The following is a 71,236-nucleotide window of genomic DNA, read 5'->3' as shown; positions in this document are numbered from 1 at the left end:
TGCATCTGCTGCTGAGATAAAGAAGGCCTACTACATCAAGGTAACAAAACATTCCAAACGGGCCGGCCCAGGTTAGGGCCCAACTGGGCCGGCCCAAATGGGCTCGGGCCGGGCTCGGGCCGGGCTCGGGCCTTGTTCCTTAAAAATTTTTCGGCCCCGGCCCGGCCCGAAGCCCGGAAAAAAAAATTCGGGCCGGGCTCGGGTAGGGGTTTGGCCCGACCCGGCCCGGCCCACTTCCAGCCCTAGCTGCACAGTTTAGACAAGCCATTTGGGCTTTTTTTGGGATCGTCTTGACTCGCCCCACGGTCCTTTTCGGCTGAGCTGAGCTGTTCCAATGCCCGAGCGTGCGAGTGACCATTCGCTAGTTGTTTACTTCACGATCCGAGTTTGGTTTGTTCAACGCTGAATTGTAGGCCCGTAAGGCCCAACCAAGACCTTCATGGGCTATAACGGTTCCAAGAGTTGCAGCGATACCATTGGGTGGGCGTGCTCTATATATAATATAAAAATGGCCATTCCCTTTTCGAAAACTGCCTCTCCAATCTTCTCCAACTTTCTTCTCGAGAGAGGACTCTGCTAGACGCTCTTTCTCTCCTTTTTCTTCTCCTTCTTTGTATAATAAGGCGATGATGGGTGACTCGGAATCGTTCTTCTTCTTCTCCTCTTGTTTGCGTTCCGTATTCTCCAGCGGTTGGCGAGGCAGCTCTGGAAGGCCTGCTGTTCCGCAGATTCCGAACTCGGATCATGATTCTTTTTCAATTATCACGGAAGCGTTGTTCTCCTTCTCCTCTTCTTGGGAGTTCTCTAGTGCAGCCATCGTTAGATGGAGAGACCGCCGGAGGAGAAGAGAACTCGGATCTTTCGTTCCAATCGATTCAAGAACTCTACTAAGCCCTTGTGCCCTAATCCGTGAATCTTTTTCCATTATGACGGAGCCCTTCTTTCTTTTCTACTTTATTCTCTCTTGCTCTCCTCTTTCTTCTTCTTCCTCTTCTCCTTCTTCTTCGTTTTCCAAATTGGGATAGCGGGTATCGCTTTTTAGGGTTATTTATAGAAGTTTTGATGATTCTTGGACCGGGGTTTTGCTGCATTGCCAAGCGGGAAATGGGGGAAATGGCTGTTTCCATGGGCGACACGATCGTGGATGGTCTTCTCCTGTTCTACAGGCAACTCGTTTGCAGGTGTTGCAGAGAGTCACGGACGAACAACTCAATGCTTGCTGGATTAAACGGCGAATCTGAGTCTTTTGGATTTTGTTTTCTAAGCTTTCTTTCATTTCTTTACTATAACTAATTTCTACTTATGAGTTGTTTGCTGGAGGTTGATGAAAGTTTGGCGCGGTAGGGATTGAATCAATATCAGCTACGATTTCGAGAATCCCATTTCTCGAATATTTTGTTTTGGTTTCGAGAAATTTGGGATTATCTGTTTGGGATTTAGCGTTTGTGAGGTCCAGGGGTTTTGAGTCTACTCCCTTCCAAGGAAACTATTTCAGTTACTTCCTTCACCAACAACATTCAAGGGTAAGTTTTTTGCCCTTTTTGTTTCATTCCGTTCTTTATTCGTTTCCTTTTTCCCTTTAAGCGACATTATGACAAATGAGATCTTGAAAATTCTCTAATGCTATCCTCCAGACCTTGAAGGAGAATTTTTCTGTTTGCATGCAAAGCTACATTACCAACTGGAGCTGGCTCTACACCACCGCAGGAGCCGCATAGAGATTTCTCTAGAGCTGATAAGTTTACCCGCTTCCCTGAAATCATCTGACACTTCTTATTTTTAAAATTCTCGAGATCTCAGTCAGATAAGAAGACTTATGCTTGTAACTTGCGAAATTTAACTTTAAAGCATTTTAATATTTTACTTTGTGTTTTTTGTCCTGTATAACAATCCTATGATTTTTTTTGCATTCTTTGCTGCTGAATGTAAAGTCATCCTGGTCTTATATTACTTTGTGGAAGTGAACTTCTTTTTTTGTCTTTATTATTTTACTATTCTCTGTCTCCCTATTTATTTGCTGCCTGCATGTTTGTCCGTGCAAAACTTTTTTTAGATACATGAGCTTTCATGCAACAATGAAGTATGATGAAAGATATCTTATATTTGAACATGTACATACATTTGCATATGAATTCATGCATGTCTTCTCCGTGTTTGGTTGTGTATGAAATCAAACTGGTTTTGACTAGATTAACCTAGAAAGGAGAAAAATATGTGATCATAATCAACCATTAAGATACAATGACAAATGTTCCCCTTGGTAAGACTAAATGCTGAATGATTTTAATAAAGCCAGCCTTTGTATCCATATGAAAGGTTGTTGGCTATGGTTAAATTACAGAAGATATTCCATAATTATTTTTAATGGTGTATGCCAGATTGGTAACCTGCATTGTACTACATTTGTTAAATTGACGTGATATTCATGTTGCATCAAGAGAAAGACTGTGATATTTAATGCAAAATTAAGGTCCTAGGCGGAGGTTGCAGCATCTTATCCAACGATAACATATGTTTTAAGCCAAAGAAATTACAATTTGAGCTAATGTTTTAGCGATCTAAAAGGCTGCTAGACTTCATTATTACTAAATTTGAGCAGTAAAATAAATCACCTTTCAGCCAAACAAGTAATCCGAGAATAGTGGGAACTTGACGGCATCATCAACTGCCGGATATCCTGCTCTGGCATCCAAAGATCCCTTAAAGGTACTTGTTCCTTCCATTCTTTGTGTGCCCGCAAAAATAGAACCATTCTGTCGAACATGTTTACTTTTTATATTTGAGTGCTATAAGGCTATAGGCAGTATAAACATATTGCTCACACCAACATTTCTTGTTGTTTTTGACATTCATTTGGTTGTTTATGAAAGTAATTTGCTTTAGAGAGGATCCACCTGGTAAAAGAATTCTGGTTTAAAGAGATCATGTAGATGGTTTTGTCAATAAATGTATCCTTTAAGAGGAACAAATGATGATGAAGGGTTTACAAAGTTGGCCTCAAATAGTTGAGGATGATGCTTGTTGGCAATGGATATGGAAGTTCGAGAGAATCTAAAATGGTTTTATGTATAATTACCATGTGGGCATGAACAGTCTTGCACTACATCTTTTAAATTAGTAAAATACTCAAGATGAGTACCGAAAAGAAAAGGCTTGTGTTGTTTGTTCCTAACCTGAAGATACTCATTTTTTTCTTAGAATGCTGTCCAAGAATTAAGATATTTCCTTGTAGATTATCTTATGTTTGTTGGTCATTATCTTTTGATTCTATTATGTATGTAGGCATGGCAGGTAAATAAAATTCACCAACACAGAGCTCTCCTCCAGGTCACTAATATCTAACATCCCGGTGACTTTACCAACTCAACCAGTTGACACCCTTCTTTTCTTTTCTCTATCTTGGTTTTGTTCTTCTTTCATTTTTCCCTAATTGCAAAAGTGGCATTGCTTTTAGGATGATATAAAGAAGCTGTGATGGTTCATGGATGAGGATTTGCTACTTTATGAATTGGAAATAAAATATTTTTAACCACAATGCCGTCTTGGATGGCCTTCTGTTATTTTCCAAGCAACTGTTTGCAGTCATTTTTGATTTAGTTGGATAGAGTTACTGACTAACAGCACGGTGCTGGATTAAATGGTAAATCTGAGCCTCCTCTTCCTCATCCCTTTCTTTGCTATTCTAATTTGTGATTTTCTCAAGATTTTGTTTTTTAAGCTCTCTTTAATTTCTTTACTATATATATATATATATATATATATATATATATATATTTGACAAGTTGTTTCTGTGGCTTCTCAAAAAATTCATAGGATTTGGAGGCTGATGAAAGATTAGAGCAGGGATGCAACAATAGCAGCTAGGGTTTTGAGCAAACAAATCCTTGAATATTTTATTTTGGATTATGTAGGACTTGTAATTGTTTGCATTCAGGGGTTTATTACAATACATTCAGGGGGTTGAAGTCTACTCCTTTTTTTTCAGTTCAGTTTCAGTTAGTTTTTTCACCAATAACAAGGGTTCTGTTCTTCTTTGTATTCCTTTTCTCCATTACTCTATTAACTTTTACTTTTTAAGTTATATTACGATAAATGGCAACTAGAAAAATGTCCATTTGCATCCTCAATGCGTGGAAGGACAATTCTACATTGCTGTGCAAACCTGATGTATACCAGCTAGGTCCCATAAGCTGGTTTTTCTAGCACTTCTCTTCTAACATGCCTTTCTATAGGTGGGATATTATGAGCAATTTTTAAATTCATATTTTATTATCGTTATTACTTTTAGCTTACTTTATGTAGAAGCAGCAGGAACCTGCCTGGATGTTTGTCTGTACCTGATAGTAAGGTTGCCCACTTTGACTCTCCCTCAATGGCGCTAATCTCATTTATATAACCTTTCGATTATTTATGCTGCTACTTTATCTGCTTTTGTTTTTCCAGTCTTCATGGTTATCCTTCTGTAGGTAGTGACAATCTGCTTTTCTTAGGCTTTTATGCATCAAGCACCCCGATCAATTCCCTGTTACTATCAGATGGTTTATCGAGGACTACTATATAAATTTCTACAGCCAGATCAATTCCCTGTTACTATCAGATGGTTTATCAAGGTCTACTCTATAAATTTCTACACAATCTGTTTGCATTTGATATGCACTCGGTTCTCTATAACCATCTCCTCTTTAACATATTTGTATTGCTTGTCTCTAGGAAATTTTCATTTGACTATCTATATGTCACATATTCTTCATGGCTATTTCAGAAAAAGGGTGAACATTTTTATTCTTCTAAAATTGAGAACTTATACTTATCCTTTTATTGCCTACGAACGTTTGTTGGTTATTTGAGAGAAAAAGAGAATAAAAAATGTAAGAAAATTATTCTTTGCAACTTGGATGATCTGTTCTTCTCTAGACAGCTGCAGCAAATTAGAGACCACACATGATCTCTGGCAGATGGGCCAAATAAGCCTTACCTCCTACTTATTGACTCCAAATGCCTTTTCTTTTCCTACTTCGTTATGGTTTACCTTGTTTTTTAGTTATAGATATTACATTTTATTCTTTTGTCAACAGCTAGGAATTTGTCAAGGCCATTTCCTCCAGCTTGTTTTACTCATTACTACATATGGTGTCTTTTTGCTAGTGCATTTCCTTATTTTTCCTTTTTTCGTTCTAATCTGGAAGTGGCAATTTTTGCTCGGCAGTGGTCTGCTTGTTGATTCTATGATGGTCTGTGGTTCTCAATCAACTTCTCTTATCATTATTTTCCTCTGATTGCTGAGGGAATAATGAAATACTTCGAGACTATTTGTCCATGGATTCATTATTTGCATGGAGTACTTCTCTCTTAAGCCAAAACATTCATGATTTTTTTAATTCATCCAGAATATATACCTATTGCTGTTTCCTTTAATATACTTAAAACATTACGATTTTCATTATGCAAATCTTTGCTTTAGTATGTACCGTATATCTACATGTATGCATTGTAAATGTAAATGAGCAAAAATTGCATACATGTGTAGACATATATACACATAAAAAAATTATACGTGCGATGTCCATAAACAATCATACATAAAATTGTTTGATATCAATTTGATAACTGTACTTATTGTTTTATTTTATGACATTTTGTTTCTTAATCATCTACCGTAGAGTGACTATGGAGGGATATATTTACCAAGAAGAGTGTATCTCTAGTGAGGAAGTGAGAGACACATAGCCTTATGCAAATTATTGCCTGTCTGCATAAACATATAGATGCATGCATGCAAGCAATTTTATACATATCCATCATACATGCATGGACACATATTATATACAGAACTTTTTTATCCTAATTTCTTTGTTAAAAAATCATATTAACTTTATATGCATCTTTATTCAAATTTTTGTTCTGACTTTTTTTGTGGTTGACTATGTTTCTAAATAGTTCTCTGATCTTAGTTATACAAGAGTTTATTTTAATGTAGGCTGGATAACTCATGGATCTACCTAGTTGGTAATGATTTCTTTATTCTGGCTAGAAATATTGAAGCAAATCTCGGATGATCTGCTGCTTCGCAGGTAAACAGTTGAAGTTTCTGCCATTTGTTTAAGTTCTTTCTTCTTCTTCCTCTTCGTCTACCTCTTCTTCTTCCTCCGCCTCCTCTTCCTCTTCCTTGTCTTCTGCGTCCTCCTCTTCTTCTTCTGCTGCTTCTTATTCTTCCGCTTCTCCTCCTCCTCGTCCTCTTCTTCTTCCTTGTCTTCGTCCTCTTCCTCTTCTTCCTCTTCATTTTCTTCCTCTTCCTCCTCTTCTTCTTCTTCTTCTTCTTCATCTTCTCCTCTTGTTCTTCTTCTACCTCTTATTCGTCTTCCTCCTCCTCCTCCCCCTCCTTCTTCTTCTACCTCTTATTCTCCTCCTCCTCCTCCTTCTTCTACCTCTTCTTCCTCTACCAATTCTTCTTCTCCTCCTCCTCCTGCTTCTTCTCCTTCTTCTTCTTCGCCTTTTTATTCTCCTCGTTCTTTTTCTCCTTCTTCGTCTCCTTTTTATTCTTCTCGTTCTTTTTCTCCTTCTTCATCTCCTTTTTATTCTCCTCCTTCTTTTTCTCCTCCTCCTCCTATTTCTTCTGCTTCTTCTTCCGCTTCTCCTTCTTGTCCTTCTTGTTCTTGTTCTTCTTCTCCTCCTTCTTCTTCATGTCTCTCCCCCTCCTCCTCCTCCTCCTCCTCCTTATTCTTGTTCTTCTTCATCTCCTCCTCCTCCTCCTCCTCCTCCTTCTTCCCCATCTCCTTCTTCTCCTTCTCCGTTCTTCCCCTTCTCCTTTTTCTTCTTCTTCTCCTTCTCCTCCTTTTTCTTCTTCTGCTCCTTCAACTTCTCCTTTTCCCCCTACTGAAGTGAGTTATATAGTCTTGCACATATTCTAGCCACCTTGCATGATTATATATATAAAGGAATGCATAGTACATGCAATTTTTCTATACATTATCCAACATAACTGCATTAGAGTAGATGTACGTACCAAGTTGTTTATATTGATCTTTCTAAAAATTTCGAAGTCAAATAAAATCTGAATCATCTTTTTCAAAATTTTTATGTTCTCATTTTGTATGATTGAATTTATTTTTCTGAATTATTCTCTAATTTCAGTTATGTATAACTTAACTGCTATGTGCCAAATGATTATCTATGTTGTCTGCATGTGCCAAATGACTACCACTTGTTGCCATTGTTAGGTGGCAATGTTGGAAGGTGATGGGTCTGCTTTTGGGATTAGTCCAGACCTCAAAACCCTATTTCACTGTTGTTTCCCTTTTCCTTGTGCTTTACAAATACCCAATACTAATATTATCAACTAAAACTAAGGTACCTTTAAAGTCTGGTTGGTCTTCCTTACTACATGAGGCTTTCTAAGAGTGTGGATGGTTGCCTTTTTAATGGTTATCTTAGTATGGAAAGATATAAGCATATATTAATAATTTTATATTTTTCTTTAATTCTTTATCCAAGTTCTTTCTCAAATTTTGGTGAGTTTTTCATATTTCTTTCTAAAAATTCTGATCTTTGGCCCAAGCCAAATTGTTGTTGATTTCTGACTTGTGACTATGGTTGGACATGGGAGGCCCCACAGTCGAACCCACATGCTGGACTCTAGGGCTTTCTCATTATATAAAGAGTAGATAGAAGAGTAGATGGGCTTTTTCATAGTGGCGAAGGCGGAAGGTGGTATGTATTTCTTTCTTTCTTTTCTTTTTCTAATCATAGAACAGATATTATTTGCTCAAAAAGGGTGAAGACAGGTGGTTCGTCATGTTTTTTTGATGCTAAATCGATCTCTATTATCATTTTCTTTCCGGTTGCTGAGGTAATATGAGATATTGTGAGAGCAATTTGCCCATAACTTAAGCAAAATAATTCATGTTCTTTGATTCATTCAAATTATATACTCTTAGTTGTTTCTTTGCATATGCTTTAAAGATTTGGACTTTTGATCTGAAAATGATTGTTTTAGTACATATGCATGTATGTATATACATGCACTGTACACAAAAATGAGGAAAAAATGCATATAATGCATATTATGCATATATTCGATGAAATTGTATGGGGAGTCCATACATTGTTTTGCCTCGGTTGCTGAGGTAATAATGAGATATTGTGAGAGCAATTTGCCCATAACTTAAGCAAAATAATTCATGTTCTTTGATTCATTCAAATTATATACTCTTAGTACAATTCTTTGCATATGCTTTAAAGATTTGGACTTTTGATCTGAAAATGATTGTTTTAGTACATATGCATGTATGTATATACATGCACTGTACACAAAAATGAGGAAAAATTGCATATAATGCATATTATGCATATATTCGATGAAATTGTATGGGGAGTCCATACGTTGTTTTGCCTCTCTTTCTCCATCAGGGTAGATTTACTTAAAGACGAGAGTATCAATTGTAGAGTGACTAGTGAGGGATTCCTCCTCTTTCTTACAACATCATCTGAAATAGGCAAATCTTAGCCGCCACCTCCATCTATATCCTATTGCTGCTCGTATTCTGTTCCTTATTCTTCTTCTCCTTCCTTTTCCTATGGATTCAAGTATGTATGTGAATATGTGATGATGGTAACCCACCGTACTGGGATTTCAGTTAGTGCCTTTGCAAAACAGAAATTTCAGTCCATTTGCTGCCATTTTTAGGTGGCCGGAGGTGATAAAGTCTGCTAGATACAAGGAGGTGATAAAGAAGAGTATCAATTGTAGATTGACTAGTGAGGGATTCCTCCTCTTTCTTACAACAACATCTGAAAATAGGCAAATCATAGCCGCCACCTCCATCTATATCCTATTGCTGCTCATATTCTGTTCTTATTTTTCTTCTCCTTCCTTTTCCTATGGATTCAAGTATGTATGTAAATATGTGATGATGGTAACCCACCGTAATGGGATTTCAGTTAGTGCCTTTGCAAAGCAGAAATTTCAGTCCAATTGCTGCCATTTTAAGGTGGCAGGAGGTGATAAAGTCTGCTAGATACAAGGATTAAATCCAATCAGCAAACCCTCTTTCTCAGCTCTTTCCCATCTCCACGTGCACCAGACACTTGGGTTATGAGTGGGAGGGTAATTTTCATTTTAAAAAAATGCTGTTGCTTATGGGAGTGTGAATGCTTATCTTTTATGTTTTCACGCAAAAGTTCGTAAATTTTTTGCTGCAATTTCTCAGCTTTTACGCTTCTCGACCAATTATTTTGCTAGTAGAATTTATTGCACATGGGGCTTCGGTTATAGATTGTCCAATCTTCCTCCTTTCCCCTAGAAAATCATCATCATCATTAAATCAGCCCCTTTTTCATTTATACTAGTTTTATTGTCCCTTTTTCTTTCATTTCTCCTTTTGTTTTCCTCTTGTAGAGCATTGCTGGTACACTCTATTTGTTGCACTCTCAAAAGCATCAAAGAAATAAGATTGCTGAGGAGGATGTGGATAAAGCCTGGAAACCTAGGGTTTGAAATGGATAAGAGTTACAATTTGAGAAGATTTAGACTAATTTAGATGGTGTGACTGTTTGAAAAAAGGGGGCTTCAAATAATGAGGGTCTAGATCATTTGCCCAGTCCTTAAAATAATATTCTCCATAAACCCCTTTTTTTCATCAGGTTTGACTGGAGCCTTTTTTCCTTCTCAGCAAAATTACATTCTACTAGCTTTCTTTTGGTTAGACAGCTTATGACCTTATTTGCTCCAAGGGGTTCTTCCTACTGCTAAAGTTACTTTTGACCTGTCTTGCTGCTGTCTTTTATTATAATTTCTTAATAATGCATAGTATGTTGACAACTATTATATTGTGTAGTAACTGTTTAGTTTGAGTTATTTCTTATATTAAGAAAGTTCTAATATGTGAAAATGTTTTCACGTAATTTAAAAAATGTTAGCTTCTTATGTAGTAATGTCTAAACTGGATTCATACATTTCTCCCAAAAAATTATATAATAAGAGATCTGCAGTGGATTGATGTTCTTGATAAATTCTAACTTCCAGGTGTCACTTACCTCCGTCTCTTTCAAGCTAAGTTGATCAGTGTTTTTTCCCCCATCTTTGGATACTCTCTGAATTTCTTATGCATTTCATGTTAATCACGAAAACATTTACTTGTGAAACATGATGGGCTTGTGTTACTTGTAATGGCAGAATGATAAGCCTCCTCCATACCAATGCTTGAATGAATGTACGTATAAAACAACCGCGCATCTAGGAGTAAAAACTGAAAAATCTATCTTCAAATACGGTAATTCCACATTAGATTTTTGTTGGTTCACTGGGACTCAATGATGTCTCTCCGAAAACGTATTCATGCTTCTTATCTTTAAGGAATTGGCATGATGCATTTTCCAATGAATTTATTTTTATGACATCAGCGTATTGTCCCTCTTGACTATATTGTTTGATGATTCGCTCAGTCGCTGCACCAAAGAACCATGAATTTAATATGACATCAGCATATTGTCCCTCTTGACTATTTTGCTTGATGTTTTACTTTCAGCTGCTGCCGCAAAATTAAATTACGATATAGCATTTCCAGGGATAGCGGCTGATGTAGCTTCACACAAAAGGCCTTTTAATAGCGGCTGAAAAATATTGGTCGCTGAAAGCAACGGCCGATACATCGGAATCAAAATTGTAACTAATTTACACATCTCTTGACCGAAAATATAAGGTTAGATTATAATTAATGATCTCGTTCGTGAGCTTGTCATTATATGATAATCCATTAAACTTGTCATCAGTTATTTTATTATAAGTCGTGATTGACCTAAATAGAATGTTAATGAAATTGCTAATTCTTAATTAATTATGTTTAAAACTTAAGTAAATAGCATACTGTTAATATCTTCATATTATAAGATATCTGTTCTGTACTCAAAACAGATTCATAAAGGGAAGCGGTAAAAGATGAGTTCCAAAAAGGCCAAAATTAATTGAGTTAAAATTACATTAGATTTTTGTTGGTTCACTGGGACTCGATGTCTCAGCTTCTTGACGGTATGCAGCAAAGAAGAAAAGACTAAAGTTCTCAATCTCGAGATACCGCAACTTTATCACGAAAATGTTTTTAAGCTTCTTAAGGAATTGGCATGATGCTTTTTACCATAAATTTAATTTACGACATCATCGTATCGTCCATGTTGACTATATTGCTTGATGTTTCTCTTTTAGTCACTACAGCAAAGTTGCCTTTCGGCTGCCATTTTTAGTGGCAGCCGCAAAAATTTAATCACTATATAACATTTTAAGAAGTAGTCAGGAGGGCTGCCGTACAAAAGGCTTTTTTTTTTTTTTTTGGGTTCTACGGTAGCTCATGTTAGCCTAGCCTGAGTTCTACTTCCAGTATCAAGAGAAATAAAAGTACATAAAAAAAAAGAAGGAATAGATCCTATCCATAAAAATAGTGAGCAGCAAAGGAGACAATCCAGTCTGCTACCGTGTTCGCCTTTCAAAACACATGGGCGACCAAAAACGAGCTATAGCTAGCCATCAGGCTCTGGATGTTCCTAAATAGGGGGTGGTCATCGCCTTATCGTCCGACGTCACGAATTCACTCAGTCATCGTAATCGAGTCTTCCTTTAGGATGTAGTCTGCTCTCTAGGAACCTTCTCGCATAGGTGACTCCCTCCTATGCTGTCCTGAGCTCTACTCCAATAGCAGTCATATCATAGGTGCACCTCTCATCTGCCACAATCAACCAAAGTTGTGATTCCGGATCACAAACCCTGTCCATCCTCTTTCTTCTCTCGTTAATGCGCTACTGTCAAAGTTCACTTTGAGGTGGCTAAGAAGTGGGAGCTTCCAAAAAACAAGGGTAACTCGGAGCACTGTAGTAGTGAAATGGGAGCCCTAGAGGTCCCTAGCCCACTCCGGTGACTCTGCCTGGATAGCAACGATGATCTTCGTCGCCTGACGGATGGCTCTATCCGCTACAACCTTTGGGAATGCTCTTCTACTATCAAAGATGCGGACATTTCTATCCAGCTAGATATGATACAAAAGGTCTTTTAGTAGTGGTCGAAAAATATTGGTTCCTAAATGAAGATTTTTAGTGGCAGCTGATGTATCTTGAAACCGATCTTAGCTAATTAGACAAACCAACTAATGAAATTTTGCCACCTATCTACAGATTGACTATTCAAAGTTTATCATATGGTTGATCTAGGAGGTGTGCGAAAGAATCTATCGATTTTCAAACTCTTCCCCTAGCCAACAGCAACTGAATTGTTTTCAAACAAAAGCAATACACAAATAATCTGTATGGCCAAGAAACATAGGCATGATTCATAAGAGAAATATGTTGTTGTTACTTTAATGGCCAATGTACATGCATGAACTATTTTATGATGGGTTTTGGCCCTTGTCTATATATTTGTTTTTAGGGGCTTTATAGGTAAGTTTTTTTTTTTTGACTTTGTTACTCTTTGTTACTCTAAAGCCTTCTATTTTCTAAGAGTCGTGCTTCACTTAGGTATCAATGGGTTTTTTGCCCCACAAACTCCAATAGTTCGACATTTTTATCTTTGTCGTTCTATATTAAATCTTGTTTTATATTAAATCTAGCATTGGAGCACTAGTTAGAGCTGTATCTTTGTCGTCCAACGCCAAGTTGAAGATGCGCAGCGTCAAAACCATCGCTATCCAAACGTAGCGGCCACTGAATTATTATTGGGGAGGTGTGCAGTAGTGACTCCTATCCGATCTTTTCAATTTAGATGGGGGCCAAGTCGAGTGCTTCAGTGACTTGGTCAACTTAGCGACCAAGGTTGAAAATGACATCCATAAATGGTTCCATATTCACCAAAAGCCCATTTTTTTTGCGGTGAGCGTTTGAAATATTTATATAGACGTCCGTTTTTGTAGCCACGGGGTGTTCTAGATTTTCCTAGCTAGTGTCTTTTAAGCCTGCTCGTTACCGTTCATGGTGGGCACGTGGCTCAATGAGTTTCGACTTGGTGGTTGCCTTTTGGCAGGAAGCTAAAGTTTGCTTCTAGTAATGGCTTGCTGGATTCCCTAATAGAAATGGAATAATTCAGTAGAGTCTTATCTTTCCCAATATTATCTTCTTTCCATCTCCAACACAGAGTAAACTGGATGCCAATAATTAACATAGTTTCAAAAAAAAAAAAAAAGAGCGAAAGTTATGTTATGGGCCCACCCTGGCACCGGCAAAGTAGTTTGATAAGTTACCAGCCGACAAAGGCCAGCGTGAACGCGTTACCGGAGGACTCGGGTTTTTTTGGAGGTGACTTCTCGTCATGTCTGGTCATAATTCATTGAAAGGGTCTCTGGTAGTAGCTACCTCTCCAATTAATGGTTGACAAAGGTATTCAATATATTTTATTGGGTAGATGTAATCAATGCCTTTTATATGAATACTTCTTTTGGCAGAGCAACTCCGCAGCTGAACGTCTCTAAAATTGCGTATGAATTCAATTCTTCAGTTGGGATGGTTCGAATTTGCACTTTTGGAGCTAAACTATTTGTGATATCCTTCCACACCCATCTATAATTAAGTAATTAACACCATATATATTGACCAGCTAACCTTTTAACTAAAGCAGCTTGATGCTTTAAATGCATGATGGTTTCTCGCAACAAGCTTTGTATAGCTGTAAAACATCTAGGCACATTTTATTATGTATTCTTTATAGCTAACAATGCACTGACTCCATGCTTTATTGACATTCTGAGCGATGCTTGCTTACGCTGACGTGTAAGGTTATGCCTTGACGTGGTGGCATGTGATTGATCATGTGCGAGGTCGACTTGGAAATTTCTTAAGCATTGGCCCTTAAGCATGCAACCTTGTGCATAGGCAATTTCTTAGGTGAAACCAGTGTACCTAGATAAGAGACTTGGTTGGTGAAACGCCGGGAGAAATAGAGTAGTTTTTATTTCACCTCCACCCCTAGTTTCCTATCTTCTTGTGTTTCTTATTCTTAGCAATCATAGCACCATCGCCTCCGCCTCTCCTTTCCTCCTTTGCCCCCCCAACCCCCCTCCTGGCTCCTTCCCACCCACCCTTTTCTTCTTTGCTCGAGCCAACTTGGGAAGGCTTTCCTTCACCAGCTAGCTGCCATTCGTGACGGTCGCCACGTAATCGGTGCCAATTAAGCACCCTAAACCTCTTCCCACCTTCTTCCCTATTCCCTTCATCCTCCTCATCTTCCACCGGCACCACCACCTTTTGCTGCTTCTCGGGTCTCATCGATGGGCGTGCAAGACAAGGATTTGGTCGAACGCCAGCATCACCCCGGACCTTGACGGAGATGAGGTAATCGAGGCTTCCGCCTTCTCCGTTCTCTCTCTCTCTCTCTCTCTCCCTACTTGACACCAGGGCATTCGGCCTACGACCGCCAGAAGAGCCACCGGATTCCATTGCTGTTTACATCCCATCCCAACATTCTAGATGACGGTCGATAGTGAATGCCACATGGGTCGGATTTGAGGAAGTCGTACAAGAGATAGTCATGTTGACCCTTGCTATGTAGGGTCCAGTTTGATTGCAATGAGCTGCGCTAAGCGTGAAAAATGAAGACTAAATGAAGTAGGATTCGGCCAGAACATGGATGTGCAGGCCGAAGGTCTAGAAGTATATGCCGGTACCAATGGCATGCTGAAAAGCATGGGGAGACCTTGTTTGTTAAATTTCATTGAGAATCAAGGAAGGATTATGAAGGACCAATAGTTGTACTATGATTATTTATTTTTAGCTATGTTTTAACTGTTTTATTTTTGCATAAATATTAAAATTGTACTCTATTTGAAGGCTTTTTGACAATCAGTTTAATCAATTTATTTTTATATTTACCTTTACCTTAGTCCACTCAGGATTTGAGCCTAGCTAATTGAAGCTGATCATTAGTGCATACCAATATTTGACATATTATGCTTATAGGAGCTCATCTCTGAGTCCTTTTCACATGGCGAATCATGCCCCTAGGCTCTAATGTTAAGAGAAGGCAAAATAGTAATTTTTTTAAAAAAATTACTTACTAGCTATACCGAATTATTTTTTTGCTGCTAGGAGTTGGTATGATCGTGGTGCCGCGTGGGAGAAATTGCTGGAGGGCTTGACGATCAGCTACTCGAGTCTTGCAAATTGATGACACACTTGAAATTGTGTCTGGAGGTTGAGATCGTGCTTAGGATTTCGATTCGATATTAAATTTGGCCTGAAACAACAAAGGTGAAGAAGTTCTCTTGCTAGAGAGTGTCCGGTGGGGTGCCCACTGATGCCTTATCAGAGCAACACTTAGAGAATAATTGAGGTTGGGAAAGTGACAGCATGATGGTTTGCTAGAGCTCAAGAAAACTTACTTGGAGGCCCCCTGAGATTGAATTGTATAGGCGAGGGCTAGCACCCATCATCGAAGAATTCAGGCTTGTGGGTTGGCTGTCTTTGGTAGGCTGTTGCACATGCTGGAGATCATGCACAGTTGTTTCACATGCGTGTTACACCTCGCGCTTTTTGTGCATGCAGTTTAAAAAACTACCTGCGATCGTGGGAGAGATGTTGCGAGCTATTGGAAGATTTTGAAATTCAAAAGACTTCTCGCATGCTTCTAGGCTTGCCACATAACGGGCCTTGGTTAGAGAATTGGAGGCTTCATGAAAAGTTTTGATTGACCATTCCACCATGTCAGTTGTGGTCGGTTCCGAAGCTTATCAACTTTCTACCCCAATATTTTTAAAGGTGAATTTATGTTAATCATTCAGAAAGTATATATATGAAACTTTTCCTAAATGTTGAACTTATTTCTTTGAAATTTGTATTTATTTTACATTATATAATATGTTCATTCAACCAGAGATGGAGAGAGAATTATTAAGCTATCAGCTAACTATTTCTTTCTCTTATTCTTTTATGATATTTAAAAGTAGCACTAATAGAGACTATGAAACTAGTGCAAAAGAGCTCAAATCATGGTTTCCTCTTTCTTTTTTTTTGTTGCTGAAAACGGGAGTAACAGGGTTTCAAATCTCATAAAATAAAGGCGCCTTAGTTTCTCCATAGAACAGAATGCTCTGTTGTCTCGTTCCATCTCAGCATCGTCCTAGTCAGGAATTTTAGTAGGTACCCTTTGTCTTTCTTATTTTTATTCTTTTTCTCTTTTTCCTTGTTTTTTTTCTTCTCTTTTTTACTCTCCCTTCCATCCTCTCTTCTTGTTTTTTTATTCTTCCTTCTTTTCTTCATTTATGTCTTCTTTCTCACTTCATTCCCTTCTTTTTTTTCTTCTTTTTTTTCCTACTTCCTTTCTTTCCTTCCTTTTATTCTTTCCTTTTTCTTTTTTTTAACTCTGTGTGGATGGTGTTTGGTGTTACGCCCCTATCTCGATCTCGTTTTCTTACAGAAACAAGACGGGATGGTTGTGACACTTTTGTCTTGCTAGAATTTAAAATATTGGTTAGAACTTAGTCAATTTTTTGAATTAAATGAGTATTTATCTTTAAAAAATACTATGTATTTGATAAAAATCAGGAGACAGTAGCTTTCGGATTTAATTTGTTTCAGAAAATTTAATATTTGTATTTTACTAAATATTTTATTTTTTTTATAACTGCCTCATGTCATGTATAATGTGTCTAAAAATTAAAAATCTTAGGCAAGCTTTTCATATCCAATGAGTCAAAACACTGTGGAATGTATGACCACCGATCATTTACCCACCATACTAGCGGGTCAAAGCGTGATAATCCCACTATACCTATTAAATAGAAAAAGAGAGAGAAAACTTGACTCTCTCCAAAATTGAGAAAAACTAAGCTAAAATTCATATAAAATATTGACATATTTGGAAGTCATCTAAAAAAAAAAACTGCATCTCACATGCAAAAAAAAAAATCAAACGTATGCACAGCGTAAGAAAAATACAACATAAAAAAATTCAATCATTCTCATGCAGAAAAATAGAAAATTTAATCAAAAATTGAAATTCATTCGTACTAAAAGGAAAATTAGTATTTTTATCATTCTTAGGAAAAATTTCTATTAATATAGAAATTTAGTATTTTTATGATTAATATAGAAATTCAATTGTTCCCATCATTCCCACGCATGCAAGAAAAAAGAAAAAAGAATTATATTAATTCAGAAATCCACACATGCACCTAAGAAATTAAAAAAGAATTGCACAAAAAATTTGCATGAATGCACAACGTAAGAAAAATAGAACAAAAAAAAAAATCAATTGTTCACACGCACAAAAATGTCACATGTTCAAAAAAGAAAAAAAGAAATTCAATCAAAAATTGAAATGCTAGCGTACTAATTAGATTCATATAAAAGAAAAAATAGTTTTGTTAGTGATTTATATGGAGGAAAAAATCAATCATTCCCATGAACAAAAAAGAAATTGCACACACAAAAATGGGAAAAGGAAATTCAATTATAAATTAAAATTTGATCATACTAAATTAGATTCATATAAAAAACTAATTTGTTAAAATTAGATCATACTAAATTAGATCCATATGAAAGGGAAATTAATTTTTTTAGTGATCTGTACTTAGAAAAAATCAATTCCTTTAATTATTCATTTTTTCTTATAATATGAATGATTAAAGTGTTGTAGGTATATATTGGAAGCAACTAAAGTCTAAAATTTGATTGCAGATGTAGGTATATATTTTATCTTGGTCTTCAATTATTTAGTTCGTAAATATAAATATTACTTTTATATTTATAGTTGCCCTATTGTACAAGTTAAATAATACAAATATGCCTTCATCTCCTTCTTTGTTTATAGATTTATTTAATATTTAAAGATATTAAATAAATAATAAATATTTTTATACACTGATTTAGTTATTATTTAGATTTATTTAAACATTAAATATCTATCAGATATAGAAGTTATTTAATGCGATCTTTAAATAGATTAAATAAATATAATCATATTATTTTAATATTTATTTAATGTAGAAGTTTAGTATAAATTTAACATCTATTAGTTGTACTTAATATTAAATATTACACTTTAATTTTATTATTAATGAATATCTTGTTCTATTAATACTTGTTATATAAAAATTTGTAAACATAAATTTTTAAATTTAAAATATAAAAAAAAGAAATTAAAATCTTTCGCATCAAATGAAGATATCTCTACATAAGGATATACTGTTTATCTTACGATAAATATTTAATTTTGAAATAATTTATTTTTTTACTATTGTAGTGAGATGTCGAAAGCAAAATGATCGATAATTATTAAAATATATTTTACTTATAATATATTTTATTATATTTTTAAAAATTTTATTTTTTTAACTAAATCAAATTATTTCTCGAATTTGAATGTTGTATCGTTAACTGTTGACATTGGAAGTTTATTCCATCATTTCACTAGATACCACTGGAAATTATTTTTCTACTTTATTTATAAATTTCAATCTATAGCTATTTATAGGACATCATAATTTACACTTAAATGCTTGTATTATAATTTTAGTAATAGTGGAAGAGAGAGAGAAAGAGGAGCGCACGGGAAGGATGCGCAACCTGCCACAAATGCCTGCCACTCATCCGTGCCTCCGCCTCTAAGCGCTCTCAATCCCAACAACCCCCTGGCATCGTCGTCTTCTTCGCTGCATCTAATCTCTCTCCTTCTGATGCCATGTCCATGCCTGCCTTCACGTCCAGAAATCGGAGTCAGACCGACCAGACGACCGACGGTCCGACACCATAATAATAATAGATTAGATCGGATCCAGGAAGAGATCTTCCTCTTCTCCTCCTAATTTATTTCTTTCTTTCATCTCTATCTGTCTACGCTCCTTAGCTGCATTGCCTCTTCCCTTCCCTCCCGTTCCAAAAAAATAAAAGAAAACCAAAAAAACGGGAGGGAGGTGAGAGGTGGATATCCGAAATAGCGAGAAGAATAGGGGTGGAGGAGGGAGAGGAGGCGAGCAATGAAAGCGGGTGGAGGGGGAGGGGCGAAGGATGGCTCCGATGGCTACCATCCGATGACCCCAACCAACAACAGTAGGACCCCTTTCATATGGGGCATGCTCGGCGCCGGCAACCCTGGCGGCGGCAAGACTTCCAATCGTCCCATGTTCATCCCTAGGTTCATGATCTGCCTCCTCCTCTCCATCTCCCTCATCTACTTCCTCTATACTGTCAACCTCCTCCTCTCCTCTTCCCTTACTCACCGCCAACTCCCCTGCTCCACCAGCACCACCACGTCCTCGGCCGTCGCCGATCCGGTCCTCCACCTTTCCTCCTCTAATCTCTCCGTCCATACTACCCCCTCGGCCACCAACACCACCACCACCAGCAGCAGCAGCAGCAGGATAGCTGCCCGGGCCGCGGCGGCCACGGGGCTCCAGCACGTAGTTTTCGGGATCGCGGCGTCTGCCAGTCTCTGGGACAGGCGCAAGGACTACATCAAGCTCTGGTGGCGCCCCCGCCAGATGCGGGGCGTCGTCTGGCTCGACAAGCCGGTGAAGGAGTTCAGCAACTCCGCCTCCGCAGCCGGCCTCCCGGCCCTCAAGCTCTCCGGCGACACCGCCCGCTTCCCCTACACCCACCGGCAGGGCAGCCGCTCAGCCATCCGCATCTCCCGCGTCGTCTCCGAGACCTACCGCCTCGGCCTGAACAACGTCCGGTGGTTCGTCATGGGCGACGACGACACCGTCTTCGTCCCCGACAACCTCGTCCGCGTCCTCTCCCAGTTCGACCACCGCCAGCCCTACTACATCGGCTCCGTCTCCGAAAGCCACCTCCAGAACATCTACTTCTCCTACGCCATGGCCTACGGCGGCGGCGGGTTCGCCATCAGCCGCCCCCTCGCCGCCGCCCTCGCCCGCGTGCAGGACCGCTGCCTCCACCGCTACCCGGCCCTCTATGGCAGCGACGACCGCATCCAGGCCTGCATGGCCGAGCTCGGCGTTCCCCTCACCCGCCACCCGGGCTTCCACCAGTTCGACGTCTACGGCGACCTGCTCGGCCTCCTCGCCGCCCACCCCGTGGCCCCGCTCGTCTCCCTCCACCACCTCGACGTCGTCCAGCCCGTCTTCCCCAATGCTCCCTCCCGCGCCGCCGCCCTCCGCCGCATCTTCGACGGCCCCGTTCGCCTCGACTCCGCGGCCGTCTTCCAGCAGTCCATCTGCTACGACGCCGGCCACCTCTGGACCGTGTCCATCTCCTGGGGCTTCGCCGTCCAGGTGGTGCGGGGGGTCATGTCCCCTCGGGAGATGGAGATGCCCGCACGCACCTTCCTCAACTGGTACCGCCGCGCCGACTACACCGCCTACCCCTTCAACACCCGCCCCGTGGCTCGCAACCCCTGCCAGAGGCCCTTCGTGTACTACCTCTCCTCCTCCCACTACGACGCCGCCCGCCGCACCACCGTCACCGTGTACGAGCGCCACCGAGAGGTCCACCCGGCGTGCCGCTGGAAGATGGACCACCCCCCAGCCTTCGTCGACCGCATCGTCGTCTACAAGAAGCCCGACCCCTCTCTCTGGGACAGGGTAATGATATTAAAATAAAATATCATACTTACTCATATATATTAGTTTAACGTCATTGTTTGATTCGGTTTGGTTAAATATATATTATGCCGGATTGTGTTTGATGAAATGCTTCTTGTTGATGTTGTTGTTGTTTGTAAAACGGGCAGGCGCCGAGGAGGAATTGCTGCAGCGTGGCGTCGTCGCCGAACGATGGGAAGAAGGGGAATAGGACGATGACAGTTGATGTGGGCGTTTGCCGGGAAGGCGAGTTTAGTGAGACACAGCGACTTTAATTTCTCTGTCTCGCTCTTCCTGTGTAGATCTTTTTCCTTTTGTTATTTTTTCCTCTTTCTTTTGTTTTTGGTATTATTTTGTTAAAATCTTGGAACTTTTTGTGATTCTTGGCCTGGAATGGGGGATGCTCAATTTGTATAATTTTTTCTTTTGCTGTTATCTAGTGGCAGGGTCAATCATGCATGCCACTCACAGCTCAATTTCTATTCTATTTCTAAGTGCTGGCCTATAGATTGAGGTGGTCACGAGTGCAGGAAAATTTCTTGTGACGCCAGTGGGATGCTCTGGGTCCAGCCTTGCTTCCATGGCCTCCGGACTGTTCTACCGAGACGCAGATATCTAGTCTTGTAGTATAAAGGAACAGCTACAAGTGGGTCACAGCACGGCTTTTCCAAGCAAATGAAAGAGATCTCCAGTATTATAATCATTCAGAAATCAAAAACGCGAGGCCTCCAACTGAGAAAAGAAAAGGATACAGCTGAATGGGTTTCGTTCCATAACTACATACTTGTCTCTGTATTTTTGTTTTTTCGAAACTTCTTCTTTTTACCAAAAAAAAAAAAAATTCCATCGCATCATCACATGTGAGGAGATAAAGCCAAAGAGAACGTACTAATAGAGAAGGCGACTTGAGAGAGAGAGAAGCTCAAAAGTGGGTGGGGAGGACCTAAAAAGGGGGATGGGTGGCAATTTGGTAAATTAGAGGTGGGATGGGAACAGGGTTCGGAACTGCGGATTCCTTCTGGGAACTCGAAAAGGTTGCCGTCCTTGTTGGCCTATCAGCCGTTGATTGTGGGGGCAATCATACGGCTTCTTTTTGCTCCGGATGCGTCAACGTGGCTCCCGTTCCCTTATAGTAGCATTATTATAACCACCCGCGGGCCCCAACATTTCTAGCCGAGCGCGGAAATTTAGCGGTGCGGTCGTCAACAAGATCCACAAATTAAGACATCGCCCAAGCGGTTCCCATATCTGTTGAACTGAGATAAAACAAAGTTGTAACGGCATGCGCTTATCATTTAGCTAAGGGTGTATTCAAAAAAAAAAAAAAAAAACTTGAAATTTAATTGTCTAGCCTTGGTATTAGTCAAGGTGAATAATGACCGGCAATTATGGTAATACTATAGTTAATGCACGATCAGCATAATTACTATCACGTGCTGCTTAGGTAGGACGGTTTCCAATTCTATGTCGGGTGATGGGAGATTGAGCCCAATATTAACATCACCAGCTCTCAGAATTCCCTCACTAGGATTATTCAACCACAGCCTGCGAAAAGCCCTTGGCACGGCTGGTTGCCTCCCCCCCCCCCCCCCCCCCCTAAAGGAGAGGTTACGGGTCAATCCTAAATAGTGGTATAATTCCACTGTCTTTATAAAATACTACTTAGTTTTTCAAAAAAAGAAACCGCCAAGAGTGTGGTCCGGGCCACTCAGCCTGTCATCTTCTACTTATATCATTGTTTTGTTCCAACTTCTCAATGGGCAACCCCACAGCTCGGTGCTCTCAAATTCGACTTCCACAAGGCTTTCGGTCCCTCCTCTACTCGGCGCTCTGAAATTCGACTTCCACGAAGGCTTTCGGTCCCTCCTCTATGAGAGGCAGAGAGGTAGAGCGGGGTGCCTTCATTGGAATCGTCAAAGATCAAATCTCCTGGTGGGTCATGCAAGATTCTCACTTTCTCAGCCAAGTCTGCAGCATCTGCTGAGCTTCATCATGTTTATAAGAGTTCAAAGATGGAAAAGGGTTTGCATCTTTCGCACAAATCCATCTGTTGGATCATCCACCGCATAGATTTCAAAGCACTCTAAACTTTATCATTCATCTCAAAGCTAGCAGTGAATGATTTAGCCATGGATTCGCACAAAGCAAGATGAATCCTAAGTAAAAAGTATAGCTCGAGTCCGTGTCATTGATTACAAAGGAGACTCCCGGTTGCTCCTCAGCCGTCACGTACGGTAGGCAAATTTCGAGTAAATAATGCACTTAATTGTTGATTTTGTAAGAAACTGTTGAATTCATCTTGGTAAACCAAGGGTCTCCCAATGATCTCGCCCCTGGATCTAAGACGGCCAACAGTCTAAATTAATGTATATTTTATATTCAAAAATATCATTCATCAAAAAACGTATTTTAAGTTATGCGCAACAAGTGTTTTAAACTTATATATCTATTAGATTCGTATTTTGATTCAAGGACAACATCATTCAAGAATCTTTCAACATATATGTACTGTTATATGACTAGGCTTTTCTAATAGAATTGGTAACCAAATAATATTTTTTATATAAAATTTACTTATCGAGCACTTCTAGTCGCTGCATATGGACTTATATTTGGCGGCACCTAAGTGGCTCGAGGCCGGGCTTCGATGCCTGGCTCCAAGATCTGGTCTGAAAGATTTTCCGCTGACTTTTGACGATTACTCACATCAACTCTAGTGTTCGGCTTTTCCAAAGAGCTGTGCCCGTCAATGCAACTAGTCAGCAGGCCTACTCAACGGCGGGCTGGGCTGGACTCAACCTAAAGTACCCTTTAATTATTTCAGATTCAGATCCGGTCCGTCTCGGCCTTCCGGCTTACTTGCCAAATACGAGCCTGCTACGTATTGCACTTTCCTGGTATCTTAATATCTATTTTTTAATAAGAAGAGAACCAAAAATATCCAATCTAGCTGTTATAAAGATCAATAATAGTTTGAAGAAACACCGTCTTAATGTTATCAACCTTGCATCAATCTAAACTCAATTCAGCCTTGCACCTTAGTTGACGTTTCTCAAGCCAAATCCATGTCGACTAACTACTAAGGGACACAAAGCTAACCCTGACCCCAACTATGAGTGGGTTTATCCCGCCTAAGTGACAGATCTACCAGGTCGCTTTAGGCAACTTTGAATGGTTCTACAAACCGGTTTTGAAACCCACGAGTAAGCTGACCTAATCTGTCAGAGAGACTAGAATATAAAAGTATATTTTATTTTAGTAAATAATTAAAATGTTGGATATATGGATATATGGTTCTCACTTCATCCTTGCCAACAACAAAAAAATAAAAAAAGAAAAAAGAAAAGATGAGACATCCCCCCCCCCCCCCCTCACCAATTTTTAGGGGTGCAAATGGGTCGGATCGGGTCGGATCATGAGTGATTCTGACCCAATCCGATTTTTTGTTCGGATCCCAATTTTGGACCCAGACCTGACCCAGTTGAAGATCGGATCGGGTCGAGTCCGATCGGATCCTGTTCGGATCCAAATCGGATCCATTTTTTTTATGCTTTTGGAGAAGATTTGGGCAAATCTAATTTGGTAATATCATAATTATGAGGTGCTGGGTGACCCATGACTTGAAAGATTTGCTAAGTCATGGGTGACCTTGAGTCAGAACAGATGACTCATGACTAACTAAGTCGGTCTACAAGCCAAATGTCATACCACGCTATTTTTTATCTATATGACTGATTGGACGGAACTTGGTGTCTCCCAGCTCCCCTCTCACGAGGACAAAAAAAATTCCAGACCTTCTTCCAAAATCCAATTCCATTGCAGAAAACTGGCACATGACCCATATTCAGTTCAGTGTTCCCTCACTTTCGCCCTTCAAAAGTTAAAAGAAACAAAAACCCAAAAACAGAAGGAAAAAAAAAAAAAGCCAGATTAGAGGTATCAACAGTGCAATAGATCGAGAGAGAATCCTGACGGGCCGAGGTTCTTTTGGATGCTGTGAACCTATGCTTGTTGCTATCCTTCCACACTTGAACCCTACTCCCCTTAGGCCTCAGGGCTTTTCCTTCTTTTTTTTTTTTCCTCTCTCTCTCTTTCTCTTCAGGTCTATTCAGGTCGGGTCGGGCCCGTTTGGTAAATTCAGACCCGACCCAGAAAATTTTAGGACCCGACCCGGACCCGCGGGTCCTAAAATTCGGATCGGGTCGAGTCTACGCGGGTCGGGTCACGGATTGACCCAACCCATTTGCAGCCTTACCTATTTCTCACAATCTGTGGCCATGATCGGAAAAACATTATGACAATTTCATACTGGCCATCCGAAGGCTGGACCTTGTGGGCCTCCTCTTAAATGGTAAATATAATTTGTAGGTGCATGGTTATTGATCATAGAAGAAATCCCGAAATATACACAATATATCACCCGACCACAATTATGGGAGGAAGGGAGAGCTAGACACTCGTTCACCGATAGAGTTTTCTTTTTTTGGTACAACGGCTACTCACACTGTTCTAGTATAAACATAACTAAAAGAGTCGAGAGAAAGAAGATGGCGTAAGAATGGAGGGGCGGCTACAAAACATATTCAAAGAATTTCTCTCGAGTGGTGAGCAACGAAGGAGGCGACCCATTCTGTAGCCTTGTTTATCTTTCGGTACACATGAGCAGCATGAAATAAACCACAATCTCTTGCCATCATGTGGATATCCCTAAGCATTCGGTGGCCATCGCCGCCGATCCTTATTCCAAATTCACCCGATCACTGTAGTGAAGTTCTTTTTTAGGATAGAGCATTTTCAATAACATTCGAGGAGGTGAGGTTTCACCAGAAAATAACACTAAAGGAGAAACCTGGCCTCCATAGAGCATAAAGGGGATATGTAGCGGTGGCTGGCATCTTTCTCCATGGCCTCTTCTCCCCAAGCAAACTGCTTAGCACGTTAATTATGTTCTTTCTCATTATAGCAACATATAACATCTATTCTCTAACAAAAACAAAACAAAAAAAATGTCCTATCTATGTGTTACAAAGATTGATAATATTTTGAAGAAAGGCCAGTATAATAAGATTATGGGTTATCAAAACCTACATTAATCCAATCTCAATTCAAACCTATGCCTGAGTTGATATTTATCGAGCCAAATCCATCTCTACTAAGTGATACAAACCTCATCCCAACTATGAGTTGGGTTGATCCTGTCTAAATGATAGACCTACCAGGTTTCATTTGGAGGTAGACTTACTCTCATCAATTCAATGCCCACCTCGCTCCCTATTTACTTTATATCTATCATCAAGCTCCCTACCCGGGTTGTAACAAAAATTGAAAAGTGCAGATGACCTTTTTATTTGGACCCATACCTCAGAAGCACATAGCTTGCAAAGTCAACTAGCAAATGGTATATTTGCAGGAGGAGGAAGGAGGTCCAGGGGTCAATAAGGATGTTACCTAATTCAACAGCGTTGCTAGAGAAATAAGGGTGGAGGTTTATTACAAAAGATTTTGGCCTTTAAAGAAAGCAAATTGAGCATGCCTATCATAAGAAGGTAAAATTGTCCATGAGTTGGAAGCCCCGACGGAGATGTTCAAATTTTTGGAAAGACGTTATTAAGACTCTTCCACCATTTTGGAACAGAGTCCACTTCTATATTGGAAACGGCTGAGGGACTTTGTCTTGGAAAGATAGCTGGCTATATGATACTCCTCTCAAGTTGATCTCCCCTGCCCTCTATGTTTGCAGCTTAATAAAAAATAGATCAGTGCCGGATTTCTTCAACTCGAGAACCATTTTATGGAAACTCAAATCTCCGGCAATCAAAGGAGATATGCTCATAGCTCAACCACTTGCTCTCCTTACTATGTGCGGTTACATTCAATAGCGAAGAGTACAAAATTGTCTGGAGATATCAGATTGTGAAGGTACCTTCTCATCATCGTCCCTTTTTCTATTTACTAACTCTAGAGGAGTGTCATGTAGGTTCGCATCTTCTCTTTGGAACCTCTGTAAACCCCTAAAGATGAAAAGCTTCCCTGGGCTCTGCTACAAGAGAGAGCTCAATACAAGAGACGCCCTTGGCAAGAAGCTTGGAAAGAATAGTGGTGAATGTGTTCTTTGTCAACAAGCAGTGGACTTTGTATCTCTCCTCTCCCTCTCCCTTGTATCTCTCTCCTAAAACTTTTGTAATTTCTCCCAATCTTTGATTTTTAATAAAAGCTGGATGGCTGTTTTTCTAGCCCTCCTTATCATTAAAAAAAAAAAAACTTTTAAGCAATTTTGAATGGCTCTACAAACTTATTTTGAAACCCAAGAGTAAACTAACCTTCTACTTCATCACTGAGAAAAAATTATAGCATGTACTACGCGCACCAGTATGATCGTACATGCCACCAATCACCAAGGCGTATTTATATATGCCAATCACCGTCGAATGGAATCCACGGTAATACTTCTCAGTGATTGGTGGCATGCACAACCGTACCAATACATGTAGTATAGATAATAATTTTTCATCACAGAATTAAAATATAAAAATTTATTTTAATAAATAATTAACAAGTTGGATATGTTTTCTATTTGTTTTATGATGAATATCATATAATCATTACTTGAATTGTTTGAGCCAGGTTGTCTTTGTCAGGAGGAGTGCAAATTCTTCACGATTATAGTCGAAGAAAATTCAAACAACCAAGTGTGCCATAAATTTTAAAGCTACGCCGCTTAGATGTGGCTCTAATATATCATGGAGGATTTTAAAACAAAAATTATTAACAAAAAAAAAAATTTGAACCTGTCAAATATACCAAGTATCTAAATCAAAACAATTTCCCACCGCTCAGATCGCAAAAGATCTGCTACCCATTTGATGCGGAGCGTAGACCGGCTAGTCAATGTCGAGGTCTGTATAAGACCAAACCGCACCACCAAATTTCCACGCCGGATAACATTTTCCTGCCAGGGTTGAATCTTTCGCGCGAATGAAGGATTCGCCTGCCTTCGCGCGAATCTGCCGTTGGATCATCCCCTGGTCGCTTTGAGCTGTGTGCAGGCGGATGGATGACGGGGTTCGGAGCGCTGTGCAGTTGATGATCCATCGGTGGATTCGCGCGTTCATGCGAAACATGCAGACCCGTCACGTCAACCATCGAGAACGTTCCAACACAGGTCAGTGTCTCCGGTCGTCGCTGACAGCTCGCCCTCTTTACTAAGTCTACCCCGTCAAGAGGGGAATCCTCCTCAGATCTTCCTATCCCAATATCCCGGTGCACGCCCCCTCTTCTTTTCCCTGGTGCTATCTCAATATCTCGGAGCATCAGCTGCACCTCTCCACACGCCATTCGGAGATGGAGCTGCTGCTCGCAATTACTATTTTCTACTTATCCTCCTTCCACTTATCCTCCTCCGCCTTCACCCCTACCAATCCCCACTTCCTCGCCTGCGGCTCGACCTCCATCATTCCCCTCATCACCGACAATCCCGCTCGCAACTTCACTCCCGACTCCGACTTCTTCACCCCCAAGTCCAACTCAATCTCCCTCTCCAACCCCAACTCCTCCCTTCTCTACGCCACCGCCAGGGCCTTCACCGAGCGCTCCACTTACCGATTCAAGCTCGACTCCCAGGGTACACATGTCCTCCGTCTCCACTTCTTCTCCTTCACCGACCAAAACCATGACCTCGCCACTGCCCGTTTTGACGTCTCCGCCCTCGACCGCTTGCTCCTCTTCGGCTTCTCCGTCCCAAACACCCAAACTCCCGTCATCAAGGAGTACCTTCTCTGGGTGGACACCGCCGAGCTCGCCCTCACCTTCATTCCCCATTCTAATTCCAGTGCATCCTCTTTAGCCTTCGTCAACGCGATTGAAGTCTTCCCGGCACCCACCAACCTCATCAGCAACAGCACAGATCCCGAGTCAGTACCTTCCAGCCGGCGTATCAACCAATTAGCCCACCAGGCACTGGAGATAGTCCACAGGATCAACGTGGGAGGCCAAAAGGTGACCCCGGCCAATGACACCCTTTGGAGGACCTGGGTTCCCGACGATGAGTACCTCTTCACAGACAAGGACTTTTCGCTGGATAACAGCACGAGCCCCAAGAACATCAAATACGCGGCGGGCGTAGATCCTGTAATCGCACCGGCGAACGTCTACGACACTGCCCGAACCATGAACATATCGAGCTCCATGGTATTATCCAACCCCAACTTCGACTTCAACATAACCTGGAGCTTCCCTGTAACTTCAAACTACAGTTACTTGATCCGAATGCATTTCTGTGATTTCGTTTCGAAGATCTATACTGACCTCTACTTCGACGTTTATATCGGCGACCAATTTGCGCACCAAGATCTCCATCCAGCTGATAAAGTAGATCAGCCAGCGGAACCTTTCTTTCTGGACTCCACCTTGTACGTTCCAACCTCGCAGCACCTCATCAATGTTAGCATTGGCCGTTCGAGCAAGAGCAGCCCGACGACGGCTAATGCTATCCTGAACGGGCTGGAGATCATGAAGGTGTTCGGCAGCTTCAACGGAAGCTTCAACCCTGACTCAGGCAATAGCCAAACCAAGAAGATTCATGTTGCCATTCTGATTTCAACCATTGTTGGTGGTGTTTTTCTGATTGCTTCAGCGATCGCTGTCTTGGTGCTTGTATGTAAGAGATGTTGCTCGAAGAGTGTGATAAAGCCAGCGGAAACAACGCGGGCACCATACAGGACCGACGGTGCCAATTCTGTTGATCTCTCGAGCCAGTTTACTGAAAGAACAGCACCCAGTGCCTCGCCCCACTTCAAAATGTCTCTTCATATCAGCTTTATTGAGATCAAAGTGGGGACCAACGACTTTGACGACAAGCTCGTGATCGGCACAGGCGGGTTTGGGAAGGTCTATCGGGGAGTTCTCAGCGATGGCACCAGAGTTGCAGTGAAGCGAGGAACGCGACGGTCAGGGCAAGGCTATCCAGAGTTCCAGAGAGAGATCCTCCTCCTGTCCCAAATTCGCCACCGCCATCTTGTCTCACTGATTGGTTACTGCGAGGAACAGTCGGAAATGATCTTGGTCTATGAGTACATGGAGAAGGGGCCTCTCCGGAATTACTTGCATGGCTCCGACTTGCCATGCCTTTCCTGGAAGCAGAGGCTGCAGATATGCATCGACGCCGCCAGGGGCCTCAACTACCTCCATACAGGCTACTCGCATAACATCATACACCGTGATATCAAGTCCACCAACATTCTGCTTGGAGACAAGTACTCGGCCAAAGTATCGGACTTCGGGCTCTCGAGGTGGGGGCCTTCTTACGGGGAAACCCATGTTTCCACCAAGGTCAAGGGCACCTTTGGATATCTAGATCCGGAGTACTTCAAGGCCCTGAAACTCACTGATAAGTCTGATGTTTACTCCTTCGGAATGGTGCTCCTTGAGGTGCTGTGCGCGAGGCCAGTGATCGACCAGACACTCTCAAGTGAGCAGATCAACCTGGCAGAGTGGGCTCTGCAGTGGAAGCAAAGAGGCCAGCTGGAGAAGATCATTGACCCGAGGCTTGTGGGGAAGATCAATGAGAATTCTCTGAGCAAGTTTGGCGAGACAGCGGAGAAGTGCCTTGCAGAGTGTGCTGTTGATAGGCCGACCATGGCGGATGTGCTGTGGAACTTGGAGTATGCTCTCCAGCTTCAGGAAACAGAGCTGAAGAGGGAGCCTTACGAGGACAGTGGTAATGTGGAGTCGCAGTTTCCGGTGACAGCAGTCGGATGGGCGCCTTCAACTAGGATATCAATTGATGAAGGTCGTTCGATGGCAGGGATGAGAGAAGTCTGCTCGGACACAACTGCAAGCAAGGTGTTCTCCCAGATAATTGTTGATGAAGGCAGATGAACGGGATTGATTTTGTTGGAAGTTACAACAAATCAAAATGTTTGGTAATGGGTAGTTAATAATTGTGTGGTAATGGGTAGTCAATCATTATGTGGCAATAGGCTGCCTAATTATGTGGTAATGAGTAGTCAATGTGTGGTAATGAGTAGTTGTGGTAATGGGCTGCCTAATTATGTGGTAATGAGTAGTCGGGTTTTTTTAGAGTTAAGTGGATTTACGTTTTCATTTTGCATTGTAATGCCTATATAAGGCCGCCTTGTTTTTCATTTTGATAAGCGATTAGAAAGAAATTACAAACTATTGTGTATTTTGAAAAGAGAGTGGTATAGTCCATAGACTTTTCTTAATATTGGTATCAAAGCCACTTAGATCTATTTTCTCACCTTTTCTTCTCCTCATGGCCTCCACCACTAATCATGTCAATCCTCAAGGACCAAAGTTATCAAAAGATAACTATGAGAGTTGGTCAATCTAAATGAGAGCCTTATTTGGTTCTCAAGATTTGTGGGTGCTAATCATTGATGGGTTCACGGAACCCACACCGCTAGTAGAAGCCATGTATACCACGGAAGAGAAGAAGGCTCTTAGAGAGCATAGAAAGAAGGATAGCAAGGCTCGTTTCCTACTCTATCAAGGGTTGGACGAGTCTACCTTCGAGAGAGTTGCCGAAGCAACGACGAGCAAGGAAGCATGAGATATCCTTGCTACCATCTAAAAAAAAGTCGAATGGGTGAAGCGAATTCGCCTCCAAACTCTAAGGGGCGATTTTGAAGCCGCTCAAATGAAAGACGAAGAAACTATTTCTGACTATTATTCACGATTAGTATTAATCGGAAATAATATGAGAAGAAATAAAGAAAAGATAGAAGATGTCCGAGTGATGGAGAAGTTGCTCCGATCCCTCTCATCAAAGTTCAAGCACGTGGTGGCGTCGATTGAGAAGTCGATGAATTTGGAGGAGATCTCAATTGAGGAGCTCTTGGGATCTCTCCAAGTTCATGAGCAACACATGCAAAAGAAAACTATCTCCACAGCTTTGGAACAAATACTAGAGTCAAAGTTGACTTTAAGTGATCGAGGCTCATATGGTAGTGGCCGTAGTCGTGGTAGAGGCAGGGGACGTGGTCTCCAACAACGAACCACTCAAAATCAAGTGGAGATCCAAAGCTTCAAAGGCCGAGGACGAGGCAATCGGGGAAGATTCACACCTAGGCGTGGAAATAACAAGAATGTTCAATGCTACAACTCTCATAAGTTTGGGCACTATGCATCGGATTGCTGGCACAAAACCGAAGGGCAAACCAATCTCACCGAAGCAACAAATAATGAGGGTAACAACTCTACACTTCTTCTTGCTCATGATGATTCAAGTGTTCAGAATGATAGTTGGTACCTTGACTCGGGTGCTAGCAACTACATGTGCGGGAAGAAAAAATTTTTCATGGAACTCACAGAAGGAGTTCATGGAAATGTGAGTTTGGGAGATTCTTCAAAACTCCCAATTAAAGGCAAAGGGAAGATTAAAATCTATCAAAAGAATGGTAAGCCCGAGTATATTTCTGATGTTTACTATATTCCTAACATGAAAAGCAATATTATTAGCATCGGTCAACTACTCAGAAAGGGATACGTAGTACATATGGAAAACAACCATCTTTGGTTGAAAAATGCAAATGGAAACCTCATATGGCTTGTGTTAAGATGACAAAGAACCGTATGTTCCCCTTACATCTAAATACAGAATTCGAGAAGTATTTCCAAGGACTCGTTGAGAATGAGTCATGGAGGTGGCATCTTCGCTTCGGCCATCTAAACTTTGATGGCCTGAAGCTGCTTTCTACAACCGGCATGGTACGTGGCCTACCAGCAATCGATCCACCAAATCATGTTTGTGAAGGTTGCATACTTGGCAAGCAACCACGGCTTCCTTTTCCTAGTAGAAAGTCATGGAGAACAGAGGCACCATTGCAACTTGTTTACACTGACATCTGCGGACCGATTGAGCCTGTCTCTTTAGAAGGTAATAGATATTTCATTACCTTCATTGATGACTTCAGTAGAAAATTGTGGGTGTACCTTCTTAAAGAAAAATCTGCCACTTTCATTACCTTCAAGCACTTTAAAGCTCTAGTTGAAGCGGAGAGTGGTTACATGCTTTTAACTCTCCGATCTGACTGAGGTGGTGAGTACACCTCAAATGTCTTTCAAGAATATTGTAGGGAGCAAGGCATAAAGAGGCAGTTTACTACTGCCTACACACTACAGCAAAACAGCATCGCAGAGAGAAAGAACCGAACCATCCTTGATATGACAAGTACCATGCTCAAAGAAAAGGGACTGCCGAAGCAGTTCTGGGCGGAAGCTGTGGCGTGCTCAACTTATTTGCTCAATCGATGCCCGACGAAGATAGTAAAGAACAAGAGACCTCAAGAGGCATGGAGTGGTTACAAGCTTAGTGTGGCGCACCTACAAATATTTGGGTGGGTTGCATATGCTCAAGTACCTGATGTCAAAAGGAAGAAACTTGATAATCGCGGTGAAAAATGTATCTTCATTGGATACAGTGAGGAGTCGAAGGCATATAAGCTCTATAACCCACTAACCAAGAAACTAGTGGTTAGTAGAGATATCGTCTTCAACGAAGGAGAATCATGGAACTGGAGCAATGAAGAAACTGCCAAAGAGCAATTTGTGGTGGATGAACCTGATGAACCCCCACAGGAGGTTCCACCACTAGCTACACCACCATCTCCTCAGCAAGCTACACCCTCTCCTGGAAGAGGCTCTTCATCTTCTGGGGGAGGTAGTAGCAACAGATTTGCCATGCATCGAGGTTCCATCAGAATGAGAAGCCTCAGAGAGATTTATGAGCAGATAGAAGATGGTGATGAGCTCAATTTTTTCTGTTTATATGCTGATCACGAGCATCTCACCTTCCAAGAGGCTGAGAAAGAAGATTGTTGGCAATCGGCAATGGAGGAGGAGATTCACGGCATCCAGAATAATAACACCTGAGAGTTAACAACACTCCCACAAAATCATAAGGCGATTAGTGTCAAGTGGGTATACAAGATTAAGCACACAGCAGATCGTAGAATTGATCGGTACAAGGCGATGCTTGTAGCGAAATGCTACAAACATAAATATGGCATCGATTAACGAAGAAGTATTTGCCCTGGTTGCTCGACTGGATACGGTAAGATTATTGATTTTACTTGCAGCTCATCAGAGGTGGAAGATATATTATCTTGATGTCAAGTCAGTATAACAACCCAGGATCTCACCCAAAATGGCTAGCCGGAAGGTATTATTTGGGTTCCTTGATCCTGTATAAGTACCCAAGATCTACCCAGCGAATAACAGATGTGGGACTAAATACACGCCCGCACGGGTCCTCACATACTCCTCCCGTTCAAGCCCTGACGTCCTCGTCAGGCTAAGGGTTCAAATCCATTCAAATCTAATCACAAATACCACGATCGGTCCGTGGTCAACCTCAATAGATCTGTGCTGCAGTGTCCCCTAGTCCACATAGGTTATGGGCCGGGTCCGCTCTGATACCATTTGTAACAACCCAGGATCTCACCCAAAATGGCTAGCCGGAAGGTATTATTTGGGTTCCTTGATCCTGTATAAGTACCCAAGATCTACCCAGCGAATAACAGATGTGGGACTAAATACACGCCCGCACGGGTCCTCACATACTCCTCCCGTTCAAGCCCTGACGTCCTCGTCAGGCTAAGGGTTTAAATCTATTCGAATCTAATCACAAACACCACAATCAGCCCGTGGTCAGCTCCAATAGATCCGTGCTGCAGTGTCCCCTAGTCCACATAGGTTATGGGTCGGGTCCGCTCTGATACCATTTGTAACAACCCAGGATCTCACCCAAAATAGCTAGCCGGAAGGTATTATTTGGGTTCCTTGATCCTGTATAAGTACCCAAGATCTACCCAGCGAATAACAGATGTGGGACTAAATACACGCCCGCACGGGTCCTCACAGTCAGCATTCCTCAATGGCATACTTAAGAAAGAGGTGTATGTGCAACAACCAGAAGGTTTTCTGGTGAAAGGGTAAGAGAACAAAGTTTACCGCCTGAAGAAAGCCTTGTATGGCTTAAAGCAAGCATCACGAGTCTGGAACGCACGGATCGATGAATATCTTCATCAAAATAGCTTCACCAGATGTCCCTATGAGCATGCCGTCTGCATGAAAAGAAACCATCAAGGTGAATTTCTAATAATTTGCCTTTATGTTGATGATTTGCTATACACAGATAATAGTGCTGAGATGTTTGCAGAGTTCAAGATGTCCATGTTCAATGAATTTGAGATGACGGACAATGGATTGATGTCCGACTTCCTTAGCCTATTACTCATCCAAATAAAATTGCTGACAAAATTGAGAATGGCAGTTGCGGTTAATTACCTGCATTGGAATATGAGTGCCTTCTCCTGGCATTAATAATTTAATAAACTTCAGAAGTTCAATCTTTATAGTTCCCTTACAACTCTTTAAGGTGCTTTTGCAACATAAAGAATAAGGTGATGTTACAAAGATTGGATCAGCCATGAGGACGATGGTGATACCTGCGACGAGTTCTCTATTTTGTTTCCGCCTTATTAGTTGCGGCATGGTTTTTGGGATTTCTGGTTTGTCATCCAGGGTTAGGTTGTTTTTTGCAAGGAACTGCCATTCGATTGTCCACTGCATAGTTTATAAAGCACTCCAAACTTTATCATTCATCTATCTACCCAGGTCTCAATGCAGGCAGATGAAGATTAACCGTGAACTCGTGCAAAGGATGGCAAATCTTTCTTTCACACGAAAGATACAAACATGACCCAGAAGTCATGGCTGCCTGCCTATAAATTTGAGAGTCTGAGCAGCCTTCAGCCAAGCGTCAGGAAGTTCTGTTCTGTTTTATCTTGTTTTACTTATAGTAAAATAAAAGGGCCGTCCAGCAGATGGTTGGTTCGTCTACTGTTCTACACTGCAGCAAAAAATTCTTCGATCATGTTTGGTCTAAATCACATTCCTTATAGTTTGGCTGAAATTTAGCCTAGTCTTTCGTTTCATTTAATCTGTCTTAAAAGGAAAAAACACGGCAGTAAACAGATTCACAGAATCAGAAGGTTCCACCAACTAGAAAGAAAATTTAACGCAGCGCCATAAATGGGAAAACTTAAGCACGGTGTTTGCCGTCAAAGTGAACATCATTTGGTGGTCATGTACGTCTCAATTCCACCTACCTTAAACCTGCATAATATAAAGTTCCGTCTCCTATCTTTGATATTCTGCTATCTGCTCACATGTCCAACAAATTAATATATGCCTTTTTTTTTAGAACAAGGATGGAGAAAAAGAGCCTGGCCAAAATAGGGTGAGGGCGAGATCCAAAGCTAGGTCATTCATATCAATTTCCAGTGACTTTAACAATTGAGTTAGTGGGCACCATCAATTTAGAACTCAATATTCAGCCAGGTAATTTTACTCCTTTAGGTCTTCATCTTTTTCCCTGCATTGAGCCATGCTAGAGCAGATTAGGATAATGGCAAATGAGTGAACGACTGGCATTAAAACTGAAGGATGCAAGTCATGGTGGTGACTGGCATCATGCTCATTTATCCCAACAGACCTTTATGTCAATACACCTTCTGTACCATATACCGGTACCGAACTAGTATGGTAGACTCCATACCGTCCGATTTGGTGTAGTATTGTATACCTTGTTTTTTACTTAAAATTTAATTTTTCGTTCAGACTTACTAGTGTCCAACCACCCGCAATACATATTGCAAAAGAATAATATAAAATTTTAAGTTATAATATATAAAATTAAAATTGTTGCTGGTGGTCCAAACCGAGAACGATTGGCACAGCGGTGTGAACGGGGTTCCCTTTGAGTTGCTTTGGTTGCACTCCGCCTTCCGCCGTGAAACCTGCAAACAAGCCTCGCACCACCACCGGGGTAGTGGGGGCCCTCCGACGATCAAGTCAGAGGAGATCGAAGGAGAAGGAGAAGGAGAAGGTAGCAGGTGAGTTGATACTCTGGAAGATATATCTTACCCTCCCCCTTCCCCCGGGGATTCGTCATCGTGTGGCACGATGGGGCTGCCACTGACATGGCCGTTACAGGGCGTCGTGGGGCAGCGCTGGGTACAGCCATGGCAGGGCATAGTGGAGCTCCGCTTTGTACGGCTGTTACAGGGGATCGTGGGGTAGCGCCGGATACGGCCGTTGCAGGGAGTAGTGGAGCAGGGGGCCGCGGCGTGCCTCAGAGGAACAGTCTGTTGTTGTCGAGAGATTGTCGACTCGGGGTCGGATTGCTGGGTCAAGGGGCAGCCGACTCGGGGTCGGGCTGCGGAGCTGAAGATATCCGACCCGAGGTCGGATTGCTGGGTCAAGGGGCAGCCGACTCGGGGTCGGGCTGCGGAGCCGAAGATATCCGACCCGAGGTCGGATTGCTGGATCAAGGGGCAGCCGACTCGGGGTCGGGCTGCGGAGCCGAAGATATCCGACCCGAGGTCGGATTGCTGGATCAAGGGGCAGCCGTAGTCTTCCTGAGCGTGCGCGCCGGTCACGTGGGGCATGGTGGCTAAGTTCCCCCGTAACAGTAGCCCCCCACTCCCGAGCCTGGAACCAGGAGGGGAATGGGTGAAGGGAGTGATGCTTCGAGATTGCCGCCATCCCTCGGAAAGGCGCGCGCGCTCCGAGCTTCCCGCCTTCTTTATGGCGTATGGCAGTTGTCGCTGATCTGGCGGTCTGCGGATTTCGGCGGACATCCTTCCTCTTTTTAACTCTCGGTAGCGCCTCGCCGACTCCTGACTCTTGAAGTTCCTCCGGCGCTAGGCCTGGCATCCGAGGGTTAGGCCTCAGGAAATTCATCCGGCGCTAGGCCAGGCATCCGAGGGTTAGGCCTCAGGAAATTCATCCGGCGCTAGGCCAGGCATCCGAGGGTTAGGCCTCAGGAAATTCTTCCGGCGCTAGGCCAGGCATCCGAGGGTTAGGCCTCAGGAGATTCTTCCGGCGCTAGGCCAGGCATCCGAGGGTTAGGCATCAGAAAATTCATCCGGCGCTAGGCCAGGCATCTGAGGGTAAGGCCTCAGGAAATTCTTCCGGCGCTAGGCCAGGCATCCGAGGGTTAGGCCTCAGGAAATTCTTCCGGCGCTAGGCCAGGCATCCGAGGGTTAGGCCTCAGGAAATTCTTCCGACGCTAGGCCAGGCATCCGAGGGTTAGACCTCAGGAAATTCTTCCGGCACTAGGCCAGGCATCCGAGGGTTAGGCCTCAGGAAATTCTTCCGGCGCTAGGCCAGGCATCCGAGGGTTAGGCCTCAGGAAATTCTTCCGGCGCTAGGCCAGGCATCCGAGGGTTAGGCCTCAGGAAATTCATCCGGCGCTAGGCCAGGCATCCGAGGGTTAGGCCTCAGAAAATTCTTCCGGCGCTAGGCCAGGCATCCGAGGGTTAGGCCTCAGAAAATTCTTCCGGCGCTAGGCCAGGCATCCGAGGGTTAGGCCTCAGAAAATTCTTCCGGCGCTAGGCCAGGCATCCGAGGGTTAGACCTCAGGAAATTCATCCGGCGCTAGGCCAGGCATCCGAGGGTTAGGCCTCAGGAAATTCTTCCGGCGCTAGGCCAGGCATCCGAGGGTTAGGCCTCAGGAAATTCTTCCGGCACTAGGCCAGGCATCCGAGGGTTAGGCCTCAGGAAATTCTTCCGGCGCTAGGCCAGGCATCCGAGGGTTAGGCCTCAGGAAATTCTTCCGGCGCTAGGCCAGGCATCCGAGGGTTAGGCCTCAGGAAATTCTTCCGGCACTAGGCCAGGCATCCGAGGGTTAGGCCTCAGAAAATTCTTCCGGCGCTAGGCCAGGCATCCGAGGGTTGAGCCTTGGGGAATTCCGCTCGTTGGTTGGCCAAGGCTGGCGCAGGCCGAGGCGACCGGTCGGGGCTTCAGGCTAGTCTGCTCCCGGGATGATCATCGGGTTAGCCTGGCATCCGAGGGCCGAGCCTCGGAAAATTCCGCTCGTTGGTCGGCCAAGGCTGGCGCAAGCCGAGGCGACCGGTCGGGGCTTCAGGCTAGTCTGCTCCCGGGATGATCATCGGGTTAGCCTGGCATCCGAGGGCCGAGCCTCGGGAAATTCCGCTCGTTGGTCGGCCAAGGCTGGCGCAAGCCGAGGCGACCGGTCGGGGCTTCAGGCTAGTCTACTCCCGGGATGATCATCGGGTTAGCCTGGCATCCGAGGGCCAAGCCTCGGGAAATTCCGCTCGTTGGTCGGCCAAGGCTGGCGCAAGCCGAGGCGACCGGTCGGGGCTTCAGGCTAGTCTGCTCCCGGGATGATCATCGGGTTAGTCTGGCATCCGAGGGCCAAGCCTCAGGGAATTCCGCTCGTTGGTCGGCCAAGGCTGGCGCAAGCCGAGGCGACCGGTCGGGGCTTCAGGCTAGTCTGCTCCCGGGACGATCATCGGGTTAGCCTGGCATCCGAGGGCCGAGCCTCGGAAAATTCCGCTCGTTGGTCGGCCAAGGCTGGCGCAAGCCGAGGCGACCGGTCGGGACTTCAGGCTAGTCAGCTCCCGGGATGATCATCGGGTTAGCCTGGCATCCGAGGGCCAAGCCTCAGGGAATTCCGCTCGTTGGTCGGCCAAGGCTGGCGCAAGCCGAGGCGACCGGTCGGGGCTTCAGGCTAGTCTGCTCCCGGGATGATCATCGGGTTAGCCTGGCATCCGAGGGCCAAGCCTCGGGGAATTCCGCTCTGGCATCCGAGGGCCAAGCCTCAGGGAATTCCGCTCGTTGGTCGGCCAAGGCTGGCGCAAGCCGAGGCGACCGGTCGGGGCTTCAGGCTAGTCTGCTCCCGGGATGATCATCGGGTTAGCCTGGCATCCGAGGGCCAAGCCTCGGGGAATTCCGCTCGTTGGTCGGCCAAGGCTGGCGGAAGCCGAGGCGACCGGTCGGGGCTTCAGGCTAGTCTGCCCCTGGGATGATCATCGGGTTAGCCTGGCATCCGAGGGCCAAGCCTCAGGGAATTCCGCTCGTTGGTCGGCCAAGGCTGGCGCAAGCCGAGGCGACCGGTCGGGGCTTCAGGCTAGTCTGCTCCCGGGATGATCATCGGGTTAGCCTGGCATCCGAGGGCCGAGCCTCGGGAAATTCTGCTCGTTGGTCGGCCAAGGCTGGCGCAAGCCGAGGCGACCGGTCGGGGCTTCAGGCTAGTCTGCTCCCGGAATGATCATCAGGTTAGCCTGGTATCCGAGGGCCGAGCCTCGGGAAATTCCGCTCGTTGGTCGGCCAAGGCTGGCGCAAGCCGAGGCGACCGGTCGGGGTTTCAGGCTAGTCTGCTCCCGGGATGATCATCGGGTTAGCCTGGCATCCGAGGGCCGAGCCTCGGGAAATTCCGCTCGTTGGCCACGCGCCTGTCGCTTGCCGCTCGACGGGATTTCTCCGTGGCCAGCTACGATCGTGTTTCTCCTCTTCTCCAAGCGTCGCCTGGGGAACACCAGAAGGGTATTAAATGCTAATTGAGGCGTTACCTATGAAATCGGATCGCCAGTTGCTGCTTGCAAGGAGTGTCAGTTAAGCGGCCGCGATACGCGCGTTCTTCGAGGCGGATGCGGCCTGGGCGCGAGCGGAGATACGTGGGCCGTGGGATACACACCGCCCGGAGTGTCCTGCATGAGGAATGCAATTAAGGAGAACGACGCTTAGAAGATCGTGGGAGGATACGCCTCGAGAGCTGGAACGGCTCCGGATTCGGTGCGCCCGCCTTTATTGGAGCCACCCGCATCGGAACGACCGGGGGGCGACAGTTTGGCTATAAATATAAGTGCAGGCGCGGTGGAGCCTGCCAAGCCGGAGCTATTCAGGTTGCCATGGATCGTGGACCTTCTCTCCGGCGTGTGGCTGGGAAACCCCCGCCGGAGGAACGGGAGGCGCGCCCCTCGCGACTTCCGCCAACTAACCTTTTCATCTGGGATCAACAAGGAGGTTCTCCCCGGCGGAACTCCGCTCTAGGCGTTTCATCCGGGATCACATCCCCCCTCCTTTCAGCCCCGCCTCCCGATTGAGCTCTGCGCCAGACGCTTCATCCGGGATCGCGCCTCCTCGCGCTCTTCTCCCTTGTATTCCTTCCCTCCCCTTCTCCTGGGGAGGACCGGAATATCCCTTGGAGGTGGCGTTCCTCTGGAGGTAGCGGGAACTCCCCCTTCGTCCACTTCTTCTTCGTCCGCGCCGGCTCTTTGTCTTTTGCGTGAGGCGTTGATGGCGCCTCCGGGGAGAAGCACCCACGCCCGGTGGGATTGCAGCTGCTTCGGATGAAGGGTTCGGGATCCCAGATCTCCGGCTCCACGGAGTCTCCACCTCTTCCTTGTTTTCTTTATTCCCCAATTCCCCTCTGGAAATTCTTTGTAATCACACGAACACACCGTTGTAACCAGGAAGTATTGAAATGAAAAGAATTGTACATTTTTCGAACTGTCTTCCTGGCTTTGTCGTTCTACTGGTGATACACCCGCAGGTTAGCGGAATTCCAGCTTCTCGGAATTTCTCGACCATCTAGGGCCTCCAACTGGTAGGAGCCAGGTCGGTTTACCCAGCGAACCCTATACGGGCCTTCCCAATTTGGCGCCAGCTTCCCACCTTCCGCGGGTTGAGATGCTTTGGCTCGCCTTAGCACCAGATCTCCGATTCTGAAAAGTTTTGGTTGGACCTTGGAGTTATAATATCAGGCCACCCTCCGCTGATACATCGCCATCCGAACCTGTGCCATTTCTCTTGCTTCTTCCAAGAGGTCCAAGTTCCCTCGGAGTTGCTCCGAATTGGCCTCGGGTCGGTGCGCGGCCACCCGGGGCGAGGGGAGTCCGAGCTCCACGGGAACAACCGCTTCCGTGCCATAGGTTAGGCTGAAAGGCGTCTCCCCGGTAGGGGTCCGATGCGTGGTCCGATACGCCCAAAGGACATTCTCGAGTTCTTCGACCCAAGCTTGCCCCGTCCGACCGATTCGCGCCTTAATTCCTTGGAGGATTGTCCGATTTGTGACCTCGGCCTCACCGTTGGTTTGGGAATGCGACACAGATGTGAACCGATGCTCGATCCCGAACTCCTCGCAGAAGTCACGGAAATGCTTGTTGTCGAACTGTCGACCATTATCCGAGATGAGGACCCGAGGTACCCCAAATCGGACAATGATGTTTTTCTTCACGAACTTCCGGACTTGCGCCTCCGTGATAGTGGCCAGCGGCTCTGCTTCCACCCACTTGGTGAAGTAGTCGATTGCAACAATCAAAAATTTCCGCTGGGCTGAAGCGACGGGGAATGGTCCGAGGATATCCATTCCCCACTGTGCGAAGGGCCAGGGCGCGGTGATTGGTGCCAAGGGGACAGAAGGGACTCTCTGGACGTTGGCGTGGCGCTGGCAGGCGTCGCATTTCCGTACGTGATCCTTCGAGTCCTCCAACAAGGTAGGCCAATAATAGCCTTGCCTCATGATCTTGTGCGCTAAGGACCTAGCCCCCAAGTGCGATCCGCAGACGCCCTCATGGACTTCGCCGAGAACGTAGGCCGCCTCCGAGGGGCGGAGGCACCTTAAGAGGGGGGCGGTGAACGAGGTCCGATACAGCCTCCCTTCATAGAGTACGTAGTGGGCGGACTTCTTGACAAGTCGCCGAGCTTGATCTTCGTCTTCAGGGAGGATCCCTTCGGCGAGGTAGGCGACGAGCGGGTCCATCCAAGACGGCTCCGGATCAATCGCCATCACCGCTCCAACCTCGTCGATGCTCGGGGCATCCAGGGTCTCCAGGTAGATTGCCCTCGACAAGTTGTGCGCCTCTGTGCCCACCAAGCGGGACAACCTGTCGGCCCTGGCATTTTCACTTCTGGGGACCTGCTGGATGTCGACACTGCCGAGGTCGGAAATGAGTGTTTGCACCTTCCGGACGTAGTCCTGCATGGTCGGGCTCCGGGCCTCGAACTCCCCACGAACCTGCCCGACCACCAGCTGGGAGTCGGTGAAGACCTTCAAACGCCGAATGCCGAGCTCCCTGGTGAGTTTGAGTCCCGTGACTAGGGCCTCGTACTCCGCCTCGTTGTTGGTCACTGGAAATCCAAACCTCAAGGCATACTCGGCTATCACTCCATCAGGACTGGTAAGGACCAGCCCGGCCCCTCCACCCTCGGGGTTCGACGACCCATCGATGTGAAGCGTCCAGATCGGGAGGTCGAGGCTGGGCGTTTCAGGCGGTCTAGGTTCCGCCTCCTGCACCGTGCACTCAGCGAGGAAGTCCGCGAGCACCTGGGCCTTGATGGCGGGTCGAGGTTGGTAGCGGATGTCGAACTCACCGAGTTCTACTGCCCACTTCACCAGTCGTCCCGCATTCTCGGGGTTGCTGAGGATCTGCCGTAGTGGTTGATCGGTTAAGAGGGTGACCGAATGAGCCTGGAAATAGGGGCGAAGCCTCCTGGTCGCGGTCAGTAGCGCGAAGGCGATCTTTTCAGCCTTCGTGTACCGCGTCTCGGCATCCCGTAGGACCCGGCTGATGTAGTACACAGGCTTCTGGAGCTTTGCCTCTTTCCGAACCAGCACCGCACTGACCGCGGTTGGGGAGACCGCCAGATAGAGGTAGAGCATCTCCCCTTCTTGCGGCTTGGACAGTAGGGGAGGAGACGCCAGGTATTCCTTGAGCTGGTCGAATGCTGCTTGACATTCGGCCGTCCAGAGGAAGTCTTTCAGGCGTTTTAACACCTTGAAGAATGGTTGGCAGCGTTCGGCCGATTTTGCCACAAATCGTCCAAGCGCGGCGACCCTTCCAGCGAGCTCCTGAACCTCCTTTACTTTGGTCGGAGGGGACATACCTTGGATGACCTTGATTTTGTCCGGGTTGGCTTCGATACCCCGCTGGTTGACAATGAAACCGAGGAACCTCCCGGCCGAAACGCCGAAGGCGCACTTCGCTGGGTTCAGCTTCATGCGAAACTTCCGCAAGGTGGTGAAAGTCTCCTCCAAATCCACGATGTGCTGGTCTGCATGGCGGCTCTTCACCAGCATATCGTCCACGTACACCTCCATGTTCCGGCCGATTTGCTCTTTGAAGATTTTGTTGACGAGGCGCTGGTAAGTGGCGCCAGCATTCTTCAGACCGAAGGGCATTACCTTGTAGCAGTACAGCCCCCGGTCTGTTATAAAGGCAGTTTTCTCCTCGTCCTGTGGGGCCATCATTATCTGGTTGTAACCGGAGAAGGCGTCCATGAAAGACAGCAGCTGATATCCGGAAGTCGCGTCGACCAGTTGGTCTATTCGCGGAAGCGGAAAGCTATCCTTAGGGCACGCCTTGTTCAGGTCGGTATAGTCGACGCACATCCTCCACTTTCCGCTCGCCTTCCGGACAAGTACAACATTTGCCAGCCACTCGGGGTAGCTTACCTCCCTTATGAATCCTGCCTCCAAGAGCTTGTCTACCTCCTGGTCGACCACCCGGATCCGATCCGAGGCACAGTGTCTCTTCTTCTGCTTTATTGGTCGGTGGGTCGGGTCGACGTTGAGGGCGTGAGAAATGACCTCCGGGTCGATCCCAGGTACATCGGCCGCCGACCAGGCAAATACATCGGTATTGGCTCGGAGGAATTCCACCAACCGGGCCCGAGCTCCCGGGTCGAGATTGGCGCCGACCCGGACCGCCCGGTCGGGGCGGCCTTCCTCAAGGGGGACTTCGACCACCCCCTCGGCTGGCTCCCCCTGCCGCAAGGCCACCTCGTCTCTGGCATCAAGGAACTCGACGCTTAGGGCTTCCACGGGCTTCTTCCCTTTGAGGGTTGCTAGAAAACATTGCCGTGCGGTCGGTTGGTCACCTCGGACCTCTCCGATCCCGAACGCCGTGGGGAACCGCATGAGCAAGTGGTACGTGGAGACCACCGCGCGAAGGGCGTTCAGCCCGGGTCGCCCGAGGATAGCGTTGTAGGCCGAGGGAATACGGACGACCAAGAACCCGAGTCGCACCGTGGCTTCTGCGGGTGCGACGCCCGCAGTCACAGGCAGCTCAACGACACCTTCCGCCGGGACAGCGTCACCGGTGAATCCTACGAGGGGGGTGGACATTTTGTGCAACAACTGTCTGGACAAGCTCATCTTTTGGAAAGCCTCGTAAAACAAAATATCGGCTGAGCTTCCACTATCCACAAGAACACGCCTTACATCATAGTTTGCCATAGTGAGGGAGATCACCATGGCGTCATCGTGGGGAGTCTGAACCTCCTTTACATCCTCATCAGAAAAGGTGATTACATTGCCGACCTTCTGCCTCTTTACGACGGCCGTCCCTGACGCTTCCGTCGAGCCCCCTGCGTTCCCCACGGGCCGAGAGCAGCCCCCAGTGATAGTGTGGATCACGCCCGCAACGGGTCGATTCTGCTCCCGAGGCTCCGGAGGAGCCGGGTCGGCCGGACGCGGGTCTGCGGGGGGACGTCGGTCGCTCACATATCGACCGAGACGCCCCCGACGGATAAGAACCTCGATCTCGTTCCGAAGCTGGAAGCAGTCCTCTGTGTCGTGGCCGTGGTCTCGGTGGTACTCACAGTACGCCCGGGAGGGCCTCTTTCCAGGGATCCTTCGTATCTGTCTCGGGGCCGGGAGGTCCTCCCGCCCCTTGATCTCCATAAGGATCTGGGCCCGGGGAGTCAGGAGAGGGGTGTACCGGTTGAAACGTCGGGGCGGAGAACGAGGGCGTGGGGCGCCGTGGTTCTTCGCCGGCGTCGGGCTTCTGCGCCGACGCTGGGGCGTCGGGCTCCTCCTCTGGCGTGCCTCTTTCCGCCTTTTCTTCCCAAGCTTTTGTGGGATCTCGGCGGCCTCCTTGCTCCGGTGGGCGGCCGCCTCCTCGGCGTCCGCATACTGGTTCGCCTGGGACAACAGCTCTGGGAAGCTCCGCGGCAGGCGTTTGTCCAAGGAGAAGGTGAGTCTGCCCTTCCGGAAGCCACGCTTCAGGGCTGAAAGAGCTACCTCCTGACTCAGGTTCCGGACCTCCAACGTAGCCCTGTTGAAGCGGGTAAGATAATCCCGCAGGCTTTCTCCCTCGTTTTGCCGGACATCAAAGAGGGAGTCGGAGACCAGTCGCCGCCGTCTACTGACGGCGAAATGAGTGATGAAGAGGCGAGTGAACTGGTCGAGGGACCGGATTGAGTCAGCCTCCAGCCCGGCGAACCATGCCCTCGCCGGGCCACGGAGGGTTGCCGGGAAAGCCTTGCAGAGAAGGGGATCTGATGCTCCGTGGAGGAGCATAAGGGTCCTGAAACTCTCGACGTGATCCTGCGGGTCCGCCGCCCCGTCATAGGGCTCGATCGCCGGCATTTTGAACCCCGGCGGATTCGGGGTCCGCAGGATCCTCGAGGCGAGCGCCGGCTGGGAGGAGATCTCTAAGTCGGCGAAGGGATCTTTGGAATGGCCCTTCAGGACCTGGAGTTGTCGGTGGAGATCGTCCACCCGCCGGTCCAGGGAACGCGACCGGCGGGTGGGAGACAAGGAGCGGCGAGAGGGGGACCGACTGGAGCGCGGGTTCCTCGAGGACTGGGGGGTCTGGGAACGCGCCCGGGCCCGCCTCTCGTACCCCGCGCAGCTCCGGTGGGAAGGTCCCTGCAGAATGGAGCGTGCTCGAGAATCCTCCTCGCGCCGGCGCTCCTCCCCATGGGAGAGGAAGGAACGCGGGTTGAGGAGGACAGGCGAACGCTCAGGCAGCGGCGGCTCCTGAGCCTGCTGCGGCGCCCGGGACATCGCACCCTGCAGATTCTGCACCGCCTCCGCGAGGGTGCGAACCTGCTGGGTTAGCTGGTCGAACTGGGCAGCTTCGACCATCTGAATGGGCGGTGGGGCGGTGGAGTGTTGCTGAGAGCGTGTTGGGGATGCAGCGGCCTCCCGGCCAGTGGCGCGAGAGGCCCCGCGACCGGAAGCATTGGAAGCTCCACGACCACCTCGCCGTGCCATTACGATCGCTCTGAGATCCGTGCCCTTCCTCTAGCGCCAACTGTTGCTGGTGGTCCAAACCGAGAACGATTGGCACAGCGGTGTGAACGGGGTTCCCTTTGAGTTGCTTTGGTTGCGCTCCGCCTTCCGCCGTGAAACCTGCAAACAAGCCTCGCACCACCACCGGGGTAGTGGGGGCCCTCCGACGATCAAGTCAGGGGAGATCGAAGGAGAAGGAGAAGGAGAAGGTAGCAGGTGAGTTGATACTCTGGAAGATATATCTTACCCTCCCCCTTCCCCCCCAGCCTCATATATATCAGGCTGGGGGGTTTTTCCGGAGATTCGTCATCGTGTGGCACGATGGGGCTGCCACTGACATGGCCGTTACAGGGCGTCGTGGGGCAGCGCTGGGTACAGCCATGGCAGGGCATAGTGGAGCTCCGCTTTGTACGGCTATTACAGGGGATCGTGGGGCAGCGCCGGATACGGCCGTTGCAGGGAGTAGTGGAGCAGGGGGCCGCGGCGTGCCTCAGAGGAACAGTCTGTTGTTGTCGAGAGATTGTCGACTCGGGGTCGGATTGCTGGGTCAAGGGGCAGCCGACTCGGGGTCGGGCTGCGGAGCTGAAGATATCCGACCCGAGGTCGGATTGCTGGGTCAAGGGGCAGCCGACTCGGGGTCGGGCTGCGGAGCCGAAGATATCCGACCCGAGGTCGGATTGCTGGATCAAGGGGCAGCCGACTCGGGGTCGGGCTGCGGAGCCGAAGATATCCGACCCGAGGTCGGATTGCTGGATCAAGGGGCAGCCGTAGTCTTCCTGGGCGTGCGCGCCGGTCACGTGGGGCATGGTGGCTAAGTTCCCCCGTAACAAAAATAATTAGATTTTTTTAAGAACTTTTTATACTTTTATCTATATTTATGCACTCTCATAGATATTGTAAATATATATTCCCTTATCTATCTATAGTCGAATATGTTCTCTGTTTATTTGTAATAAAATTTTATTTCTTATTTATTTTTAAACAATGATAGTGAGGAAATAACAAAGAGAGAGATTTTTTTTAGTCGGATCTAAAAATATTTTATTATATCTTCTCTGTTTGTCTACAGTTGGTATTTTTGATTCTTTTTATTTATTTTTATCCCAATTTTTTTGGTATGATCATTTTCTTATGTCTTTGTAATGGGCTCTCTTAAATTTTTCCTTATTTTATTGAAAGCCAAGATTTATTTTTTTTAATTTATTGCTAGAATGTAATTAGTAAAACTTATTATTTGCCTAACACAAAGATTTTTCGGAAATTCAGAACTTGTATTTTTAATACAGTGAAGAAAAATAATATTTTATTCTTTCAAGAATATCATCACCAAATAATATGTATTTTATTATTATTATTATAGTCTTCCTTTTCTTTCTTATAAGTACTATGACTCTATGAGGGCTTGCTATAGCATTTATTATTGTATTTCTGAAAAATCAGATCAAAAGATGATTTGATTAATAATAACTATTATTTCTATTCTAATAAAAATAATATTTCTAAAATATTTGGCAATAATTGATGTTGACATTACGAAATTTTTTTGGACAAAAGATAAAGATAAAAAAGAAGACCGAAGTTATCAATTCGCCACTCTAATCTAAGAAACCACAATTATTTTTTGAAACAAAGTCAAAATATATTCTGATAGAAAAAATATTAGGCATCTCACCTCGAATTAAACCGACCTTCTTGGTCTTGGTATTAGTCGAGGTGGACAATTTCGGTAAAAATCAAAAAGTACTATATTCGTGGTAATAATGACCGGCAGTTATGGCAATACTACAGTCAATGCACGATCAACATAATTATTGCTGCGTGCAGCTTACACAAGACGGTTTCTATATTATAAATATGCAACTAACTGTTATGTTGCAATTAAAGCACGTTGTACCAGAATCAAATAACAGATTAGTACACTCCCCTATATAAAGAGGTGGCTCTTCAAGTAAGCTCATTCGAAACTCTACTCTACAAGATTTCTTCTTTTTATATGGTTGCCGTATCATCAAAGGGTTCCACACCAAAAAATTTTTGGCAAGTGGACTCCTTGTAAATTATCTTCGAAGGCAACCAATTCTTTCTCACATCAGTTATCTCATTCGATTCGATTCTCATTGGTCTCAGAGTAAGCTGAGTGGTATTCCAACTTCCGCTCAGAATTTAGCGGCAATATGTTTCACCAGAGAGTGTCTATGCATCCGCCGATACTTTCAGAAGTGGCTGTAGAAATAATTTTTTTTTTTTTTGTGGTTAATGAAGACTAAGAATTCTTAAATGCCGGGAGCAACTTTTACAGTGCACTCGACAAGGTCGTTGCCTAAGCTTGTCCGAAGTGGTGTAAAACTACTTCTTTTGACCCCAATCCTATGTCCAGTGACGGGAGATAGAGCCCAATATTAACATCACCAGCTCTCAGAATTCCCTCACTAGGATTATACAGCCACAGCCTGCGAACAGCCGTTGGCATGCCTGGTTGGCACCCCTCCACCACCCCACCTCCCCCTCAAAGGAGAGGTTACGGGTCAATCCTAAATAGTGGTATAATTCCACTATCTTTATACAATACTACTTATTTTTTCAGAAAAGAAACCCCCAAGAAAGACAGGCTACTTAGCTTGCACACATCCGAGTGTGGTCTGGGCCACAATCTCGTCATCATGTGGATATCTCTAAGCATTAGGTGGCCATCGCCCCGCTGATTCTCATCCTGAATCTGCTCGCACTGTAGTGGAGTCTTTTTTGAGGATAGAGTTTTTTCAATGACATTGGAGAAGGTTTCACCAAAAAATGACATTGAAGGAGAAACCTGACCTCCATAGAGCATAAAGAGGATACGTAGCGGTGGCTGGCATCTTTCTCCATGTCCTCTTCTCCCCAAGCAAACTGCTTAGCACGTTAATTATGTTCTTTCTCATTATAGCAACATATAATATCTATTCTCTAACAAAAACAAAACAAAAAAAATGTCCCATCTATGTGTTACAAAGATTGATAATATTTTGAAGAAAGGCCAGTATGATAAGATTATGGGTTATCAAAACCTGCATCAATCCAAACTCAATTTCAACCTTATGCCTGAGTTGATATTTATAAGACCAAACCGCACCACCAAATTTCCACACCGGATAACATTTTTCTGGCCAGGGTTGAATCTTTCGCGCGAATGAAGGATTCACCTGCCTTCGCGCGAATCTGCCGTTGGATCATCCCCTGGTCGGTTTGAGCTATGTGCAGGCGGATGGATGACGGAGTTCGGAGCGCCGTGCAGTTGATGATCCAACTGTGGATTCGCGCGTTCATGCGAAACATGCAGCCCCGTCACATCAAACATTGAGAACGTCCCAACACAGGTCAATGTCTCCGGTCGTCGCTGACAGCTCGCCCTCTTGACTAAGTCTACCCCGTCAAGAGGGGAATCCCCCTCTTCTTTTCCCTGGTGCTATCTCAATGCCCCGGAGCATCAGTGCACCTCTCCACACGCCATTCGGAGATGGGGCTGCTGCTCGCAATTACTATTTTCTACTTATCCTCCTTCCACTTATCCTCCTCCGCCTTCACCCCTACCAATCCCCACTTCCTCGCCTGCGGCTCGACCTCCATCATTCCCCTCACCACCGACAATCCCGCTCGCAACTTCATTCCTGACTCCGACTTCTTCGCCCCCAAGTCCAACTCAATCCCCCTCTCCAACCCCAACTCCTCCCTTCTCTACGCCACCGCCAGGGCCTTCACCGAGCGCTCCACTTACCGATTCAAGCTCGACTCCCAGGGTACACATGTCCTCCGTCTCCACTTCTTCTCCTTCACCGACCAAAACCATGACCTCGCCACTGCCCGTTTTGACGTCGCCGCCCTCGACCGCTTCCTCCTCCTCGGCTTCTCCGTCCCAAACACCCATACTCCCGTCATCAAGGAGTACCTTCTCTGGGTGGACACCGCCGAGCTCGCCATCACCTTCATTCCCCATTCTAATTCCAGTGCTTCTTCTTTAGCCTTCGTCAACGCGATTGAAGTTTTCCCGGCACCCACCAACCTCATCAGCAACAGCACAAATCCCGACCCAGTACCTTCCAGCCGGAGTATCAACCAATTAGCCCACCAGGCACTGGAGATAGTCCACAGGATCAACGTGGGAGGCCAAAAGGTGACCCCGGCCAATGACACCCTTTGGAGGACCTGGGTTCCCGACGACGAGTACCTCTTCACAGGCAAGGACTTTTCGCTGGAGAACAGCACGAGCCCCCAGAACATCAAATACGCGGGCGTAGATCCTGTAATCGCACCGGCGAACGTCTACGACACTGCCCGAACCATGAACATAACGAGCTCCATGGGATTATCTTACCCCAACTTCGACTTCAACATAACCTGGAGCTTCCCTGCAACTCCAAACTACAGTTACTTGATCCGGATGCATTTCTGTGATTTCGTTTCGAAGACGTATGCTGACCTCTACTTCGACGTTTATATCGGCGACCAATTTGCGCACCAAGATCTCCATCCATTTGATAGAGTAGATCAGCCAGCGGAACCTTTCTTTCTGGACTCCACCTTGTATGTTCCAACCTCGCAGCACCTCATCAATGTTAGCATTGGCCGTTCGAGCAAGAGCAGCCCGACGACGGCTAATGCTATCCTGAACGGGCTGGAGATCATGAAGGTGAACCCCGGCAGCCTCGACGGAAGCATCAACCCTGACTCAGGCATTAGCCAAACCAAGAAGATTCATGTTGCCATTCTGATTTCAACCATTGTTGGTGGTGTTTTTGTGATTGCTTCAGCGATCGCTGTCTTGGTGCTCGTATGTAAGAGATGTTGCTCGAAGAGTGTGACAAAGCCAGCGGAAACCCCATTTTTGCGGGCACCATACAGGACCGACGGTGCCAATTCTGTAGAGCTCTCGAGCCAGTTTACTGAAAGAACAGCTCCCAGTGCCTCGCCCCACTTCAAAATGTCTCTTCATATCAGCTTTATTGAGATCAAAGTGGGGACCAACGACTTTGACGACAAGCTCGTGATCGGCACGGGCGGGTTTGGGAAGGTCTATCGGGGAGTTCTCAGCGATGGCACCAGAGTTGCAGTGAAGCGAGGAACGCGACGGTCAGGGCAAGGCTATCCAGAGTTCCAGAGAGAGATCCTTCTCCTGTCACAAATACGCCACCGCCATCTTGTCTCACTGATTGGTTACTGCGAGGAGCAGTCGGAAATGATCTTGGTCTATGAGTACATGGAGAAGGGGCCTCTCCGGGATTGCTTGCATGGCTCCGACTTGCCATGCCTTTCCTGGAAGCAGAGGCTGCAGATATGCATCGACGCCGCCAGGGGCCTCAACTACCTCCATACAGGCTACTCGCATAACATCATACACCGTGATATCAAGTCCACCAACATTCTGCTTGGAGACAAGTACTTGGCCAAAGTATCAGACTTCGGGCTCTCGAGGTGGGGGCCTTCTTACGGGGAAACCCATGTGTCCACCGGGGTCAAGGGCACCTTTGGATATCTAGATCCGGAGTACTTCAAGATCCTGAAACTCACTGATAAGTCTGATGTTTACTCCTTCGGAATGGTGCTCCTTGAGGTGCTGTGCGCGAGGCCAGTGATCGACCAGACACTCTCAAGTGAGCAGATCAACCTGGCAGAGTGGGCTTTGCAGTGGAAGCAAAGAGGCCAGCTGGAGAAGATCATTGACCCGAGGCTTGTGGGGAAGATCAATGTGAATTCTCTGAGCAAGTTTGGCGAGACAGCAGAGAAGTGCCTTGCAGAGTGTGCTGTTGATAGGCCGACCATGGCGGATGTGCTGTGGAACTTGGAGTATGCTCTCCAGCTTCAGGAAACAGAGCTGAAGAGGGAGCCTTATGAGGACAGTGGTAATGTGGAGTCGCAGTTTCCGGTGACAGCAGTCGGATGGGCGCCTTCAACTAGGATATCAATTGATGAAGGTCGTTCGATGGCAGGGATGAGAGAAGTCTGCTCGGACACAACTGCAAGCAAGGTGTTCTCCCAGATAATTGTTGATGAAGGCAGATGAACGGGATTGATTTTGTTGGAAGTTGCAACAAATCAAAATGTTTGGTAATGGGTAGTTAATAATTATGTGGTAATGGGTACTCAATAATTGTGTGGTAATAGGTGCCTAATTATGTGGTAATGGATAGTCAATGTGCGCTAATGAGTAGTTGTGGTAATAGGCTGCTTAATTATGAGGTAATGAGTAGTCGGTTTTTTTTAGAGTTAAGTGGATTTATGTTTTCATTTTGCATTGTAATGCCTATATAAGGCCGCCTAGTTTTTCATGTTGATAAATGACTAGAAAAAAATTACAAACTATTGTGTACTTTGAAAAGAGAGTGGTATAGTCCGTAGACTTTTCTTAATATTGGTATCAAAGCCACTTAGATCTATTTTCTCACCTTTTCTACTCCTCATGGCCTCCACCACTAATCTTGTCAATCCTCTAAGGACCAAAGTTATCAAAAGATAACTATGAGAGTTGGTCAATCCAAATGAGAGCCTTATGTGGTTCTCAAGATTTGTGGGAGCTAATTATTGATGGGTTCACGGAACCCACACCGCTAGTAGAAGCCATGTATACCACGGAAGAGAAGAAGGCCCTTAGAGAGCAGAGAAAGAAGGATAGCAAGGCTCGTTTCCTACTCTATCAAGGGTTGGACGAGTCTACCTTCGAGAGAGTTGCCGAAGCAATGACGAGCAAGGAAGCATGAGATATCCTTGCTACCATCTAAAAAAATGTTGAATGGGTGAAGCGAATTCGCCTCCAAACTCTGAGGGGCGATTTTGAAGCCGCTCAAATGAAAGACGAAGAAACTATTTCTGACTATTATTCACGATTAGTATTAATCGGGAATAATATGAGAAGAAATAGAGAAAAGATAGAGGATGTCCGAGTGATGGAGAAGTTGCTCCGATCCCTCTCATCAAAGTTCAAGCACGTGGTGGCGGCGATTGAGAAGTCGATGAATTTGGAGGAGATCTCAATTGAGGAGCTCTTGGGATCTCTCCAAGTTCATGAGCAACGCATGCAAAAGAAAACTATCTCCACAGCTTTGGAACAAAGACTAGAGTCAAAGTTGACTTTAAGTGATCGAGGCTCATATGGTAGAGGCCGTAGTCGTGGTAGAGGCAGGGGACGTGGTCTCCAACAACGAACCACTCAAAATCAAGTGGAGACCCAAAGCTTCAAAGGCCGAGGACGAGGCAATCGGGGAAGATTCACACCTGGGCGTGGAAATAACAAGAATGTTCAATGCTACAACTCTCATAAGTTTGGGCACTATGCATCGGATTGCTGGCACAAAACCGAAGAGCAAACCAATCTCACCGAAGCAACAAATAATGAGGGTAACAACTCTACACTTCTTCTTTCTCATGATGATTCAAGTGTTCAGAATGATACTTGGTACCTTGACTTGGGTGCTAGCAACTACATGTGCGGGAAGAAAGAATTTTTCATGAAACTCATAGAAGGAGTTCATGGAAATGTGAGTTTGGGAGATTCTTCAAAACTCCCAGTTAAAGGCAAAGGGAAGATTAAAATCTATCAAAAGAATGGTAAACCCGAGTATATTTCTGATGTTTACCATATTCCTAACATGAAAAGCAATATTATTAGCATCGGTCAACTACACAGAAAGGGATATGTAGTACATATGGAAAACAACCATCTTTGGTTGAAAAATGCAAATGGAAGCCTCATAGCTTGTGTTAAGATGACAAAGAACCGTATGTTCCCCTTACATCTAAATATGGAGTTCGAGAAGTATTTCCAAAGACTCGTTGAGAATGAGTCATGGAGGTGGCATCTTCGCTTTGGCCATGTAAACTTTGATGGCCTGAAGCTGCTTTCTACAACCGGCATGGTACATGGCCTACCAGCAATCGATCCACCAAATCATGTTTGTGAAGGTTGCATACTTGGCAAGCAACCACGGCTTCCTTTTCCTAGTGGAAAGTAATGGAGAGCAGAGGTACCATTGCAACTTGTTTACACTGACATCTGCGGACCGATTGAGCCTGTCTTTGGAAGGTAATAGATATTTCATTACCTTCATTGATGACTTCAGTAGAAAATTGTGGATGTACCTTCTTAAAGAAAAATCTGCCACTTTCATTACCTTCAAGCACTTCAAAGCTCTAGTTGAAGCGGAGAGTGGTCACATGCTTTTAACTCTTCGATCTGACTGAGGTGGTGAGTACACCTCAAATGTCTTTCAAGAATATTGCAAGGAGCAAGGCATAAAGAGGCAGTTTACTACTGCCTACACACTACAGCAAAACGGCATCGCAGAGAGAAAGAACCGAACCATCCTTGACATGACAAGTACCATGCTCAAAGAAAAGGGACTGCCGAAGCAGTTCTGGTCGGAAGCTGTGGCGTGCTCAACTTATTTGCTCAATCGATGCCCGACAAAGATAGTAAAGAACAAGACACTTCAAGAGGCATGGAGTGGTTACAAGCTTGGTGTGGCACACCTACAAAAATTTGGGTGTGTTGCATATGCTCAAGTACCTGATGTCAAAAGGAAGAAACTTGATAATCGCGGTGAAAAATGTATCTTCATTGGATACAGTGAGGAGTCGAAGGCGTATAAGCTCTATAACCCACTAACTAAGAAACTAGTGGTTAGTAGAGATATCGTCTTCAACGAAGGAGAATCATGGAACTGGGGCAATGAAGAAACTGCCAAAGAGCAACTTGTGGTGGATGAACCTGATGAACCCCCACAGGAGGTTCCACCACCAGCTACACCACCATCTCCTCAGCAAGCTACACCCTCTCCTGGAAGAGGCTCTTTATCTTCTGGGGGAGGTAGTAGCAACAGATCTGCCATACATCGAGGTTCCATCAGAATGAGAAGCCTCAGAGGGATTTATGAGCAGATAGAAGATGGTGATGAGCTCAATTTTTTCTGTTTATATGCTGATCACGAGCCTCTCACCTTCCAAGAGGCTGAGAAAGAAGATTGTTGGCGATCGGCAATGGAGGAGGAGATTCACGGCATCCAGAAGAATAACACCTGAGAGTTGACAACACTCCCACAAAATCATAAGGCGATTGGTGTCAAGTGGGTATACAAGATTAAGCGCACAGCAGATCGTGGAATTGATCGGTACAAGGCGATGCTTGTAGCGAAAGGCTACAAACAGAAATATGGCATCGATTAATGAAGAAGTATTTGCCCTAGTTGCTCGACTGGATATGGTGAGATTATTGATTTTACTTGCAGCTCATCAGAGGTGGAAGATATATTACCTTGATGTCAAGTCAGCATTCCTCAATGGCATACTTAAGAAAGAGGTGTATGTGTAAAAACCAGAAGGTTTTCTGGTGAAAGGGTAAGAGAACAAAGTTTACCGCCTGAAAAAAGTCTTGTATGGCTTAAAGCAAGCATCACGAGCCTGGAACGCACAGATCGATGAATATCTTCATCAAAATGGCTTCACCAGATGTCTCTATGAGCATGCCGTCTACATGAAAAGAAACCATCAAGGTGAATTTCTAATAATTTGCCTTTATGTTGATGACTTGCTATACACAGATAATAGTGCTGAGATGTTTGCAGAGTTTAAGATGTCCATATTCAATGAATTTTGGATGACAGACAATGGGTTGATGTCCGACTTCCTTAGCATCGAAGTGAAGCAGCAGCAAGATGGGATCTTTATATCCCAAAAGAAGTACATGAAGGAGATCTTGGAGAAATTCAATATGAGTAAACCCAGTAAACACCCCAGTAGCCACAGGAATGAAGCTATCTAGAGAAGGAAATGGAGGTTTCGTGGACTTGACTCTCTTCAAGAGTCTAGTTGGTAGCTTGAGGTATTTGACGATCACAAGGCCAGATATCGTTTATGGAGTCGAATTTGTGAGTCGCTATATGGAGACACCGAAGGAGTCTCATTGCTAGCTGCGAAGAGGATTCTAAGGTATATTAAAGGCTCACTTAACCTGGGTTTATTCTATGCTTATGGTGAAGCTGCAGAGTTAGTGGGCTATTCGGTGACTGGGGAGGTGACCAAGATGAGAGGAAAAGCACCATAGGCTATGTTTTCTATCTTGAGTCAACTACATTTTCATGGACCTTAAAGAAGCAAGGAGTTGTAGCCTTATCTTCATGTGAAGCAGAATATGTGGCGGCTGTATCTACAGTTTGTGAAGCAATTTGGTTGAGGAATATATTAAAAGAGCAGGATCATCCACAAGAAGAACCAACTATGATATTGGTAGATAACAAATCAGCTATGCAACTTGCAAAGAACCCAGTACATCATGGGAGGAGCAAACACATAGATACACGGTTTCATTTTCTCAGAGACCATGTAAAGCAGAAAACCATGGAGCTGGAGTATTGTCATACCATGGAGCAAGTAGCAGATATTTTAACTAAGCCGTCGCCGATTGAATCCTTTAGAAGGCTAACAAAAATGCTCGGGTTGAGAACGTTTTGATTTGAGGGGACATGTTGGAAGTTACAACCAATCAAAATGTTTGGTAATGGGTAGTCAATGTGTGGTAATGGATAGTCAATAATTGTGTGGTAATGGGCTGGCTAATTATGTGGTAATGGGTAGTCAATGTGTGGTAATGAGTAGTCAAAAATTGTGTGGTAATGGATAGTCAATAATTGTGTGGTAATGGGCTACCTAATTATGTGATAATTGGTAGTCAATGTGTGGTAATGGATAGTCAATAATTGTGTGATAATGGGCTGCTTAATTATGTGGTAATGGGTAGTCAGTTTTTTTTATAGAGTTAAGTGGATTTACGTTTTCATTTTGCATTATAATGCCTATATAAGGCTGCCTAGTTTTTCATTTTGATAAGTGATTAGAAAGAAATTACAAACTATTGTGTGCTTTGAAAAGAGAGTGGTCTAGTCCGTAGATTTTTCTTAACAGATTTCTAAGGGCAATTTATTAGTTATATCATTATAATGTAGAAGAATATCAGTGAAATTCTATGATTGTACGACAGTAAGGATGTAGTGCATCCCTCGTATTTCCTATCAAATATCTCCTAATGATTTCAGAACTCGGCTGGTGCAAGTTTAGTTGGTCGGCCATAATTACTCATCCAAATAAAATTGCTGCGGAAATTGAGAATGGCAGTTGCGGTTAATTACCTGCATTGGAATATGAGTGCCTTCTCCTGGCATTAATAATTTAATAAACTTCAGAAGTTCAATCTTTATAGTTCCCTTACAACTCTTTAAGGTGCTTTTGCAACATAAAGAATAAGGTGATGTTACAAAGATTGGATCAACCATGAGGACGATGGTGATACCTGCGACGAGTTCTCTATTTTGTTTCCGGCTTATTAGTTGCGGCATGGTTTTTGGGATTTCTGGTTTGTCATCCAGCGTTAGGTTGTTTTTTTGCAAGGAACTGCCATTCGATTGTCCACTGCATAGTTTATAAAGCACTCTAAACTTTATCATTCATCTATCTACCCAGGTCTCAATGCAGGCAGATGAAGATTAACCATAAACTCGTGCAAAGGAGGACAAATCTTTCTTTCACACAAAAGATACAAACATGACCCAGAAGTCATGGCTGCCTGCCTATAAATTTGAGAGTCTGAGCAGCCTTCAGCCAAGCGTCAGGAAGTTCTGTTCTGTTTTATCTTGTTTTACTTATAGTAAAATAAAAGGGCCATCCAGCAGATGGTTGGTTCGTCTACTGTTCTACACTGCAGCAAAAAATTCTTCGATCATGTTTTGTCTAAATCACATTCCTTATAGTTTGGCTGAAATTTAGCCTAGTCTTTCGTTTCATTTAATCTGTCTTAAAAGGAAAAAAACACGGCACTAAACAGATTCACAGAATCAGAAGGTTCCACCAACTAGAAAGAAAATTTAACGCAGCGCCATAAATGGGAAAACTTAAGCACGGTGCTTGCCGTCAAAGTGAACATCATTTGGTGGTCATGTACGTCTCAATTCCACCTACCTTAAACCTGCATGATATAAAGTTCCGTCACCTATCTTTGATATTCTGCTATCTGCTCACATGTCCAACAAATTAATGTATTTTGAAAGTCCATACATTATTTAATTAGCAGCAATCATCTAAACTATCGTCCCACCTATTCACCTCTACAAATATTAGGATGATGGAATCTTTACTACTAGACTTAGGCCCTGTTTGGGGGAGCTTTTGGAGGGCCAAAAAGCACTTTCTGGCCCTGCAAAAGTACTTTTAGATGAAAAACTGTGTTTGGTAAATTTTTCAAAAAGCTGCTGAAAACAGCTTTTGGGAGGAAGCTCCAATTTGGAGCTTTTGGGAGGAAGCTGTTTCAGCTTTTTCGGAAAGCTGTATTTTGGACAAAAATGCCCATATTAAAATAACATAATTACATAGTTTGTCCCTTTATAAACCTAAAAATCTGCTGGAGCCAAGAACCCTAGCCGTCAGACTCCCTTCCATAAGAAAAGGTATTTTTCTTTTCAATTTTTGTATGCATCTCTTGAACCACATTTTAGAAGAAAAAAAATTTAATCCTTTTCCATACCTTCCAAAATCAATCTATTGTTTTTTTTTATCATCTACCTCGCGGCCCACGCTGAGGTCCTCCTCGAGCGTGGACCATGAAGAAGAGCCCATGGACCGCGGAAAATTATTTTATGAAAAATTATTATGAAAAATTATTTTATACTAATAATTATAATATTTTATACCTTTATTTTTGTGTTATACTATAAATATAATATCATATTATATTATATCATAATACATTAATATGCTATGTTAAATAATTTAATATTATGTTATATTATGGAAAATTAATTTATACTAATAATTATAATATTTTATACCTTTATTTTTGTATTATACTATAAATATAATATCATATTATATTATATCATAATACATTAATACGTTATGTTAAATAATTTAATATTATGTTATATTATGAAAAATTAATTTATACTAATAATTATAATATTTTATAACTTTATTATTGTATTATACTATAAATATTATATTATATTACATTACATTATAATACATTAATATGTTATTTTAAATAATTTAATATTATGTTATATTATGGAAAATTAATTTATAATAATAATTATAATATTTTATACCTTTATTATTGCATTATACTATAAATATTGTATTATATTACATTACATTATTATACATTAATAAGTTATTTTAAATAATTTAATATTATGTTATATTATGAGAAATTAATTTATACTAACAATTATAATATTTTATACTTTTATTATTGTATTATACTATAAATATAATATATATTACATTATATCATAATATATTAATATGTTATGTTAAATAATTTAATATTATGTTATATTACAAAATATTAATTTACTCTAATAATTATATTACTATTATGCTATATTAACATAATATTATTTTATATTACAATAATATTATACTATATCGTATATTTATGTATTAATTTATATTATGTTTTATTATGTTCTGTTGTATAATACTATGCAATGTCCTTTATGATAATTATGTCATACAAAAGTACTTTCTCAGTTTATTTACCAAACACAAAACAAAGTACCACAGCACTTTACGAATGTAGTTACCAAACAGCAAACAGCTTTTTATAACAGCTCTACTTCAGACAGCTCTACTTCCAACAGCTCTACTTCTAACAGCTCTATTGCCAACAGCTCCCCCAAACAGGGTCTTAATCTATGTCAACAATTCTCTTCTGGTATATAACAGAGACTTACGTGATTGGATATTGGGTCAAAACTTTAATAAACATCGTCTTGACTTCTTTATTGTGGTATTCTGATGTTAGCCCTTTGTGCACATGCTTCGATAATTCGAGGCATTTGTCATTGCGGTCCCAAGTGAACGGGTCTGAGTCAGCCCATTGGATATATATATATATTTTTGTGAGAACAAGGATGAGGGCGAGATCCAAAACTAGGTCATTCATATCAGTACCCAGTGACTTTAACAATTGAGTTAGCGGGCACCATCAAATTAGAACTCAATATTCACCCAGCTAAATTTACTCCTTTAGGTCTTCATCTATTTCCCTGCATCGAGCCATGCTGAAGCAGGTTAGGGTAATGGCAAATGAGTGAACGACTGGCATTAAAAGTGAGCGAATATCCAGCTCGCCGTCCACCATCATCCTTTTCAAGGAGGGGGACAACGTAAAAAACTAGTAAGAAAAAAAATAATTATAATTTTGCTATTTATGTAAATCATAACCCAAAGTTAGTACATGGCCTGCCCAGTTCGAGTTATCGTAATCCTAATCACTAATAACCGTTGGTTAGTAAGAATTGTCTGTAAAAATTAAAAGCTGCTCGGGAACTAGAACGAAAAAATCTGGGCTGGCATCCAACGCGACTATATGATGCTGGCGTCTGCCAGCTAGCCCTGTCGGCCCAACCAAGCTCAAGTCAGAACACCGCGGGTAGCCACGAGTCGTGCCGCGTCGCGACCACGACAGGTGAACCTGGCCCACCTCATCTCCATTCGCTGCGCGTAGAACTATTCTTCCTCCTCCCTTCGTCCACCCCTCTCTCTCGGCGCGTTACAACCGTACCCCAGGAGGCCAGGACCCATCCCACAGCTCCTCTTAAGTCCTCCCCCCATCTCTCTCTCTCTCTCTCTCTCTCTCTCTCTGCCCCCTTCTTCAGAGCTCCACTCGAACAATTCCTCGATCCCCGAGTCTCGACACCCCGTCTCTTGATCCATTCCCATGGGGAATCCCCGAATCCCCCTCTTCCTCTTCTTTTGCATCCTCTTCTCTCGAGTCTTCGCCCTTTCCTCAGCCCGCTTCTCTCCCCCCGACAACCACCTCATCGCCTGCGGAACGGCCTCCGCCTCCACCCTCGACGACCGCCGCGTCTTCCTGCCCGACTCCGCTGCCCTCCTCCGCTCCTCGGGCTCCAAGATCTCGGTCTTGGCGGTGCCGGACGCATCGCCGGCCTCCTCCCCTCTCTCCCGGACGGCTAGGGTCTTCACCCGCCCCTCCTCCTACGAGTTCCAGATCAAACAGAAGGGTACCCATATAATCCGCCTTCATTTCTACCCGTTCTCCTCCCGGGATTTCAACCTCTCCTCCGCCCTCTTTCACGTTTCGGCTTCCGGCTTCGTTCTCTTGACCGATTTCGGCACCTCCTTTCCTCAATTGAAGGAATATCTCGTCTGGGTGGACGCCGAGAAGCTCGTGATCTCGTTCGCCCCTGCTCGAAGATCCTCCTTTGCCTTCGTCAATGCAATTGAGGTCGTCTCGGCTCCTGGGGATCTCATCGGCGACACCGCGAGGTTAGTAAATCCTGATCGAATTGAAAAGTTTGATGGCTTCTCGAGGCAGGCGATGGAAACGCTCTACCGGCTCAACGTTGGAGGCCCAAAGGTCACACCTTTTAACGATACTCTTTGGAGGACTTGGGTTCCCGATGCCGGTTTCAGGAATTCGGATTCCGTGTCCAAAACTGTGGCTTTCAGTGGAAGGATTATGTACCGCGAGGGTGCGGCGAGTCGCGAAGTAGCTCCCGATAATGTGTACAACACTGCCAGAGCAGTGGATGGTGCGAATGTTTCGGATTCCAATTCCAACATGACATGGGTTTTCGCAGTGAGGTCTGGTTACAAGTACCTTATCCGGATGCATTTCTGCGATATTGCTAGTCGAGCTCTCTATGAGTTATATTTCAATGTTTATGTCAATGGGTATTTGGCCTATGAAGATTTTGATCTCTCGATGGCCACCGGTTTCCTGGCTTCACCCTATTACGTAGACTTTGTAGCTGGCGTAGATAGCTTGGAGCAGCTTTTAAGTGTAAGCATCGGTCCTTCTAAGCAGAGCAACCATTTGTGGATAAATGGATTGCTAAATGGGTTAGAAATTATGAAAATTAACAATACAATGGGCAGTCTCGATGGAGAGTCTCCGATTATTTTGGTTCTGGAGAGTCCGGCAAGAAGAGGCTTCGGAGCATTTCTTAGTTCGATTGTATGTGGACTTGGTTTTATGAGCTTGTTGATGATTGGATTTGTGTTGTTGCTGAAGTGGCGGGCTGAGACAAGGAACACCGTGACATGGTTGCCCTTGCCTACAGATGTTTCAGGTGGTAAATCAGCTAACGGAAATCCAGTGGTGTCAAGTAAATTAGTATACTTTTGAAGGCTAGGATAAGGATTTTGTAAAATATAATTTCAATCGTTTCAGTGTGGATTGTGGAATATCTACCACGAAGCTTGTATGAAGCGCTTAAACTATTTGTATGAGTATTATAAGCTATTTTCCTTTATGTAGGTGGTATCATTTATCTTTGCTTTTGATAATCTCTTTTCAAGTCTTTCTAGCATTCTTCCTTTTTATGCTGTATCTAAGTTATCAGACTTTTGTGGATTTCAAGCATACTGTTATGCTGGCTTCTGGATGCCAAGTGAGCTAATTAAGCTTGGTAGCTGATGTTATTTGCTGTCATTGTTCTATTTTATTTCAGAACTGTTAGTCCTTCAGTGTCTTTGGTTGCTTGAATATTTTAATCTATAGTATGAGAGCCAGCATCCAGTCTCCAATATTCTATTTAGGTTCTTTCTAATAGTTTCACATGATCATAATTCGAACAATCACATTTCTAACAACTTAATGAATTATGTCAGCAAGCTTAAGACAGATGTTTGTAGAGTTAAGGCTCAGTTATGAGCTACTGTCATGTGATGTGAAATCTAAGGCTGAAATCGGATCGGATACGGATCAAATATTAGTATATCCATATCCATATTTATTTTATTTGACGAGTATAAATACGGATACAGATGTTAGTCAGATGCAAAAATTTATATTTATATTTATTTTAAACGGATACAAATTTAAATCGGATATTAGAAGAATGGGTATAAATACAGATATAATTCAGATAATTAAATTTTATGACTATAGAATCAAAGATATTACTAAGTAGATTATAAATCAAGTTAGTAGTATATTAAGGTAGTCGTTTGTTTTCCTTAAAAATTCATGAGAACGAGATAAAATTAAATGGGGTTACAAATAGAATCAGATATTCAGATACAGATCGGGTAGTTGTCTATTCATATCCATATTCTTTTTTCTTTACTGGGTAAGAATACGAATACGGATATTAGTCGGATGCTCAAATTTCTATCCATATCTGGATAAATTTGGATTTGAAAACATATCCGAATGGATATTATCTGATTCACTTTCACTCCTAGTGAAATCACATACACTTAACATAGCTAGAATTGCTAGGAACATTCATTAACTTGGTAATTAAACAAATTAGAAACAAGGCTAGTGTGTCTTTCTGCAATATCATCATCTTTTTCACTGAAATGTGCTTGACCAAGTCCTTTGCATAGTTCAGATTGAGAATGTTCCCTAGGCCATTTTTTCATCTTAACAGTAGAAGGTGATATTATTGTTGCCTTACAATATATTGGTGACACGTCATACTTCTTGAGCAGATCAGGGATTATTGACCCCACTTAGAATTTTCAATTTGAAAGCTCCTTTAGACACATTATGTGGGTGAAACCATGGTAAGTCAGTTTTCTTAGTTATCCTGTTTTGTTATGAAATATAAATACTCGTTAGATAACTGCTTTTTAATATTTTTTAGAACTGATGCTTGTTCTGGTTAGGAAAGGAGAAAATGGAAGTAATGAATGGGCTAGAGATTATTGTTAAAAGAAAAACATGTTTTAGGCCATTCCATTGTTATGAGCCTTATTTCAGGGTTTCAGCTCTTCCAATGCACAAAGGCTCTTGCTAAACACCTTGACGCTCATGGATGAGGTATCTGGACTATTCATGGATGAGGTGTCAAGCCTTAGTCTTTGTACCTTATATTTATGCCTTTACTCAGAGGTGAAAACATTCTCCTCTGAGTGTTTCTGTACCCAATAGAAGAAAAGGGTGGGTATTGTGCAGTGCAAATTGTTGATTTTTTGAGCTACAGGGTCAAACTAGTTTTGGTGGCATATGTTTCTGTCTGCTTAAACTTGGCATTACTGTTCTAAAGCAGGTCCTTTATAATACACACACATATACATGTGTATCTATATGTATGTATGTATGTATGTATGTATGGACATCTGAAATATGTAATGCAAGATCCATATGTACCAGAGTCAGATACAATATTCAAGTCCCCATCCAACAACAATCATTTAACTTGCTCTTTTCAGGACAATTTTTTAAACTTTTATTTAACATATTCTTTTACAAAAAGCTAAAAATGTTCATACCTTGCTCTTTGAGAGTCCACACGCCTCACCTTGCTTCAGCATGCAAAGGTCTGTTATGTACTTTATGGTAGAAATTCTTTTCTCCTCGAGTGTGAGTATAAAATCAGTTGAAACTGTAATGACATGTAAGTATATCATTGAGTGTGAATTTTATCATTTTAAGAGGGCACGTCTTGGCACAACGGTAAGGTTGCTCCCTTGTGACATGTGTATCATGGTTTCGAAATATGAAAACAGCCTCTCGGTATGTAAGGCTATGCACATTTGACCCTTTCCAGACTCTATAGTAGCAAGAGCCTCATGTATTGTGATGCCCTTTAGATTTTATCATATCAAGTTGTACTCAAATTAAAAAATTATAATCCTTTTTGAATGTAAATTCGATTGGCATGAGAATGAAAGGCTCCCATGTTCCAAGGAATCTCAGGGAACTTTGCAGGAATTGATTAATATATGATTGCCATATATGGTGGTTAACATCTGCTGGTTGATTGAATCTTTTCATGAGCTTAGGCTGAGTGGTAGGATCCTGAAAAGCATTGTAGATCACTGCTTCAGATAGTAATCAGACAGCACAGGAAATTTTCTTTTCATGCTGCTTTAATATTTTTTCAGGTTTAGTAATTAACTGTCAGTGGTAATTGAATTGATTCTATCATTTGAAAATGCTATTGCAGCATGCTAAAATATCTGGTTAGTTTATATGTTTCATTTAGATGCTATGTTACTGAATATCTAGAAGTTCCAGGATTTCATATTTTGTTCATCTGGAACTTCTAGTGTTCAAAAGGGTAATCATTTCATGCTCTCTGCATCCAAATGCCTAATACAGAAGTCCTTAGGTAATATATCTGATGGTATAGTGGTAGAAAATTAAATGAAACATGGCAACTGAAAAAATATTGACTTAAAAGCAAACAAGTCTTGGCTTTGTGTTTGCTGTTGAATAGTGAACCTCATCTTATTTTTCTGTGAGTTGAAAAGTCTTCCCGACTGGAAGACCATCCTTTCTGCTTGGCATTTTTAGATATTCATGATATTGTAATATGTGCTGTAGCACATTTTCAAATCTTGGTAAATGGAACTAAACTCATCCAGAGTGCATCCTGCGGATATTGCAAAGTGATCTCTTTTCCTTATATCGAATTGCATACAAGAAAAATTAGTTTCTACCCACCATTCAAATCTTATATTTGGAACATTTATGACTTGTTTATAGAAAAGAAATAACCTAATTACTAAATTCAATTTAACCTTTTGGGTTCATTATGTGGCTTCCATTTTTGGATTTCATGAATGCTTCTCATGTCGTTGGCATTTGCGCACAATTATTGAAGTATTCAAATTTTATTGTTTTGATCGTGATGGACTGTCTTTAAATCACATGCATTCTGCTTTTTGTTTCTGGAAAAATATAGATTTTCTTAAGTGACACTGAGTTGGACTGCTGACTATCTTTCCAAGAACTTTATAATCTATTCTAGTATTAGAAAGTGTATATTCTTAAAAGTGGATATACGAGAAATCAGTATGCTGGAGCAATTAAATCACGTTTGTCCTGAAAATGATAGAATATTTTCTTAAAATCATGCCAGCATTTGTCATGCACACTGTTTCTGTAAAATGTTTTCTTCAAATATCATAAAGGGGATATAAGATGCTAACAGGGTGCTGAAAAAAGAACCAAGTATTTGTATGAGAAAAAGATTGGTTTAGAAGAGCTCAATGTCAGTAGCTTGAAGAAAAAGCTTTGTTTAGAAATGCTCCTGTCTTATAGCTTGTGGTCCGGGATTGTGCTTGAAAAGCATGAACATCTTTTGAAGTGACTTTAGTTTGATGTAAGTTAATTAGGCTGTGCTTAGCAATCCTAGTATGGTATTAGCTCATATCCTGATATGCTTTTTAATTTTCTTTGTTAATTTGAAATTTGAAAGTTCAAAAGTTCAGGTTTTGTTTATAACCTGCTTGATGCCTGTTGCTGGTGGTCCAAACCGAGAACGATTGACACGACGGTGTGAACGGGGTTCCGCCTGAGTTGTCTTGGTTGGTGCTGGTTGCGCTCCACCTTCCGCCAAGGAACCTGCAAACAAGCCTTGCACCACCACCAGGGTGGTGATGGCCCTCCGACGGTCAAGTCAGAGGAGATTGGAGGAGGAGAGATGATAATCACAAGTGGGAGAGAGTGCTCTGGGAGGTATTGCTTACCCCCCCCCCTTCTCCCCCCAGCCGCATATATACCTGGCTGGGAGGTCTCTCAGGGGGGTTTGTCGTCGTGGGGCACGATAGAATGGCCACTGACATGGCCGTTACGGGGCGTCGTGGAGCAGCGCCGGGTACGGTCATGGCAGGGCGTAGTGGAGCTCCGCTTTGTACGGTCGATACAGGAGATCGTGGGCAGCATCGGGTACAGCCGTTGCAGGGAGTAGTGGAGCAGGAGGCCGCGGCGTGCCTCTGGAGAATAGCCTGTCGTTATCAAAAGATCTCCGACTCGGGGTCGGAATGCTGGATCATAGGGCAGCCGACCCGGGGTCGGGCTGCGGAGCCGAGGAGGTCCGACTCGGGGTCGGAGTGCTGGATCATAGGGCAGCCGACCCGGGGTCGGGCTGCGGAGCCGAGGAGGTCCGACTCGGGGTCGGAGTGCTGGATCATAGGGCAGCCGACCCGGGGTCGGGCTGCGGAGCCGAGGAGGTCCGACTCGGGGTCGGAGTGCTGGATCATAGGGCAGCTGTAGCTTTCCTGGATACGCGTGCCGATCACGTGGGGCATGGCGGCTCAATTCCCCCATAACAGTAGCCCCCCACTTCCGAGCCTGGAACCAGAAGGGGAACAGGTGAAGGGAGTGATGTTTCGAGATTGCCGCCATCCTTCGGAGAGGCGCGCGCGCTCCAAGCTTCCCGCCTTCTTTATGGCGTATGGCGGTTGCTGCTGACCTGGCAACCTGAGTGTTCTTCTGGCCGTCTTTCACCATTTATTGGCTCTGTTGTTCTCCGCCTGACTCCCTTATTTTTCCTATTTCTTAGCTCGCCCAGTACATGATCCGTCTGGAGGAGTGCTACAAGGAACAGGCGGGGCTTTTGGCGAAGGCCGAGGACCGGCTGAAAGCAATGGAAGAGGGAGGCCGGGCTGCGGCAGGCAGGACGACCGGGGACCTCGAGGCGAGGCTCCGGGAGGCCGAAGAGCGGGCACTCGGCTTCGCCGCCCTGGAGGAGCAACTGTCAGAGGCTCGGGAGCAACTCAAAGCCGCCTCGGGCCTCGAAAGCAGGGTCAAGAAGGCGGAGGAACGGGCTGAAAAGCAGTCCCGGAAGATCGCGGACTATCGAGAGCGGTGGGAGAAGGCCCAGCGGTCTGCCGACAACGCCTGCGACCGAATCCGCTCTTTTGAAGCCAAACTAGGCGAACTGGAGTCGGCCCTGGAGAAGTCATGCACGGACGTCCAAGAGCTCCGTTCGCGCCTGAAGGAAGCCGAGGCCGCTCGGGTTGCTACCGAGGCGAAGCATAAAGAGGCTCAGGCTGATCTGCTGAGGGTCTCCTCTGAGGCCGAAGGCCGGATTGTGGCGAAGGTCTTGGAGGCCAAGGCTCAGATTATGGAGCGAGCTGAGGCGGAGCTGGCCGAGAAGAGGGCGGAAATCGGGCGTCAGGCGGTAGAGGCTTATCGCCAGTCCGCCGAGTTCGCCCATGATATGTCGGAGGCAGTGCGGACCTATCGCCAGTCTGACGAGTTTGTCCATGACGCGTCGGACGCGGGGGCCGAAGCCTTCACCTTGGGCTTCGGCCCTGAAAATTAATGCACGTTGAATATTTCTTCATCTCGCCCTCGTCCTCTTTTTTTTTTTTTAGCTCTTGGTTGCTTCTTGCTGACTTTTGATTCCCGAAGGGCTTCGGCCCTGAAAATTAATGCACGTTGAATATTTCTTCATCTCGCCCTCGTCCTCTTTTTTTTTTTTAGCTCTTGGTTGCTTCTTGCTGACTTTTGATTCCCGAAGTTCTTCCGGCGCTAGGCCAGGCATCCGAGGGTTAAACCTCAGGAAACTCTTCCGGCGTTAAGCCAGGCATCCGAGGGTTAGGCCTCAGAAAATTCTTCCGGCGCTAAGCCAGGCATCCGAGGGTTAGGCCTCAGGAAATTCTTCCGGCGCTAAGCCAGGCATCCGAGGGTTAGGCCTCAGGAAATTCTTCCGGCGCTAAGCCAGGCATCCGAGGGTTAGGCCTCAGGAAACTCTTCCGGCGCTGAGCCAGGCATCCGAGGGTTAGGCCTCAGGAAACTCTTCCGGCGCTAAGCCAGGCATCCGAGGGTTAGGCCTCAGGAAACTCTTCCGGCGCTGAGCCAGGCATCCGAGGGTTAGGCCTCAGGAAACTCTTCCGGCGCTAAGCCAGGCATCCGAGGGTTAGGCCTCAGGAAATTCTTCCGGCGCTAAGCCAGGCATCCGAGGGTTAGGCCTCAGGAAATTCTTCCGGCGCTAAGCCAGGCATCCGAGGGTTAGGCCTCAGGAAACTCTTCCGGCGCTGAGCCAGGCATCCGAGGGTTAGGCCTCAGGAAACTCTTCCGGCGCTAAGCCAGGCATCCGAGGGTTAGGCCTCAGGAAACTCTTCCGGCGCTGAGCCAGGCATCCGAGGGTTAGGCCTCAGGAAACTCTTCCGGCGCTAAGCCAGGCATCCGAGGGTTAGGCCTCAGGAAACTCTTCCGTCGCTGAGCCAGGCATCCGAGGGTTAGGCCTCAGGAAACTCTTCCGGCGCTGAGCCAGGCATCCGAGGGTTAGGCCTCAGGAAACTCTTCCGGCGCTAAGCCAGGCATCCGAGGGTTAGGCCTCAGGAAACTCTTCCGGCGCTGAGCCAGGCATCCGAGGCCCGAGCCTCGGGAGATTCCACTCGTTGGTCGGCCTAGGCTGGCGCAAGCCGAGGCGACCGGTCGGGGCTTCCGGCTAGTCTGCTCCCGGGATGATCATCGGGTTAGCCAGGCATCTGAGGGTCGTCAAACCTCAGGGAAATTCCGCTCGTTGGTCGGCCAAGGCTGGCGCAAGCCGAGGCGACCGGTCGGGGCTTCCGGCTAGTCTGCTCCCGGGATGATCATCGGGTTAGCCAGGCATCCGAGGGCCGAGCCTCGGGAGATTCCACTCGTTGGTCGGCCTAGGCTGGCGCAAGCCGAGGCGACCGGTCGGGGCTTCCGGCTAGTCTGCTCCCGGGATGATCATCGGGTTAGCCAGGCATCTGAGGGTTGTCAAGCCTCAGGGAAATTCCGCTCGTTGGTCGGCCAAGGCTGGCGCAAGCCGAGGCGACCGGTCGGGGCTTCCGGCTAGTCTGCTCCCGGGATGATCATCGGGTTAGCCAGGCATCTGAGGGTTGTCAAGCCTCAGGGAAATTCCGCTCGTTGGTCGGCCAAGGCTGGCGCAAGCCGAGGCGACCGGTCGGGGCTTCCGGCTAGTCTGCTCCCGGGATGATCATCGGGTTAGCCAGGCATCTGAGGGTTGTCAAGCCTCAGGGAAATTCCGCTCGTTGGTCGGCCAAGGCTGGCGCAAGCCGAGGCGACCGGTCGGGGCTTCCGGCTAGTCTGCTCCCGGGATGATCATCGGGTTAGCCAGGCATCTGAGGGTTGTCAAGCCTCAGGGAAATTCCGCTCGTTGGTCGGCCAAGGCTGGCGCAAGCCGAGGCGACCGGTCGGGGCTTCCGGCTAGTCTGCTCCCGGGATGATCATCGGGTTAGCCAGGCATCCGAGGGCCGAGCCTCGGGAGATTCCACTCGTTGGTCGGCCTAGGCTGGCGCAAGCCGAGGCGACCGGTCGGGGCTTCCGGCTAGTCTGCTCCCGGGATGATCATCGGGTTAGCCAGGCATCCGAGGGCCGAGCCTCGGGAGATTCCACTCGTTGGTCGGCCTAGGCTGGCGCAAGCCGAGGCGACCGGTCGGGGCTTCCGGCTAGTCTGCTCCCGGGATGATCATCGGGTTAGCCAGGCATCCGAGGGCCGAGCCTCGGGACATTCCACTCGTTGGTCGGCCACTTGTCGCTCGCCGCCCATCGGGGTTTCTCTGTGCCCAGCCGCGACCGTGTTTCTCCTCTCCTCCAAGCGTTGCCTGGGGGGAACACGAGAAGGGTATTAAACGCTAATTAATGCGTTACCTGGGAAATCGGATCGCCAGTTGCTGCTGGTGAGGAGTGTTAGTTGAGCGGCCGCGATACGCGGGTTCTTCGAGGAGGATGCGGCCTGGGCGCGAGCGGAGACACGTGGACCTAGGGGTATACGTCACCCGGATCGTCCTGCACAAAGAATGCGATTCAAGGAGAATGACGCTTAGGAAATCGCGGGGAGATACGCCTCGGGAGCCGGTACGGCTCCGGATTCAGTGCGCCTGCATTTATTGGAGCCACCCGTATCGGAACTACCAGGGGGCCGCAGCTTGGCTACAAATACAGGTGCAGGTACGATGGAATTTGCTAAGCCGGAGCTGCAGGTTGCCATGGATCGCGGACCTCCTCCTTGGCATATGACTGAGAGACTCCTGTCGAAGGAAAGGGGAGGCGCTCCCCTTACAACTTCAGCCAACTAGCCGTTTCATCTGGGATCAACAAGGAGGGTCTCCCCGGCGGAACTCCGCTCTAGGCGTTTCATCCGGGATCACATCTCCCCTC

At 45.1% G+C, this 71,236-nt stretch overlaps 3 protein-coding genes and 2 long non-coding RNA genes across 6 annotated transcripts in view; all 5 read left to right on the top strand.

Moving 5' to 3' along the window:
- The window catches only part of LOC120110841, a 979-nt gene extending 918 nt beyond the window's left edge, over positions 1–61 (top strand). Inside the window, exon 3 of the long non-coding RNA XR_005511964.1 lies at positions 1–61. This exon is cut by the window's left edge and continues 66 nt beyond it. This is a non-coding gene — a long non-coding RNA (uncharacterized LOC120110841).
- A 470-nt stretch (positions 62–531) lies between these two features.
- On the top strand, positions 532–1,986 carry LOC103719663. The gene is made up of 2 exons (XR_606023.4): positions 532–1,523; positions 1,635–1,986. It is a non-coding gene; the product is annotated as an uncharacterized LOC103719663 (long non-coding RNA).
- Positions 1,987–18,462: 16,476 nt separating this feature from the next.
- On the top strand, positions 18,463–20,986 carry LOC103719664. The gene is made up of 2 exons (XM_008809009.4): positions 18,463–20,510; positions 20,660–20,986. Exons 1-2 carry the CDS (start codon positions 18,945–18,947, stop codon positions 20,783–20,785), a joined length of 1,692 nt encoding a protein of 563 aa, XP_008807231.2. The 5' UTR covers positions 18,463–18,944; the 3' UTR covers positions 20,786–20,986.
- A 6,620-nt stretch (positions 20,987–27,606) lies between these two features.
- Positions 27,607–57,435, top strand: LOC103711463 (probable receptor-like protein kinase At5g24010). Of its 2 annotated transcripts, XM_039126684.1 has the most exons (3): positions 27,607–29,024; positions 51,023–52,404; positions 57,285–57,435. In XM_039126684.1, exons 1-2 carry the CDS (start codon positions 27,852–27,854, stop codon positions 52,391–52,393), a joined length of 2,544 nt encoding a protein of 847 aa, XP_038982612.1. In that variant the 5' UTR covers positions 27,607–27,851; the 3' UTR covers positions 52,394–52,404; positions 57,285–57,435. The 2 variants fall into 2 exon arrangements, with proteins under 2 accessions (XP_038982612.1, XP_038982611.1); XM_039126683.1 differs by lacking the exon at positions 57,285–57,435 and having other exon boundaries at positions 27,608–29,024; positions 51,023–52,764.
- Positions 57,436–60,899: 3,464 nt separating this feature from the next.
- LOC103720086 (probable receptor-like protein kinase At5g24010) lies at positions 60,900–62,687 on the top strand. Its single transcript, XM_008809621.4, has one exon. The coding sequence runs from the start codon at positions 61,094–61,096 to the stop codon at positions 62,522–62,524; it is 1,431 nt and encodes a 476-aa protein (XP_008807843.2). The 5' UTR covers positions 60,900–61,093; the 3' UTR covers positions 62,525–62,687.
- The last annotated feature ends 8,549 nt before the right edge of the window (positions 62,688–71,236 follow it).

This window comes from Phoenix dactylifera, chromosome 5 (genome assembly GCF_009389715.1).
Source record: "Phoenix dactylifera cultivar Barhee BC4 chromosome 5, palm_55x_up_171113_PBpolish2nd_filt_p, whole genome shotgun sequence".
NCBI lineage: Eukaryota > Viridiplantae > Streptophyta > Magnoliopsida > Arecales > Arecaceae > Phoenix > Phoenix dactylifera.
Note: the sequence above shows the minus strand (reverse complement) of the source record. Positions and strands in the feature narration are given on the sequence as shown.

Excerpts from the sequence above, each read along its gene's own strand:
- LOC103719664 (XM_008809009.4), top strand. The coding sequence starts at position 18,945 with ATGAAAGCGGGTGGAGGGGGAGGGGCGAAGGATGGCTCCGATGGCTAC. Across the intron at positions 20,511-20,659 it reads ACCCCTCTCTCTGGGACAGG|GCGCCGAGGAGGAATTGCTG; the intron begins GTAATGATATTA and ends TAAAACGGGCAG.
- LOC103711463 (XM_039126684.1), top strand. The coding sequence starts at position 27,852 with ATGGAGCTGCTGCTCGCAATTACTATTTTCTACTTATCCTCCTTCCAC. Across the intron at positions 29,025-51,022 it reads ACGGGCTGGAGATCATGAAG|GTGAACCCCGGCAGCCTCGA; the intron begins GTGTTCGGCAGC and ends GAGATCATGAAG.
- LOC103720086 (XM_008809621.4), top strand. The coding sequence starts at position 61,094 with ATGGGGAATCCCCGAATCCCCCTCTTCCTCTTCTTTTGCATCCTCTTC.